Source organism: Oncorhynchus keta, chromosome 10 (assembly GCF_023373465.1).
Source record: "Oncorhynchus keta strain PuntledgeMale-10-30-2019 chromosome 10, Oket_V2, whole genome shotgun sequence".
Taxonomy (NCBI): domain Eukaryota; kingdom Metazoa; phylum Chordata; class Actinopteri; order Salmoniformes; family Salmonidae; genus Oncorhynchus; species Oncorhynchus keta.
This window is the reverse complement of record NC_068430.1, coordinates 30175416-30247504: the sequence shown is the minus strand read 5'-3', so window position 1 is coordinate 30247504 and position 72089 is coordinate 30175416. Positions and strand designations below refer to the sequence as shown.

The 72089-nt window shown below is 43.3% G+C and overlaps 2 protein-coding genes across 4 annotated transcripts in view; one reads left to right on the top strand and one right to left on the bottom strand.

The window, feature by feature from the left end:
• The window catches only part of LOC118377343 (taste receptor type 1 member 3), an 11439-nt gene extending 5219 nt beyond the window's left edge, over positions 1 to 6220 (bottom strand). The window contains exons 1-8 of one of the 3 annotated variants that reach the window (XM_035764230.2): positions 4702 to 6219; positions 4293 to 4499; positions 3780 to 4080; positions 3173 to 3529; positions 2329 to 2751; positions 2012 to 2215; positions 1751 to 1871; positions 1103 to 1473 (exon numbers count right to left, since the gene is read on the bottom strand). In XM_035764230.2, coding sequence (XP_035620123.1) covers positions 1103 to 1473; positions 1751 to 1871; positions 2012 to 2215; positions 2329 to 2751; positions 3173 to 3529; positions 3780 to 4080; positions 4293 to 4495 — 1980 coding nt within the window. In that variant the 5' untranslated portion in view covers positions 4496 to 4499; positions 4702 to 6219. Of the gene's footprint in view, positions 1 to 1102; positions 1474 to 1750; positions 1872 to 2011; positions 2216 to 2328; positions 2752 to 3172; positions 3530 to 3779; positions 4081 to 4292 lie in introns of all 3 variants that reach the window. The other 2 variants (XM_035764231.2, XM_035764229.2) reach the window with 2 other exon arrangements.
• A 47454-nt stretch (positions 6221 to 53674) lies between these two features.
• Positions 53675 to 64648, top strand: LOC118377345 (ERBB receptor feedback inhibitor 1-like). The gene is made up of 5 exons (XM_035764233.2): positions 53675 to 53840; positions 54987 to 55118; positions 59941 to 60140; positions 60768 to 60850; positions 61513 to 64648. The coding sequence occupies exons 3-5, from the start codon at positions 59989 to 59991 to the stop codon at positions 62649 to 62651; spliced, it is 1374 nt and encodes a 457-aa protein (XP_035620126.1). The 5' UTR covers positions 53675 to 53840; positions 54987 to 55118; positions 59941 to 59988; the 3' UTR covers positions 62652 to 64648.
• The last annotated feature ends 7441 nt before the right edge of the window (positions 64649 to 72089 follow it).

Here is a 72089-nt window from a genome sequence, read left to right as displayed (position 1 = left end):
GTTCTATCTTGTCGGAAAATGTTATAGTTAGGGATGGAAATTTCATTTTTTTTTGTGGCCTTCCTAAACCAGGATTCAGACACGGCTTGGACATCCAGGTTGGCAGAGTGCGCAAAAGCAGTGAATAAAACAAACTTATGGAGGAGGCTTCTAATGTTAACATGCATGAAACCAAGGCTTTTATGGTTACAGAAGTCAACAAATGAGTGCGCCTGGGGAATGGGAGTGGAGCTAGGCACTGCAGGGCCTGGATGATTAACCTCTACATCACCAGAGGAGCAGAGGAGGAGTATGATAAGGGTACGGCTAAGGGCTATAAGAACTGGTCGTCTCGTATGTTCGGAACAGAGAGTATAAAGGAGCAGGTTTCTGGACACGGTAGAATAGTGCATAATGTACAGACAAAGGTATGGTAGGATTTGAATACAGTGGAGGTAAACCTAGGCATTGAGTGACGATGAGAGAGGTATTGTCTCTAGAGACATCAATTAAACCAGGTGAGGTCACCGCATGTGTGGGAGGTAGGACAAGAGGGTTAGCTGAGGCATATTGAGCAGGGCTGGAGGCTCTACAGTGAAATAAGACAATAATTACTAACCAAAACAGCAATGGACCAGGCATATTGACATTAGGGAGAGGCATGCATAGCCAAGTGATCACAGGGTCCAATGAGTAGCTGGACGGGCCCCCGTGCACGAAGCAAGGTCCATACAGAAATGGTTTGTTGAGATCGGTGTGGGAGAAATTGACTGGCCTGCACAAAGCCCTGACCTCAACCCCATCAAACACCTTTGGGATGAATTGGAACCCCGACTGCGAGCCAGGCCTAATCGCCCAATGTCAGTGCCCAACCTCACTAATGCTCTTTGGCTGAATGGAATCAAGTCCCCGCAGCAATGTTCCAACATCTAGTAGAAAGCCTTACCAGAAGAGTGGAGGCTGTTATAGAAGCAAAGGGGGGACCAATTCCGTATTAATGCCCATGATTTTGGAAGGAGATGTTCGACGGTGCAGATGTCCACATACATTTGATCATATAGTGTAGATGTATAATATCTCAATGATTCATGTTTGTCTGGTGTTCTACAGGTCTAGGCTTTACCTGCAGTGAGAAGGCTAAGATGGTGGACAAGGTGACCGTGTGGAAGATGGAGCTGAGGGGAAGCTGCAGACGACACACCATGTCCCCTGGCCGGACCAGGAACAGCAGCAGGCAGGCACAGCCCCCCATCATGCTGAGTAGGGACACACCACCCAGGGGCCCCCCAGAGGCCCTCACCAGCGGAGAACCCCGGTGCTGCAGGAACAGGACCCCCACAGCCCCCTGACAGGCCAGCAGCACCAGCATGGCCAGCAGCAGCCCCAAGGACTCAGGCTGGCCCCAGGTTAGGAAGTCAAAGGTAGGCTCGGTGCAGTTGGTGCTACGTACCAGGGACCACTGGCCCTCTAGACACTGGGTACACTGGATATCCACTGGAGTCAGAGAGGGAGCAGAGACATGTAGTTAGAATTATAGAACCTGATAAAAGTAGAAAGTCTTAAGGCCAGTTTTATAACGCCACCACTCACACCTTTCAGTTTTGGAGATGTATTATTTTTATGTAGCATTTTTTTATGCAACGTTTGTCAGCATGTGAGAAAAGTGTAAAGCTGATGTCCATGTCGCTAGAGAAAAATATCAAATAAATCTACAAAACATCATCTCAAGCGTTATCGAGTTTTAATGCATAGATTGATGGAAGTCACCCACTTCTGCCATTCTGGAAGGTGCCCGGTAAACAGTCAATACAGTCAAAGCAGCAGGAATGGAAGCCTTTCACTCTGCGCACCTGGCCAGGGCCACACTCAGAGGAACAGGTAGACTCAGGGGCCTGCAGCAGAGGTGGTGTCAGAGAGAACCGCTTTGCAGAGCGTCGCTGGCACATTGAAATGTTTAGTCCCAGAGGGGAAAATGTGAAAAGCTGATAAAGTGCAACATAACGTTTGATGAGGAGATGTGGGCGGAAATTACCTTAGCGCATACTGTATGCCATTTGATGAGGGTGTTATTGATTGACAGGTTCTCATAGAAGGTGCCGACATCTTTGAAACTCAGACTGTTGTTTCCCCAGACCCACTGTAGTACGTTGTAGCCAATGTTTGGGTTTCCATTACTGTCAAACTCAAAATGACTTCCATTTAGACTGAAGTTAACCTCCTTGAGCACCTCCAACAGCTGCCGGGTGTCAATCAATGTGTTATTTATCTTTATTAATTGCATGGATAAAGTACCTTTCACAGCTTCACTTAATCAATGTTTGGAGAGAAAAAAACTGAGAGAGAATGTACCTGCCAGGGGTAGAGTTTGCTTTTAGTGTCCCTCAGGCAGCTCTTAGCATTGCACCTGAGCACGGTGTGCAGTGCGTGTGCAACACTGTAGATGGCAGCATAGATGCTGAAAGCTGACCTCTGCAGTATGGGCTTTGTCACTAGACTTATGTTGTCTAGGGACAGGTTCCAGCAGTCTGGGCATGGGTTCATACTATGGGTTGGCTCTGTATCTGGACCTGGTGAGGGCTGCCTGGCCCTCTCCTCTCTGATCCTGGAGAAGAGTTCCCTGGTGTAGGGTGTGAGCAGGCCCAGGATCTGGCTGTGGACTGTGAAGGCAATGATAGTGCCCACAGTGTGGATGTTAGGGAGAGTTGACAAGTCACTGTTCAGGGCCCACGCATCGCTGGCCACCCAGACCCCTGTCAGATTCCTCCTGATCACCTGATCACAAACAGCATGTTGGGATCTTACGTTGCCCCAGTTCTTACAGACAAATGTATTATTCAGAGGAGGCGGGTGGGAGAAGCTATAGGAGGACGGCGGCTCATTGCAATGGCTGGAATGCAATGAATGGAACGGTATCAAACACAACAAACATCTGGAAACCACATTTGACTCTGTTCCATTTATTCCATTCCAGCCATTGTAGTGAACCTGTCCTCCTATAGCTCCTCCCACCAGCCTCCACTGGTATTAGTGTATACCTCTAATCTGAATTTAGATGCTATAAATGAATAGCATTACTGTACTTAAAAGCAGTCAAACCAACGGCTGCATAAAGCTTTTTGAAAAGCTTCTGAGAAACCTTTTACAACTTTGTAAAATTCTCTAGACCTCTTGTGTGACTTGCTGTCTTACTGACCTCAGTAAAGAAGGCTCTGGCGGGCTGGGAGAGAGAGAACACCACCACCACACCCACTTTGCTCTCTATTATGCGGTCCAGCATCTCTCTGACCACAGGCTGTGGGTCTCTATAGATGGGGATTAACCCCTCGTACGCCACGCAGATGGAGCTCTCTGCTGCCAGGGTAGAAAACTGGCGCTGGCCCTGACGTCCATACTCATCCTCACTGCCCACGACAGCCACCCAGTTCCACTGGAACCTGTTCATCAGACGCACCATGGCCTCCACCTGCCTCTTGTCACTGGGCACGGTGCGCAGGAACGATGGGTACAGACTCTTGTCACTGAACTTGTCACTGGTGGCACTGTAGCTGATCTACAGGGGGCACATGATAATGAAACAGATGAAACAACAGTAGATTCAAAACAAATGGTTATGTCTAAACTCATTGCAGTTGTATCTCATATGTTCATCTTAGTTTCACCACAGCACACAGTTCAATCGAAATGACATTTAAGGGATTGTTGTAGAGGGGAAAAGCTGTATTCTTCATTTTTTTATCGCCTTGTTTTTTGAGGATGCTATTGTTTGCATTGATAGACAACTTTCCAACATGTGACCAAACCTGTGGCATGAGGAAGAATCCCAGTAGTTTTCCTATGACTGAGACCATCTCTGAGGTGGAAGGACCGATGACAGCCACCACACGGGTCACGTAGTCCGTGTAGTTACACATGATGGCCAGCTCCCGGCTGGAGCCCTCTGTGAGGAAGAAGAGGGTGGGCTTCACGATGACGGCAGACTGCTTACAGGTGTCGAAAATCTCATAGCCCAGCCTGATGCCAGGGAGTAGGGTGGAGTTGGCGTTGATCTCATCCACTGTGTACTTCATCACCAGGGCCATACCCAAACCAAACGTATTAATACTGCCATGCCAAACACAGGACAGGGACGGGCTGTTATAGTGCTCTCCATGATCAGATGATTCAAACATATTAGAAGCAAGCAATAATTAGAATGAAACATGTGGAATCTGCGAATACGATTACAGTATAAAGGCACTAGACATAGAACAAACGTCATATTCAGACAAAAGTACATTAATCATTCATTATAAGGGGGTCTTGTGTTACTGTACCTGTCACAGCTAATGCTGTCCGGCTCTACTCTCTGGCTCAAGTTGCTGGTGAGATCATTGATGGGGAAGAGCCCCCCGAGGAGGATGTCTCCCGAGGAGTTGAACAGAGTTGTAGTGATGTTCTGGAACCATGGTGGAGAGCTCTGACTACACCCTGCTCCAAACAGCCAGCATAGAACCAGCAGTCTCAATGGCACTGCCATGCTGCTGAGGGCAGGAAGAGACATGTTGAGAGGACATGGCAAACATTAGAGAGTAAAAAAGGTATCAACAAATGAGAGTTTAAAGAGATGCATTGATAGAGAAATAAAGGGTGAACGGGAGAGAGAAAAAGAAGAGACAGAGTCAGCAGCTGATGCTGTGAGAGAAAGGTAATTTGCCAACCAGTTAGAGTGATGGAGAGGCTCACCTGTATGGGTACTTTCACAGCCCAGCGAGTCAATGGGGAGAACTGTTCTATCAGTCTGTCTGCACCTCCTGTGTCTCCTGTATTGTGATGAGTGGTGAACTGAATACCTGGGGTCAGGCTGTCCTGTGCCAGACTACAGGTCTCATCACAGGTGTGCAGTTGCTGTCAGCATGACTCCGGAGGTGCATTTGCATTTAAATTGATGGTGCATGTGAAGATGTTTGAAATGAGACACCAACATATGAAAATCACCAGGTGACAGGTTCTTGTCCCACACTTCCTGAGCAATTTATTGATATTTGCTTGTGGTTGGCTGATCAGGCCTCGTCAGTGTACTGCATTGTTGGGGGTTAGAAGATATCAGCACTTTAAAACCACAAACCTGATTGCACCAATTTTATAAGACAGTAAAACCTCACTGGTGACCATGTGTGTGTTTGATGAGTCCCTCGTATCTCCATTTCATAGATCTATAATATTTAGGAAAATCAGATGTCGACCTGTTCTTTTCTGCTGCAGGGTCATTTCATGTTTTCATGTGTATCTGAACTATTGCGGTTCAGGCAGGCAGAAATACAGCCGGTATGACGAGTTTCGCATATGATGAAATAGCTCAGATAAACATGAAATGACCCCAGGAATCGATAGAACATCGCTCAGAGATGCACCAAAATGATGTAACATTCAAAATGAGTGAACCTTTTCTTTAAGGTTGAAGTTGCAGTTGAAGTGTGACAGCTGAGCGTTTCTATTTTCTCTCTTTATGATTGTTGCATATTTGTATTAAGCCCGTATGAAGGTTTGTGTTTGGCCACTAGTTAAAACAGGCACTGTAGTCTTTCCTCTATCTTGTCTGAGATCTTGACGTGAGCAGGTCGGCACATTGTGATGAAACTTGTTGTCAGGTTGTTGTCGGGTTGTCTACTTTCCACCCACGTTCTCCCTTTTTACCTTCAGTTCATGACATCAAGTGCTCTAACACAGAGACAGTGTTTTACATTTCTGCTTGTTTGCACGTGTACACTACTGTGAGGTGGCTTTTATTGTGTGTGCATCTGTGCACAACAGGAGGTTGGTGGCATCTTAATTTGGGAGGACGAGTTCATGGAATTGGCTGGAGCGGAATTAGTGGAATGGTATCAAACACATGGTTTCCATGCATTTTATTCCATTCCAATTGCTCCGTTTTAGCCATTATTGTGAGCCATCCTCCTCTCAGCAGCCTCCACTGCTGTGCACATTGTTGATGTATTTTAGCAAGATGTTGCGCGGGCAGTAGACTCAGATAAACATCTTGTTTGTGAATGCCATTTTTTTGGTTTCTTCGGTAGCCTAAGCCATGAATCCACCCACAACCTTCCTAAAACTTTCCAGTGATAAGGTTCCAGGACAGACACACACACACACACACACACACACACACACACACACACACACACACACACACACACACACACACACACACACACACACACACACACACACATTTTCAGATGAAAGACAGATCTACTGTATATATTTTAGCACAACACAGCATGCCGTTTCACCACTAGGTGTCAGGTGTGGGTTTATAACACAATGATACACCACAAGAAACAGTAAGAATGTCTGATTTGCACTGTTTTTATAAGACAGTAAAACATCACCGATGGCTTTGTGTGTGTTTGATGTGTCCCTGTGGTATCTCCATTTCATAGACTGGTCACACTTCATTTGGATTGTCCAGATTTTCCATATGTAGATGCTCTACTGATCAACAAATCTGTTTACTATCAACAAATATGTTACTATCAACAAACTGTCTGTTGATAAGCAACTGCTTGCTAAGTTTACGTTTATGGTTAGGGTTAGGTTTAGAATAAGGGTAAGGTTAAGTTTAGGATTAGGGTTAGGGTTAGGGTGAGGGTTAAGTTTAGGGTTAGGATCAGGGTTATGTTTAGGATTAGGATTAGGGTAAGGGTTAAGTTTAGGGTTAGGATAAGGGTTAAGGTTAAGTTTAGGGTTAGGATAAGGGTTAGGATAAGGGTTAAGGTTAAGGTTAGGGTTAGTAAATAGATAGTTGAAACTACTGATAGTCTGTAGAGCATCTACAGATGGACTATCCGTATAAAATGTTATCCATAGACCCATAATTTTTAGGAAAATCAGGTGTCAAGTGGCAAATCAACAGAAGCCTATTCGTCTCTTTCCTGTCCTTTTCTGCTGCCGATACCACTCTGTTAGCACAAGCTGTTCAACAGTTGCCAAAATCAATATCAGCATACAATATCTACTTCTACCATTATAATCTTAAAGTTAAGTTGAAGTTGAAGTGTGATAGTTGGGTTTGTTTTCTCTCTCTATGACTTTTGCATATTTCTATTAAGCCCTAGATACTAGTTTTACCAATGTTTTGCATTCACCTTTGCATGTCATTTTGTCTACTTTCATCAAGGCAGAACATCACATTTCCAGCTTCCTCCAGGTATTTTGCATGAAACAATAAACACCTTTTAAACTTATCAATCTGTAGTTGCTACAATACTTTTTTGAATTATGAATTCATGTTATGTACCCATTGATTCTTGAAGAATATAACTTATAAATGCCTCATGATCTTATTTGAACTGTCGTCCCCCTTCAGAACCCAAAATATAAGCTTGTTTTACTCCAATGTTTGTAAACAAAGTAGATGTAAACACACTGAATAGCCTCAACACATGGTAGAACTAGGATTTTGATATCATGGATGGTCGGTCCCTGTATCCATAGCTCTATCTATGAATTTGCGTGTGGTTACATTTATCCAGCCACATCCCTCAGTTTTGTCCTGAAACAGTGGCAGGGACACACTTTGTTATTTCAACTGCTGATTGCCCCTGTAACACCCTTCTTTGAAACATTTGACTCACTGTACTGATCAATGTGATAACTACACCCTTTACTGTATATAATCAGGCTATGCTTAAATGTACTTATTCACAGCTCTTTAATTGGGTGACAGATGATGTCTGACAGACAATACATACATTGTTGGTGTGTGTTTGAATACTAGTTCAATCAGGTACTGTGGTCTTTCCTTTATCTTGTCCGAGATCTTGATGTGAGCAGATAAACACACACCAATGTTTGTGATGAAGCACTTGATGTTTCACTTTAGTCCAGTGTGTCAATTTTCCACCCAAGTTTACATTTTTTACAGCATACTACTATTTCCTTTTTAACATCAGTTTGTGATATAAAGTGAACTATAGTGAAAATGCTATACAATATATTTGAGGTGAGTTTTATGTGTGTGCATCTGTGCAGTAGACTCAGAAAAACGTTGTGTTTTTGAAAGGAAGCACACACCCCGTCAGAAGAAAGACAGATCTATATATTTGAACACAGCATACCCTTTCACCACTAGGTGTCAGGTGTGGGTTTATAACACACTGACACACCACAAGAAACACTTAAGAACTCTACATGGGGAGAATTTCCTGGAACAACTTTTGATGTGGACATTCTTTTTCACAAAGGTAGGATATTTATCTTATTCGTGGTGGTCAGAGCCCTGATGTGGGGAGAGAATCTGAGTTTGTGTGGTGGAGGTGGAGGTTGTGGGGATTCCAGGGTTTCAGTCTGTGTGGGTAGTGTGTACACATGCAGGCTGTTTGGACAGTTGATAAGAGAGGTGAGTGTACCTGCCTACTGGGAACCAATGGTTGTCTTTCCTCACTGTACAAGACTGGTTGTTCTGAACAAACATAATGGTCCTGCAAACAAAAACAACATGTTTTGATTAGTCTGTTGTTTTCCATTGGTCAACGTTACGACCTGCATAATAGGATTGTAGCTATTGGTTAATTGTAGACATGTTTTACAGATGCAGCAGAGATGAGATTTGCATTGAACATAAACATAGAGGAGTGGATATCACTCTAATCAGTAATTGATTTTGTGTGTTTTCACTTACATGAATAAGGTCTAAGGGCCCAGGGCTGGGTTTCTAATAAGCTAACATATGGAATTGTTTTAAGAAGGTAATTAGGATCATTTAGCTATTTTATTACAATTTTTAGGACTCCTGTAAGTGTATAAAAAAAACATGATTTGATTAAATATTGAATTTGACCATACTGCTATTAGCCCATAAAAGCTCATTGCATAACATATTCATACATGTCAAAACAGATCATCCAAAAAGAAATCAAAGTGTCTGTCCTGTATCTGAGAGATACACGTGTAAAATATCTGCACCCTTTTTTGTCACTTTTTTGTACTTCCATATATACTTTTTAAACTGGTACCAGGCTACCTTCAGACGAGTCTTGCGAGGCTTGTGGGTGAAACAACCGACATGTACTTGTTCATGAGAGTATCACCTTACGATGGTGGGGTCATAAAAGTGTGAAGCCCAAACTGTTCGGACGCTACACATGTTTTCACGAGGAGACCAGATCAGACAAACATCTCTGTAGCTCTGCCACTTTCCCCCGCTGATGTGGAAGGCTGACATTGGAGGATGTGGTGGATTGAGATGCAGCCCATGCAAAAAAATACATCTCTAGCTTAAACTGGCGATTTTGAAGAGGATTATTTGTATTTTTTTATGCGGACACCAGTTAAGATTATTGTGCTAGAAGTGTGCGTGTGCGTGTGTGTGTGTGTGTGTGTGTGTGTGTGTGTGTGTGTGTGTGTGTGTGTGTGTGTGTGTGTGTGTGTGTGTGTGTGTGTGTGTGTGTGTGTGTGTGTGTGTGTGTGTGTGTGTGTGTGTGTTCAAAGCAGTGTTTACATAGCTGGCCTACAGAAACTATGGAACTACTGCTTTGCGAAGGCTGAGACTGTTGCAAAACTCTCTGACCGCTCCATTCAGTCCTCTGTGCTGAGAGAGAAACAGGCTTAGTGCCCACCCCCTTCACTCATCCCCACCTTCCCCCCTGGCCGCAGAATGGCTGGATCAGCCTCGCTCTAATCTCCATCGTTGGCCAGAGGAACAGTGGGCCTGTTGTCGACATGCTGGCCTCGTACCCCACAGGACCTGACAAATTATTAACCATCCATAGCAGAGCAGGCAGAGCAGAGGACAGCCGGCCAAGCCCAGCCCAGCCAGGAAGTGGAATACTAAAATGTGCTGCTGAACATGAGTTCATCTGTCTTGATCAGTGCCTGACACTGCATAGTGAAAGTGTGGGAAAGTGGGGATCCTGCTGTGCCAAAGCAGGGAGGCCAAGCAGCACCAACCCAGCTGTGCTGTAGAGTACACCATGCAGTTCACAACACACTGCTCATATTAATGACTACATCAACAACAGTAAATCAAACCAGCCCATCAGTATAGACCAGTCTGTCCTTGACAAAACAGCTTAAAATGACTTCCTTGCCTCTAAGGCTTACGACTGTGCATTTTACCTTGCCTCCAAGGGTTAAGCACACAATTCATCGTAACGTCCTGCCCGCCTCCTTTTCAGTGGTCCAACCTGTTCTTCCGGACTTCAAAGTATGTGTGTGTGTGTGTGTGTGTGTGTGTGTGTGTGTGTGTGTGTGTGTGTGTGTGTGTGTGTGTGTGTGTGTGTGTGTGTGTGTGTGTGTGTGTGTGTGTGTGTGTGTGTGTGTGTGTGTGTTGGAGTTGGAGTTTGCATATTTATCATATATCATACAGTTGCAGTATACGAATATGTTATATGTAAATTAATGAAGCTAACTACAGTTGTAAGTAAGTTCCACATGAATGCATACCCTTGCACGGACTATTGCATAGAGTTAGAAATATACCACAACAGGTTGATGTTTTAACCTGATGCTGAGCTGTAACCTCCATATCAGAGTTGACCAAACCAGCAAATGAGAAAAGTAAGAGTAAACAACAGTGCCAATTAACCAAATCCTTAGAATCCACTTTATCTGATGTTGTTGCATCATGTCTATGACTTAGGACCAATCCTGTCCTAGAGTGTCTAACCAGCAGGTTGCAGGTCAGGGAGAGGTTGCCCTTGGCACTTACTTCACAACAGGGTTTGCAGTACAAGGGATATGGGATATGTGTGTGTGACTCCATCTCTGCCAGTAGCTTCTTCACCTTGTAGTCTAACACACTGGAGAAGAGGGTGAGTGAGTTTATTGACCCTTGTGGGTATGAGAGGCTGGGATACTGTAGCATGAGAGGAGGTATGCACTCTGCAATGGTAAGAAAGGAAGTGTGAGTGTCTAAAGAGATATCAGTGACAGAGTGAATGCCTGGGGAAGAGGCATGTGACAAAGTGTGACGCTGGATGAGTGGGTATTGAATGTATGACAGTGTATGTGAGGATGAAAGAAAGGAGAGAGTGTATAAGATGGTGGAAAGGAGAGAGTGAAAGAGTGAGTGGGTTGAGAGGTCGCAGAAGGAGCAATGATTGATTGAGTTGCATGCCTGACTGTTGATACTGCATGTTGGCTGATGTTATCAGCAGCTGTGCAAACTTTGGGGACATTTGCAAAACTAGTGTTCCTTTTACTGTAGCTAGCTAATTCCTGTGACCTGCATGATGCAACACACTCCCTAACAAACTACTTGCACAATAACACCCAGGACAGTAGACCTGTTTGCACCTGTTCTTCATTACATCAAATAGAACATGTGTTTTTCGAGAGGACATTTACATTTTCTGTCGACTTTGTTTTGACATGAAAATGATCTTTCTCATAAGTGGAGAAGGTCAGATAGTCAGAACTACTGTACAGCAGAAGTTACTCAAATGGATGTCATTCTCAGTGATCATTATTGGCATGTGTCTTTGTCTCTTCCCTCTTCCCTCCTAGAAACTTCCTCATCCATCCAGACCTCATATAAATCTAATCCAATTGTATTTGTCACATGCGCCGAATACAACAAGTGTAGACCTTAGTGTGAAATGCTTACTTACAAGCCCTTAACCAACAGTGCAGTTCAAGAAGAGTTAAGAAAATATTTCCCAAATAATTTAAAGTAAAAAATAATAAAAAGTAACACAATAAAATAACAATAACAAGGCTATATACAGGGGATACCGGTACCGAGTCAGTGTGCGGGGAACAGGTTAGTTGAGGTAATTTGTACATGTAGGTAGGGGTGAAGTGACTTTGCATAGTCCAGTAGCCCCAAACTGAGGTAGCCCTGTTGTGAGCAGCTGGAAAAACATCCCACAAGTGGGCGGCTGGTTCTGAACTGTACCAAATTGTTGTCGCCACAGGGAAATGGGGGAGCGGGGAGCGAGCGAGTCAGTGAGTGAGCTGTGGAATTTTACCACGTCAGCCTTACGTAAGAGGCTGAGAAGCTATGGTGAAGAGGCAGGGAGGTACACTAACAGTCAGGCAGCGAGAGAGAGGCAGAGCAGAGGGATACAGGTTGACAGGCAGGGAGAGAGGTAAAGGAAGAGGCAAGAACTGATGTATGTTGAGAGGGATGAAGAGTGTTCTGTATGACCGCTCAACGTCAAAGCAGCTTTGAAAGTATAAGAGATGGTGTCTCTCTCAATAATTCACTTTTTTCTTTCTCTGTAAACCTTTCACCCTTTTCACTCTCTCCCTCCTTCCTTCTGTCCTCTCTCGCATCCTCCTTCCTTCTGTCTTCTCTCGCATCCTCCTTCCTTCTGTCCTCTCTCGCATCCTCCTTTCCTGTTCTCGATCCACACGTGAGTCAGTGACAGTCTGTCACTCAGTGGGTGATTTTATGCTGGTTTATTAGAGCGAGGAGTGCCTTTCTCTCTGACTCAAGTAATTGCCTTCCTCTGAAGACAGACAGGACTTAGCATCTGCTGTGGAGAAAAAAGGAGGAGGGGTGTCTGTTTTTAGAAACAGCCCAACTGACACAGTCTGACCCTCAGGGTGTCTGTCTCTGTCATCTCCAGTGCAGGTTGGGATCTGCCAGAACCATAACCACACTTCCAGTTATTCCTGGGTAGTTCACCTAATGCTGCCCGCCCCGTAATGCACCGCAAAGCACAGTCATTTCCTCCTTCATACTTCCCACCTCCCACTCGTTATAAGGTAGATAGTTCATTGCAATTATTTCTTAATCACCAGGTGAGCATTTAGAAACAACACAGACAAGCTTTATTAAGCTCTTGCTGATTAGTTACATGTCAAGGCTCTATTTGGCCATAAAACTACTGTAGTCTTCTAAATGGGGTAGAATATAAGGTAGATTGTATCATGTATGTGCGATGTCCCCTTTGACACAACAGCCTCTCATCAATTTTGATGTTCGTTTTGACATGGAACACCATCATTCCGGAATCCAGTCACAGGTCACAGTATCCCTTGCTGCAGGACAGAGAAGCAGTGCCATTCTCTGCATTGACTCCTATCATTACCATTGTTACTCTATCATTATAGCCCTCTTATTCCCCTGTCCATTCAAACAGACAAGGTTTTCCAGGGCCCACTGATGAAATGGAGACAAAGGCATATGTACGCAGCTTCAGCCTCTCTCATTAGGAACACTTGAGAGTGTATCACTATTTCAATTATTTTTAGTGCTGTCGGCCCAAGGGCAGCAGAGAGAGAGAGAGAGAGAGAGAGAGAGAGAGAGAGAGAGAGAGAGAGAGAGAGAGAGAGAGAGAGAGAGAGAGAGAGAGAGAGAGAGAGAGAGAGAGAGAGAGATAGAAGGGCACAGAATATGGGAGGGAAATAATCTGGCGAAACAGGAAGATGATAAGATGAAAAGGATGAGATGGAGAGATCTGCTCTTCTCATTTGATTTAAAGTATCAACTTTCAGAGGGATTAAAACCCACTTCATGATTTACTGTATTGGTGGTGTGGGACAACCTAGTATATTATGTAGCTTCCAGCTGACAAAATGACTGATATGGTAGATATTGCAGTGAATGCTGTGGTATTGCACCTATACCTCCTACTGTACAGTACATGCTAGTTTTTAAACTTTGTTTATGATCATAGTTTGCAAATTTGTGCAAATATTGCAGGCCATAAATTAATTTGAGAATAAGCTTTGGAAAAAATGTGGAAATATACTTTAGAATAGGACACAATACATTTTATTAGGCATGTTCATGGGTTGCATGTCCTTCACTCGGTCTCGTCGTTGCCATTGTTATCAACGTTCTACAGGTGCCGCAGCATATTGATGTCCGACTGATGCTTGATGCTCAGTCTTTCTGAACGGGGGCTAATGAATGTTTAATCAAAATTACACGGTAAGGGTCTGGAAATATGATGACATTGCTAAAGAAGACAAATACATAATTAGTAGAAAACTATTTTTACAAAGTTTACTAGAGAGATGGCAATGTTGCCATGAGCTAGTAAAGTTTGTCAGAAATAGCTAGCAATTCTAACGTTAGCTAGCTAAAAACGTCAGTGCTCCCCTCAATCTTAGATAGCTAAAGTTAAACTGCATCTACTGTCAATCTGGCGACATCACAATAATGACAAAAGCTTGTCCTACTAATTATTTGCCTCCTTTTGGAATGTCATCATGTTTCCAAGCCACAGTTATACACTTTAGTCTGAGACTCCATTGAGTAGAATGCTCAGCTGGGCATCAGTCCTACAATGAATATTCAAAACAATATTGTGAGGAAACTTGCAACCCATGAATACTTTTGACAGAGTAATGTTATTGTTCTTTGAGATTGCTCAGACTGTTTGTATAATATTGACACACTTGCGTGGGCCTTGATAAAGTATATACATTGTTTGTGAACAAAGGCATCAGCTTTAATAACAACAGATGTTGTAGGACTGTATTTACTAAAGTATGTCCCATTTTACAGAGAAATATGACTCAGTTGGGCTCTTTAGACACTGAGCTTTTACGTCACTTTGGTGACCTTACAGGAAAATCCACATTGCAGTACTTACAGTAGGTGACATGAGTAGTCATCACCATTGTCATGCATAAAAAATGTCTCAGGTGTTGACAACATGTGGCATTGGGACACAGGGGAGGTCACTGTAGGGAATAACAGCTAACAGCTGTAAGTCAAACCCACTTTCAGTTGGTTTCTCACCAGCTGTGTCTGTTATCCTTAACCCTAAAATATTAACTCAGCAAAAAACGAAATGTCCTCTCACTGTCAAATGCATTTATTTTCAGCAAACTTAACCTTTTTGACGCAGGTGTTCCCCTAGCAACCCACCTCGACAACATCCAGTGAAATTGCAGAGCACCAAATTCAAAATACAGAAATAGTCGAAATAAACATTCATAAAAATGCAAGTGTTCTACATCAGCTTAAAGACTAACTTCTTGTTAATCCAGCCGCTTTGTAAGATTTCAAAAAGGCTTTATGGCGAAAGCATACCATTTGATTATGTGGGGACAGCGCCCTGCTTACAAAAGCATACAAACATTTTCCAACCAAGTAGAGGAGTAACGAAAGTCAGAAATAGCGATACAATTAATCACTTACCTTTGAAGATCTTCATCTGGTTGCAGTTACAAGAGTCCCAGCTACACAACAAATGTTTGTTTTGTACGATAAAGTCCCTTTTTATATCCTGAAAATCAACAGATCGCTGCCTGCACCTGCCCGCCTGTCCCGCCTGTCTCTGGACGGTTCTGACTTAGAATATGTGGAAAACTACAAATACCTAATGTCTAGTTAGACTGTAAACTATCCTTCCAGACTCACATCAAACATCTCCAAACCAAAGTTAAATGTAGAATTGGCTTCCTATTTCGCAACAAAGCATCCTTCACTCATGCTGCCAAACATACCCTTGTAAAACTGACCATCCTACCGATCCTTGACTTCGGCGATGTCATTTACAAAATAGCCTCCAATACCCTACTCAATAAATTGGATGCAGCCTATCAGTGCCACCCATTTTGTCACCAAAGCCCCATATACTACCCACCACTGCGACCTGTACACTCTCGTTGGCTGGCCTTCGCTTCATACTCGTCGCCAAACCCACTGGGTCCAGGTCATCTACAAGACCCTGCTAGGTAAAGTCCCCCCTTATCTCAGCTCGCTGGTCACCATAGCAGCACCCACCTGTAGCACTCGCTCCAGCAGGTATAACCTCTCTGGTCACCCCCAAAACCAATTCTTCCTTTGGCCGCCTCTCCTTCCAGTTCTCTGCTGCAAATTACTGGAACGAACTACAAAAATCTCTGAAACTGGAAAAACGTATCTCCCTCACTAGCTTTAAGCACCAGCTGTCAGAGCACCTGTACATAGCCCATCTATAATTTAGCCCAAACAACTACCTCTTCCCGTACTGTATTTATTTATTTTGCTCCTTTGCACCCCATTATTTTTATTTCTACTTTGCACATTCTTCGACTGCAAATCTACCATTCCAGTGTTTTACTTGCTATATTGTATTTACTTCGCCACCATGGCCTTTTTTTTGCCTTTATCTCCCTTATCTCAACTCATTTGCTCACATTGTATATATACTTATTTTTCTACTGTATTATTGACTGTATGTTTGTTTTACTCCATGTGTAACTCTGTGTTGTTGTATGTGTCGAACTGCTTTGCTTTATCTTGGCCAGGTCGCAATTGTAAATGAGAACTTGTTCTCAACTTGCCTACCTGGTTAATTGAAGGTGAAATAAAATAAATAAAAATTCAGTTTTGTTGGCGCATTTTGTTCAGTAATCCACTGGCTCAAAGGTGGTCAAAACATACAGACGAATACATCATAATAGTAACAGTAAAGTTCGTCGAAACATGTCAAACGATGTTTATAATTTATCCTCAGGTTGTCAATTGTCTAAATAATGGATAATATTTCAATCAGACAATAGCTGTGCTTTTACACCTGCATTGTTTGCTGTTTGGGGTTTTAGGCTGGGTTTCTGTACAGCACTTTGAGATATCAGCTGATGTACGAAGGGCTATATAAATAAATTTGATTTGAATAGCGTATTCAATAGAAAGGAAAAACAATGAAGGGCGCGCACTCGTTCACGCACGCAAACCAGCACTATATGATTCTACAGCCCACTGACAGAAAGGTCCAATTCTTCTTCATTTTTCAGAAAACAAGCAAGAAACAATGTCTAAAGACTGTTGGCACCTAGTGGAAGCTATAGGAACTGCAATCTGGGTCCGACCCCATTAAATACTCTAAAAGCATTCAATTGAAATCTACCCACATCAAAAAAATCTCACTTCCTGGATGGATTTTCCTCAGGTTTTCGCCTGTTACCCCACTCTTCCACCAAGGCACCTGCAAGTTTCCAGACATTTCTGGGGGAATGGCCCTAGCCCTCACCTTTTGATCCAACAGGTCCCAGACGTGCTCAATGGGATTGAGATCCGGGCTCTTCGCTGGCCATGGCAGAACATGGCTGGTGGCATTGTCATGCTGGAGGGTCATGTCAGGATGAGCCTACAGGAAGGGTACCACATGAGGGAGGAGGATGTATTCCCTGTAACGCACAGCGTTGAGATTGCCTGCAATGACAACAAGCTCAGTCCGATGATGCTGTGACACAGCACCCCAGACCATGACGGACCCTTCACCTCCAAATCGATCCCGCTCCAGAGTACAGGCCTTGGTGTAACGCTCATTCCTTTGACGATAAACGCAAATCCGACCATCACCCCTGGTGACACAAAACCGCAACTTGTCAGTGGAGAGCACTTTTTGCCAGTCCTGTCTGGTCCAGCAACGGTGGGTTTGTGCACATAGGCGATGTTGTTGCCGGTGATGTCAGGTGAGGACCAACCTTACAACAGGCCTGTAAGATCAGTCCAGCCTCTCTCAGGTTATAGCGGACAGTCTGAGCACTGATGGAGGGATTGTGCGTTCCTGGTGTAACTCGGGCAGTTGTTGTTGCCATCCTGTACCTGTCCCGCAGGTGTGATGTTCGGATGTACCGCTCCTGTGCAGGTGTTGTTACAAGTGGTCTGCCACTGCGAGGATATCAGCTGTCCGTCCGGTGCATGTTCATTAATTGTTCATGGTTCATTGAACACGCATGGGAAACAGTGTTTAAACCCTTTATCATGAAGATCTGTGAAGTTATTTGGATTTTTACGACTTATCTTTGAAAGATAGGGTCCTGAAAAAGGGACGTTTCTTTTTTTGCTGAGTTTAGTATCAGTGTCTGTTATCCTTAACCCTAAAATACATTATCAGTGTATGTTATCCTTAACCCCAGTGTAAATTATTAGTAATCTGCCGGTCCATCAGTGTGTGTTTTCTAATACCGTGTATAAAACCTAATGGAGGCAAAGCACAGCTGCAGACCCTACAGCCAGCTGTTTCCACAGGTTGATGAATGATGCCTATGTGCACTTGTTCCTCTTGACAAAGGTTCATCTGTGATGAGACAGGCTGCTGTCCATGGCTATTCATAGGTTGCACCTCCGTCATTCCGTTGTTGTGAACGTTCTCAATCCGCCCTCTGCCGATAGCGTAATAATGGTTGTCTAAAGTGATGACGATCGCAGTCATTCTGGACGGAGACTAATGACTGTTTAGTCTTAGTTACAATATAGTGCCTGGAAATACCTTGACATTGCTGAAGTAGTGAAATATTTAGTAGGACACCATATTTGCCAGCATTATCATGTCATCAAATTTACTTTAGATAGCAATGTTGTCATTAGCTAGCAAAGTTCGTCAAAAATAGTTAGCAATGATAAAGGTAATTAGCTAAAATCCTCCCCTCAATCTTAGCTAACTAGGTAACATTATACTTCATCTAAAGTCAATCTGGCGACATCAAAATGATGACGAAAGGTTTTCCTACTAATTATTGGCGTTGTATTTCCAAGCCAATGTAATTAACTTTTGAGGAAATCGTCATCAGTGCTCATTGACGATGCTTTGAGTAGAATGATCAGTTGTGCATCAGTCCAAAACAAATGTTCAAAACAATATTGTGACGAAACATGCAACCATGAATATAGCTAAAATAAGATGGAAGGTGTTCAAAGGCCTCCCTTAGTTTGCAAAACAGCTGTATCTGACAAAGCATATACTAATCATACACCTCCACACAGCACAGCAGACCACCGCCTGCCCCAAAGAGAGAGAGAGGAGAGACAGAAAGATAGTGAGAGAAGGAAATGAAAGGATAAAAAAGAAAGGTAAGGAAATAATGATCGACAAAGGGAGAAAGAGTTCAGGAGCCTGTCTCAGCTTGAGTCACTTATTACAAGTTTAGTGATTCAATATTGATTCAATATATTTAGATATACAGTAGATGGCTACAGGCCATTACTGGCAAATTGTGTCATTCCAAAATCCATGACTGTACCGTCTGACTCATACAGTTGCTAGACCACATACAGTATAACCGGACATTAATTCATTTCGTGACAGCATAAAACGAAACATCTATTTCATGTAGCCAGGTGCAGGGCTTTGCTAACCTCCTCTCAAGATGTATGCAATGTGTGGACCACCATATTGAATGAGTCATTCCATCCACACATCCTGGAATACAGGCAAGTCATGTTGTTCAGATAAAGTCAATATTTCCTAATTACTACCTGTCTCTATGTGCTTACCCCCATACAGGACTCCTGGTAAAAGTCTGTAGTGGATTAGACATAAGGTGGCTGACTCAGGGAGTGGTGGTTGGTCTGCCAGCAGCATCCAGACCTGACCAGTAGGCAACTGGGTTGGATATACTGTACTGTGTGTGAGGGTAGGGCTGTTACGTGACCATCTTACCGCCACACCAGCGGTCACGAGTCATGGTAATTAGGTAGGCTTCTCTAATCTCTGACGCTGCTGATGTTCATTAGTAGCCAACCAAACGTGCTAACTGCCTGGTACTCCGCACTCTATTGTCCCTCTAACCACTCTGACATCAATGCAAATGTAATTGAAAATGTAATCAAACACTTAATGAGAGCCCATGAGCTCATGTTGCGCAACATTTCTATAGGCTATGCAATTACATGAGAAAACAGAGTCATGGCCTCTACTAAAAAGAGGAGGATCCCATCAGTATTCTATAGACTAGGCCTACTATATTTATTTCTCAACGTTCCTAATATTAAGCACATTGCTTTACTTTACAACAGGAGTATAGCCTACCTTGCTGGCATGAAAATGAACCACAGAAAAGCCTGGTCCATTTGCTATTTAAGTGCATAGATGACATGTTTTCCCCCGCTGCCCCTGTTTCGAGACAGGTGCATGATAATGGTCCATTCTAAATCAACACAAATTTCACACATACATGATTTAGTATATTTAAAGACAACATTAAATCAATAATAATATGTTTGTATTATGAGTGAAGTTACATAAATAACTCTAAATGAAGCATATAGGATTACCTGTTTCTTTGTTAACCTCTCATCACAGAATATCCACTGATAGAACAATGAGACAGATATTTCACCGGATGTATAAATGTGAAGCATCCGCTTGGCGTTTCCACTCCCTACCAAATATGGTAGTGAAAGGAAGCTCAGTGGCCGGCAGTGGGAGAAGATGGAACGAGATAGATTTTGACAGACATTCTGAAAATGTTCTCATCGATGAAACATTTGACCTCAATACAGTTCCCAAAACTAAAATCTGTTGCGAACAGAGTGGACAAAGTTTTGTAGACCTTACCCTTTGCCAAATTTCCCAAAAAATGCATTGTTTATAAGCCTATAGCCTATGCTATTCTGTTCTTCTGAAATAGACTAGATTTTCGTCATATCATGTTTCTTTAGACCTGTCTAAAATAAAGAATGGATTGATTGTGATGGTGTAGGCTATATTACATGGATTTATTAGACTTTTTAAATGTAGATGTTCCATAGGTCTGCTTGTAGGCTGTGCGTAGAAGCCAGGAGATGCTAAACAGCCACAGTCCCATGTGAGTGCTACATTACTGTGGTCCTTCAATGATGAGCAATGAGACAAATATGAAGAATGACCTGTGTCTGTGTGTGTGTGAGACTATTAAATTACAAAGAGATGTTATGCTTGCGTGAAAGAGCTTGCTTTTACTTCATGAGGTTGTTGGTGACTGGTGCTTGTAAAGGGAGAAAATGTGCAATATTGTATTTGATTTACAAGCAGGTTTTAGTTTGTGTGTTTTATAGATGTAAATGTGTAGTGTACGGTGAGAATAAAGTTGATTATTGACGTGTGGGAGTGTGTGGCAGGCATAAAATTGATTGTTGACTTCACAATACTATATTATGACAATACTTTTGTGCCGATACGATATTATTGCGATTTTCACGATTCTCACTATTCTACAAAATCAATACTGTGATTTTATTGCGACTCGATGTTCCAAACATTGCTCACCATATTGTCTGCAAGTTTTAATCAGTCATGGAAATAAAATGAATTGGCTCCCTATTTAAAAAAGAAGATGGAAAATAAGCTATGAAGGAAAAATACTGGAGTTTTGGTGCAGGTACAGCTAACTAGCGCAAAAATAATATTGAGATACTGTAAAAACTATACGATACTTCGTCCAAAATAATATCCAAATATGTAACTGTATCGATTTAACTTTTTCCCGTCACTAGTGGGTAGGCTAGTACTTGAGTCTGTATGTGTAGGTGTGGAGTGTATGTTTATATGGTTAACATGTGGGTGTATGTGTGACTGTGTGTTGGAGAGGGGTGTGCAAGAGAGTGTGTGTGTGTGTGTGTGTGTGTGTGTGTGTGTGTGTGTGTGTGTGTGTGTGTGTGTGTGTGTGTGTGTGTGTGTGTGTGTGTGTGTGTGTGTGTGTGTGTGTGTGTGTGTGTGTGTGTGGTGGGGGTAAAGTGGATGGTTGACTCCACTGGAATGCGGCGCTGACTCAGTTCGTCTGGCAGCCATAGTCTTGCTCACTCTGTGGACTCATTCACGCTCTACACCCCCCTTTTGGTGTGAGGGGGGGGGTTGCCTGTTGCCTCATGTCGGATTTCCGGCAAGTGTCTTGGAATTTCAGGGAACGGAGCTCCAGGAAGCCCAGGGACGCTGCCTTGTTTGGGTTCTAGTCAAGTCGTCTGGCCTCAATTCTCTGCCGTAAACAAACCAATCCCTTGGTTACTGCTGTATACAGTATAATAATAACACACACTCACTCCCCACTGTGTGTCTCAAAGCCTCAGCATAGCCACGGGAAGATGTTTGGAGGTGGTGGTGCTGCAATTGTATTTCTCCGGGTGGGCAAATATACATGTTTTGCCCGATTTTTTTTTATTCTTGTCTTTCAGGGGGTGCTGCAGCACCCTCAGCACTCCTACTTGCCGTGGCTATGAGCCTCAGTCAGTCTTAAAGGGAAATTCTGACACTTTTCACATATTCATCATCTCCAGCACCAAACCAGTGTCTACATGTGTAAAAACAGCGCGTTTCTATGATCTATGATCTATGATTAAAAAGATTAGAAGAAAGGTCCTAAAAAATGTTTCACTGTAACATCACAGTGTAGGATTTAAAAAACTGTCATTTTTTTACATCTACAATGAGTTTCTAGTCCAAGGGAGGGTATTTTGTTGCTCCCCACATCACCACAAATCTCATAGTGTTTGAAAATCACAGTTTTGTTGTTGTTTTTTACAAACTTTTGATGATTACATTTACATTACATTTAAGTCATTTAGCAGACGCTCTTATCCAGAGCGACTTACAAATTGGTGCATTCACCTTATGACATCCAGTAGAATAGTCACTCTACAATAGTGCATCTAAATCTTAAATGGAGGGGGGTGAGAAGGATTACTTATCCTATCCTAGGTATTCCTTAAAGAGGTGGGGTTTCAGGAGTCTCCGGAAGGTGGTGATTGACTCCGCTGTCCTGGCGTTGTGAGGGAGTTTGTTCCACCATTGGGGGGCCAGAGCAGCGAACAGTTTTGACTGGGCTGAGCGGGAACTGTACTTCCTCAGTGGTAGGGAGGCGAGCATGTTACCTGATGTCATTGGGTAGAACTTTTTAACTTTTAATTTTTTTTCCACAAAACGTAGGAATTTGAAATTTTTTGACACTGGTATTGTGCTGGAGATGATGAAAATTAAGTTGATAAGTGGTGGAGTTGCCCTTTACGTCATTTATTCTCAGTGCAGGTGGTTGGTAGTGCTATGATATAACTTGCTTTGTTCTATCAAGAAGAAAAACACTCTGTCTTCTCTCAGTCCCACGCCTATCCAACCACCCACCATGGACAGACAGAGAGACCTGCTGTGTCTCCCTCTACGGGGCCACTGGCCACCTGCCCACCCTGCCTAGCTGCTGCTGTCCAGACTGAGCAGATCGTCTTTCAGCCAGGGATTAGCTACACCTCTCACTGGACTGTCACAACAAAACATGCTATCACACAGCAGAGGCTAGCTTATAATACACCAAGAGGAGCTTCTGACATCCCAATCATTTGACAGACACTGACCTAGAGTTATGACTCACTTAGAAAACTGCATTTACTTATACCAATGCAAATTAAATGTTAAAGCTTTAAAAAGACCCCAATTCAACTATAGAGCACTTTCCTGAAATCGACTCTGAAGGATCAAGCACATGGTTATTTCCCTCAGCACTTTTGTTTCAACTTGCCAGGGACCGTGAAACAGCTTTCTAGAATTTCCCTACACACTGTCCTGTATAATAGTACTGCTGGTGCCTGCTTATGGGGGTGTGTTTGGTTCTTCTATCCTTGTGGGGACCTAAAATTCCCAAAAGTCCCCACAAGGATAGTAAATCAAGGACATTTCTCCCTTGTGGGGACACTTCCTAAGTCTCCATGAGGACAAAGGCTATTTTAGGCTTATGGGTTAGGTTAATGGTTAGGGTACGGAGGTAGTGGTTAGGTTTAAGATTAGGGTTAGAAGTTGGGTTAAGGTTAGGTTTAGGGTTAAGGAAAATAGGATTTTGAATGGAAATAAATTGTAGGTCCCCATGAGGATAGAAAAACAAAATGTGTGTGTGTGCCTGTGTGTCTCCCTATGTGTTGAGCATGTCACAAACTGCATTCCGTTAGTGTAAAGAAGCATTGCAGGAAGGGTCCTTAATGCAGATATGCATGCATATGCAAACACACAGACGCACGCACGCACAGACACACACATACACAGTAACTGGGGCAGAATGCCAGCGGGCTGGTAGAATGTGACCTGATGACCTTTGCCTGTAGACTTCCACATGCAACCCTCCGGAGGGGAGGCCTGAATAGACCCGGTCTTCGCTAATGGAAGACTCTCTGTTTGTAAACTCTGACCATATGACACATGCAGAGACGGATAACACTTAGGCAAGCACTGCACACTCACAAACACATGCACTCAAATAAACACACACACACACAGGCGAACCCAGCGCACACAATCATATGTATGTATGTTCAAAATAAAGGAGAGGGAAAGATAGGGAGCATGGAGGGGAGGGGTTGACCAAGGTTATTATCAGCGGGTATGTCTTGTGTTGTACAGCACTTGGTGAACCTCGCAGCCACACATTTTACTGCTTTCATAAATCCTGACTTACCTGTTTGACGTTTTTTTCAAACACGTGCTCAGTTCAGTGAGAGGCTGTGCTTGATTTATTCAACCTTAGAAATAACTTTACATACAAAACCACAAAACTCAAACTGGTGGTGAAAGTGTCCAGGTAAATATTACACAATACATCCACACATGCATGGACAGACTGTCTAATTTTAGTACACATGTACACATGCATGCATGCACACCCACAGACACACAGACCCAAGCACACTCTGAGGTAAATATGAAGGCAATCTATTGCACAATGAGTTAGGAAGCATGATGTTGAATGCCTGTCCAAGCAGTTACACAGTTCCGCTGCCTAAAACTAACTGCACCACAACATGAAACTTGACATGCTGTGTACATTGGATTTTAGCTGTAAGGATGCTCTACATATATTGAATGATCTTATGGGTTTAGAGATCTGAATGCCCCTGAGGTGAGGAACTCGTCTTCTGTTGTACAGTATATGGAAGAGGGGACTATCCTATGTTGTCTCAAACAGACAGGGCATGGGTAAACCCCACCCTCTGTGCAGGGAGAAAGGACACTAATAGATCTGACAGGTCTGGTTCAACCGGTCACAGATGACAAGCCTTTGGAATTGCTCCAAGTCGATCTGACTCAAGCGTGTGCATTCTCTGAGTATGAAATCACACTTATTAAACTCATTTGCATTTGTGCCACATATTAAAGACAAGACCTTTTTACCTTGATTTGATTAATGACCTATTTTGATAGGCATGAAATGACTGGAATCCAGTACTGTGGCAAAGGGTTATAAATTCAAAAAATATGTATTTTTTTGTGACCTCTAGGTTGTGTACCGGTTGGAGTCCCTCTGATTCCTGACTTTTTCCCAGTAATAAATCTTACATATGTCCACTTTGTCACTAATGTGACTTCGATATAAGATCCACAACTGATAATAGCCAGTGCCATTCTACACAGCACCTGTATTTGATCTTACTCATGAAGAATCTGTAGAAATCAGGAGACTCAACCTGCGTGAAGCTGGTAGCTGTCTCCAGAGCTCAGTCTGTATGGTTGTCTGTGTCATATCTCTCCTGTTAAATCCACAGGTGCAGATCCAACCTGGCGAGAGTCAGACAGGCTGGTGCCAAGGGGACATAAAACAATCAGGAGATGGCCATATATATATCCTGCCTATCAAATAGCTAACAGAGCAGAGATGGGCCCATTCAGTCAGGTCACGTAGGAACAAACAACAGGGCCACTGCCCCTCCCCGGCCCCTCAGTCGCTGTCACAAGAGAGCCTCTATGGCACACAGACACCCAGTCTTCCTCCTTACAGTGTAAGGTTACCAATCCCATACTCACAGCTCTCAGACTGAGTGAACATGATGTACTGATCTAATCTATTAGAAATGGTTTGCCCAATACACAGCAGGGGGAAATGGTAGTGCTGAAAGGGAATGAGCTAGACAGGCCCAAAGAGCTGCAGCTCCTGTTCTCTGTTGCTGCAAATCTGTTGATGCAAACAGGACTCTGGCTCTCAATCTGATTAGTAGCCTAGCTACACGTCCACCTAGATATTTGGAAAGCCAGGAAAGTGTGCCTGCGATTGGATGCTTGCAAAGGGACAAATGTGTGAATGTCTAAAGGGTCCACAAGTGCACACAAATAATGCTAACTAGCGCAAACACCCTAAGACATGTATGGCTTTGGATAGGCCCTATTCAGTGTTGTTATCAGGGGAGGTATGTACATCTAAAGATAATGCTCAGAACAAACTAATGACAACTCTTCCCCTGATTCATCTATTCAGTTACACTACTGAGGGGTGACTCTATCACTAGGGCAACATGTCAAACAAACAATGTGTGGGCTTGTATGTGGATGAAACCCTAGACCCACCACAACTGCCTTCCGCCACACAAAATATATTGAGATCTGAAGTCATCACAGAAGACCAGAGTAATTAGTAGACTCTAACACAAGTCCTGTTTCTTAGAACCAACCAAGCATGTGGGTGGAATGGGTTTCTGGGATAATGACTGTTTGGGTTATCTCTATGTTTACCAGAATTGTGAACTCTGTAAACACAGGATGTGCCACAGGGTTATTATTCTCCCAAGGCTTTGTGTTCTCATCCATGGCTCATTGACTGGCCCACACAGCCCAGTGAGGAGGAGGGGGTGAGCTGTGGAGAGGTTTGGTTGAGTTGGCTGCATACTGATTATCTATTCCCAGGCCTTTGGGAGCATGATGGCATAATGATCATCTCCATTGTTTCTCTGAATCCCTGTAAACCATTGAAATACAAGGGGGAAGTAATACATCACAATTCTGTAATGTTCATCCTTTTAGTCACTCTAAAAAAGGGGTGTAAACAGTTTGGGGTCACATGGGTTGGAAGGTGGGGGTTTGTTACTAGACTGATAAATTACATTATCCATCCGAACCTTTGCCACCTGGAAAATGTGTGTGACCGGACCTTCTCAAATAGTGCTTGAGTACCCAGCTGGTTTAGGTGTTGGGTTATGCCTACACAGGTACATTGATTGTAAAAGGTCTACAGTTTTTTTTCTGCACAAAGATTCAGCAAGAGAAAACCTCAGGGAGGCACACTGCACACATGCCACCTCCCACTCCTCGCCTATCACAAACAAAAATCTAGGATCAGAAACATTCATTTTTTTCCGCCAGTAGTTGACCATAGTCACATAGCGAGAGCTGCAATTAGTCAAATGAGGGGGTACCCAATGACAAACATAACTTACCCTCTGCGCAACTGAGTAAGAGTTAGCATGTGCATTCAATGAACAGAGTTCTTAGTCCGTGTGTCACTCTGTTCCTTCCATAGCCAGAGGGTATTTCATCTTGTCCCATCAGTAAATAGCCTGGAGTCTTCCCCAGTGCTGGGAAGGGAACCTATTGGTGCCACATGTGTATTTAGTCTTGATGAGACTACAGACTGGACATTGGCCATTGTCTGGTTGTCCATATGAAAACGGATTGGTTATCAGGCCTGCTGTGTGGTAGGTAACAGGATGTACTAAGACACTGAGGGATTGTAAATACACTGGGGACACAGTGAGAGGTAAACAACTAGAAAGCGGAAGTTAAAGGCGGAAACAAACACAGAAGAATAGGAGTTATTAGAATACGCTCGTTGGAGACAAAGGAAACAACAATGAGGGAATTAAATTTACTGGGCCAAAACAGATGAGAAACAACATAAGAACTAGATACTCAGGGGACAGTGCAAAGGGAGAAGCACAATTAGGACAACGTGAATAGTACACTCCAGGGACATAGCTTTTGTTCTATGTGAGTGTGAATGGATATTGAGGAGATACATACAGTACAACATTAGTGTTTTGAGGAAAGTGTGTTTGAGAGACAGTGCAGGTCTAAGTATCTGGTTTCACTGTAGGTTAGTGTGATTTTATAGGAAATAGAAGGAAAATTAGCACTATTGTTCTCTGGTGGGTGACAGAGAATCCACACCTACATTTATAAGTATTCTCAAAGTTTTAAAAAAGTACAGCAGTTTACATGGCGTTCTCTTCGAAGAGAGACGATGGCACACTGGACAGTGTTGGACGTTGTTCAGCAGGGAATGGCCCTGTTATATAATGTGAACATGACAGACTGTGGAAACAGAGGGAACTTCAATAACAAACTAGCACACAATGTGCCAGATGCTGAGGCCATGCAAACAACCACTTCTGACGTAGGCATTTATATGATTCGTTTGAATTAATTGAACCTTTATTTTAACAGGCAAGACATTCAGACCTAGCTCTCTGTGACAAATGTGCCTTGTATATACCATACCTGTCACACCCTGATCTGTTTCACCTGTCCTTGAGCTTGTCTCCACCCCCCTCCATGTGTCACCCATCTTCCCCATTATCCCCTGTGTATTTATACCTGTGTTTTCTGTCTGTCTATCCGTCGCCAGTTCATCTTGTTTGTTCAAGCCTACCAGCGTTTTGTCTCGGCTCCCTAGTCCCTCTTTTTCTCGTCCTCCTGTTTGTTGGTGTTTTTATTAACCTTTGCCTGTCCTGACCCTGTACCCGTCCGCCTGACCACTGTCTGTCTCTGACCCTGAGCCTGCCTGTCCTGACCCTGTACCCGCCCGCCTGACCACTGTCTGTCTCTGACCCTGAGCCTGCCTGTCCTGACCCTGTACCTTGGCCCCTGCTCTGGATTATCAACCTCTGCATGCCTTGACCTGTCGTTTGCCTGCCCCTGTGGTTGCAATAAACATTGTTACTTCACACAGTCTGCACTTGGGTCTTACCTTGATTCCTGATAGTACCAGTCAAAAATTTGGACACACCTACTCATTCAAGGGTTTTTATGTATTTATTAAACTATGAAATAACACATATGGAATCATGTAGTAACCAAAAAAGTGTTAGACAAATCAAAATATATTTTATAGTCGAGATTCTCCAAAGTAGCTGTCCCTTTGCCTTGATGACAGCTTTGCACACTCTTGGAATCACCTGGAATGCATTTCAATTAACAGGTGTGCTTTGTTAAAAATGAATTAATGGAATTTCTTTCCTCCGTAATGCGTTTGAGCCAATCAGTTGTGTTGTGACAAGGTAGGGGTGGTATACAGAAGATAGCCCTATTTGGTAAAAGACTAAGTCCATATTATTGCAGGAACAGCTCAAATAAGCAAAGATAAATTACATTTGTTAAACACCTTTTTTGATGACTACATGATTCCATATGTGTTATTTCATAGTTTTGATGTCTTCGCAGTCATGGGAAGCACAAATAAAACATCACAAATCACCCAGAAAACAGTTACATTCTTCAACAAATAAGTCCCCAATCAATACTTTAAATTGCCCAAACGGCACCAGAAGAAGATGAAACCTATTTAGAATTTGGTGCCAGCAATACGGTGCATTAAAACTAAAAGCAGATTTACCTTGCTCGGTGAAGACCCTAGGAACCTTAAGGGTTAACCAATCCTGTGAAAGGGTTAGGCAACTCAGGTGTCTATACTTTAAAAACTTGTTAGGGATTAGGTTCCGCTGGCGGGACCAAATCAGCGGAAATTTCTATTTACTCCGAAACATGTTCTGTTATAGCCACAGACACGATTTAACCAGTTTTAGAGACTTCAGAGTGTTTTCTATACACACATACTTATCATATGCATGTACTATATTCCTGGCATGAGTAGCAGGACTTTGAAATGTTGCGCAATTTTTTACAAAAAGCTGCGAAAATTCGCATCATCCCTAAGAGGATTTATTAACAGCAAAATTTGATAAGACGGAAGTTTAAGAAGTAGGGCCTTGTAAACAAAAAGGGAGTAATTAGAAAAAATGGCTCCGGCAGAGAGGGCAGCCTTGCTTCTAGCTCTTAGGAAACTTTGCAGTATTTCATTTTTTTACATTATTAGCCCAGAAAATGTTTTGTGTTATTACATACTGCCGGAAAGAACTACTGGATATCAGAGAGGGCCTCCTTTGTTCGCACCCCCCAGGGCAATTGAACTGATTTCAGAGGCCGACCCAAAACAAAGCCGGAGGAGGAGAGGTACTAGGGGTGGTCTTCTAGTCTGACTTTGGGCACACCACCCACCTCTTCCGAGTATATTACTCGCTAATGTTCAATCTCTGGATAATAAAATTGATGAGTTCAGGGCGAGGGTTTCTTTCCAGAGAGACATCATAAATTGCAGCATACTCTGTTCCAAGGAAACATGACTCTCTCGGGATATACTGTCTGAGTTGGTACGGCCAGTTGGGTTTTCAGTTCATCGTGCAGTCAGAAATGAATATCTCTCCAAGAAGAATAAGGGCAGGGGTGTATGTTACATGATTAAAGACTCATGGTGTAATTGTGATAATGTACAGGAACTCAAGTCCTTTTGTTCACCTAACCTAGAATACCTCACAATCACATGCAGACTGTATTATCTACCAAGATAATTTTTGGGGGTTATAGTCATGGCCGTGTATATCCCCCCTCAAGCCGATACCATGATGGCCCTCAAAGAACCTCACTGGCATTTATTAACCAGAAGGGGGTTATGGTTCCCATTTGGGAACTCCCCCCACGTTCAGCTGGAAGGTGGCGCATGGAACGCAAAAATATTCCTAAAAATATTTAACCTCCACACATTAACAAGTCCAATGGCTCAAATGAAAGATAAACACCTTGTTTATCTACCCAGCAAGTCAGATTTCTAAAATGTTTTACGGCGAAAACATAGCACATATATATGTCAAACCACCACCGAAGACACAGCTAATTTGCATAGCCAAGTTGAAAAAAATATGCAATCAACAAACGCAGGATTAAAAGAAAAATAATTTCACTAACCTTTTGAAATCTTCATCAGATGACAGTAATATAACATGTTACACAGTACATTTGTTTTTTTTTTCAATAATATGCTATATATATCCATAAATCTCTGTTTACAATGATGCATCATTCAAAAAATGCTACTCAAATGTCCTGAGAAATGACGATAGCTCCGGCAGATAACATCAGCTAACAAGGAATACACATCATAAACTTTGACTAAATATGCATGTTCTACATATATATAGGAAGATACACTTCTTCTGAATGCAATCGCTGTGTTAAATTTATTTTTAACGTTACAGGTTTCGTTCACTAGGCTATACTATGAGTCGGCGCTCAAAAAGTAGCATTATGGCTCCTCTATCTTGGAGTCCACAGAAACCCACATTTACCACATAAATATTCCCTTACCTTTGCTGTTCTTCCATCAGAAGACCTGGAAGGAATTATACTTACCAAAAACAGCGTTTAGTTTTGCAGTCTGTGTCTTTCGGTTCTCAAACACGACACATTTCGGTTGAAATGCAGCCAAAAGTCAAGTGGATGCGCACCAAAATGTAGAAATTACATATTATATGTCGACTAAACTTGTCAAACTAAGTTCATAATCAAGCTTTAACATGTTATAAAGGTGTACAGCAATCGTGAGGACGAACAGAAACACACGCATTGTTTAATCGATCTTGGAAAAAAGACAGGACCGGAGCAGAGCGCGCATGAGAGTAACCTGTTTTTTCGCGTGACCGAAAGGTTTCGGCCCGCCAAAACTCTCGTGAGCGCGCGATTCTCACAATGAGAAGCCCCATTGGAAGCAGACATCGCGCTGAAGACAAAGAGACTGTTCCCAGACCTGTAAGTGCTTGGGGGGGGGCGATGACGTCAAAGTTGGGCCAACTTTTCTGATGACAAGAGAAAGTTTGGGAGAATGACTGCCTTGAGAGTTCTGCTTTACATAGACATAATTTAAACGGTTTTAGAAGCTTTAGAGTGTTTTCTATTCAATAATATTTTTTATTAGCATATATTAGAAACTTTTGACAACAAAAAAAATCTGTTTACTATGGGCACGCAATTACTCCAGAGGGGGCAGTAAACAGCCCTATCCCCAACAGGTTCAGAGCTAATTTTAGGAAAAGGCTGCCGAAGTTCTATCAACACATCGACTGTAGTACTCGCACTGCTAAAACACTCGATCACTACTACTCCAACTTCCGAGATGCCTAAAAGCCCCCCTCTCCGCCCTCCTTTCGGCAAATCTGACCACGACTCCATTTTGCTCCTCCCTTCCTATAGGCAGAAACTCAAACAGAAAGTACCCGTGCTAAAGACTATTCAACTAGAGACTTGTCAAGGATCATATCACCTTTACCTTACCTGTCACCCTAGACCCACTTCAATTTGCTTACCACCCACAATAGATCCACACGATGCAATTACCATCACACTGCACACTGCCCTATCCCATCTGGACAAGAGGACTATAGCTCAGCATTCAACACCATAGTACCCTCCAAGCTCATTAATAAGCTTGAGGCCCTGGGTCTGAATCCCGCCCTATGCAACTGGGTCCTGGACTTCCATTTAAGAAATGGAACTCTAGTCACTTTAATAATGTTTAGATATCTTGCATTACTCATCTCATATGTATATACTGTGTTCTATACTATTCTACCTATCTTAGTCTATGCCGTTCTGACATTGCTGATCCATATATTTATATATTCTTAATTCCATTCCTTTACTTAGATGTGTGTATTAGATATGTGTTGTGATATTATTATATTATATGTTTAGATATTACTGCACTGTCAGAGCTAGAAACACAAGCATTTCGCTACACCCTCAATATCATCTCCTAAACACGTGTATGTGGAAATAAAATTTGATTTGATTTGAGATTTGGCCTATCGAGGCATCAGAGCTCAGGCCTATCGAGGTCAACTTATTCAATAAAGTAGCATGATCAACCATATCAAATACTTTTGACAGGTCTACAAATAAAACAGCACATTTCATTTTAGTGTCTAAAGCATAGAGAAGATCATTAACAACAGTCCAGCATAGTCCAAACTTACCAAAACAAATCATAAGTGCAGTATAATTATAAAATAAATACATGGCCGAGCACAGGACTTAACAACCACTCATTGGTGCCTGGGAGCTTACACACCCATAACTGAATGGAATAGGGGGTGACATGACTGTTTTCTCCACGGTCACGTTGAATTATGAGGATAATTGTCTGTCTCCCCCATGTTGATCTTGAGATTGGCATTACAGTATGGCTGGTTTCAGAGTGGGAGCTGGGGTTTGTGTTGAGATGATTTAAATGGAGGGCCTCTGGCAGAACTTTGATCTCTGGGCTGGCCACTTCCCCTACCCGTCTTGTGTGCCAGGCAGCCAAACTATGAGTCAGAACTCTGTGGTCAGTGTGGGAGGCTACTCTTCTTGTGTCACCCCAGTGACTAGTCTCCTCTCCCCCCTTTCTTCCTTCCCTCTCGCTCTCTCTCTCTCTTTCCTTCTTCCTCTTTCTCTCTCTTTTCCCTCTGAATCACCAGGGAAGAAGTCAACGCCTGCTTGGCACATAATATAACTGCCCCCACACACTGAACGTGCTTTGATTCATTATTTGCTAATATTACCGTACAATACTACACCACTGAACGAGGATGACGTAGGACTGTTTGCCCATGTCTTATAAGAACTATGACACAGGAGTGAGGACATGTGCCTGTGCCCACATTCCAGAACACAAAAGCCAGCGTGCAGCAGGGAGGGAGTGCCCCATTTATTGAACTGTGTGTTTGTGAGGTGTTAGGCTCTGGTTAGCACGTCTCTGAGAATCCTGTCTCATCCCTATCTACCTCTACTGAATCTCCTGACCTCCCTCTGTTGGGAAACACGGTGATACTTGGTTTCTCAGGGTGACAGGATGAGCTCTGGACTAGGAAAACATGACTACACTAGTGACATGTCTCTTTGAAGGCCTGTTTTCTCTCACATAGATATTGTTAACAATATGCTGACACTCTCCCACAAAGTGCTCTGTCTCTCTCGGGGGTTTTGCCCATCCTGTGCTGTCGTTGTTTGTACAGTAGAATCCCTCTGCCTCTTACACACTACTCTCTTGAGCCGTAACAGGATGCTGTGTCTCCTTCCTGTTGACACAGCCCCAGAGCTGGGGAAAGGAAAAGCAGAGGGAAGTGGAGCTGTTGTCCCCTATCAGTGCTGGGCGCTCCGGGCAGTGCTCTTCCTGTCCTGATAGAGGGAGAGAGGAGGAAGAGATGGCCATGAAAGGAACTTTTGGAATAGGGAGGAATCGTTGGGTGTTCAGCGATTCAATCTTCAATCTTATCTGAGTGGAGTGTGGTATGAATCCACTACAACACAGCAGAATTTGGGAGAGGGGATTGGTGCCTCTTGGCTTCCCTACCCACCTCTAGTAATGAGGCTAATGAGAATAGATTTAGAATAAAGCAGGAAATAGGACACTATTGAGTAAAGTCAACCTGTCAACCTTTCCAACCACACACAGCTTTGTATTCTGCCTCTAAATCTGAAAATAGACAACCGATGTGTTGGTTGGTTTTCACTGTGTTCCAAGCTGCATTTTCAATGAGTTCGGATGAGAGCTGTAATTAGTATGACCTTGATGATATCCCGCTGGTGGGAACATTTTGCATATAGATTTCAAAAGGAGGCAAATTACAGTAACTGCGGAAAAAACTGGTTTTACAGTATACTGAACAGTATGTTTGTGTTTTATGCACCATGTCTGTTTTATCAGAAATATTTTTTAACATTCTCTTTGCACTAACCACTATGTTTTATGTAAGTCCTCTATGTAATTTCGATAGGACCAGTCAACTCTAGCCCAGCCACAGTCTATCTTTGTCTCTCCCTTCCACCGTCACGGTCAGACAGCCGTGAAATAATCCTTGACATCGTTATATTCTCTTCAATGAAACACAACATTATGGCATATGCAGACAGCATAGTACCATTATTCCAGATGGTTACCTGTCTCTTATACAAACAATCTAAGAAAACATTTGGAGGTGGCCTGCATGTATGTATGTATGTATGTATGTATGTATGTATGGGGCGGCAGGGTAGCCTAGTGGTTAGAGCGTTGGACTAGTAACCTGAAGGTTGCAAGTTCAAATCCCGAGCTGACAAGGTACAAATCTGTCGTTCTGCCCCTGAACCCACTGTTCCTAGGCCGTCATTGAATATAAGAATTTGTTCTTAACTGACTTGCCTAGTAAAATAAATAAAAAATTAAATGTATGTACAGTGCCTTGCGAAAGTATTTGGCCCCCTTGAACTTTGCGACCTTTTGCCACATTTCAGGTTTCAAACATAAATACATAACTGTATTTTTTTGTGAAGAATCAACAACAAGTGGGACACAATCATGAAGTGGAACGACATTTATTGGATATTTCAAACTTTTTTAACAATCAAAAACTGAAAAATTGGGTGTGCAAAATTATTCAGCCCCCTTAAGTTAATACTTTGTAGCGCCACCATTTGCTGCGATTACAGCTGTAAGTCGCTTGGGGTATGTCTCTATCAGTTTTGCACATCGAGAGACTGACATTTTTTCCCATTCCTCCTTGCAAAACAGCTCGAGCTCAGTGAGGTTGGATGGAGAGCATTTGTGAACAGCAGTTTTCAGTTCTTTCCACAGATTCTCGATTGGATTCAGGTCTGGACTTTGACTTGGCCATTCTAACACCTGGATATGTTTATTTTTTAACCATTCCATTGTAGATTTTGCTTTATGTTTTGGATCATTGCCTTGTTGGAAGACAAATCCTTGTCCCAGTCTCAGGTCTTTTGCAGACTCCATCAGGTTTTCTTCCAGAATGGTCCTGTATTTGGCTCCATCCATCTTCCCATCAATTTTAACCATCTTCCCTGTCCCTGCTGAAGAAAAGCAGGCCCAAACCATGATGCTGCCACCACCATGTTTGACAGTGGGGATGGTGTGTTCAGGGTGATGAGCTGTGTTGCTTTTACGCCAAACATAACATTTTGCATTGTTGCCAAAAAGTTCAATTTTGGTTTCATCTGACCAGAGCACCTTCTTCCACATGTTTGGTGTGTCTCCCAGGTGGCTTGTGGCAAACTTTAAACTACACTTTTTATGGATATCTTTAAGAAATTGCTTTCTTCTTGCCACTCTTCCATAAAGGCCAGATTTGTGCAATATACGACTGATTGTTGTCCTATGGACAGAGTCTCCCACCTCAGCTGTAGATCTCTGCAGTTCATCCAGAGGGATCATGGGCCTCTTGGCTGCATCTCTGATCAGTCTTTTCCTTGTATGAGCTGAAAGTTTAGAGGGAAGGCCAGGTCTTGGTAGATTTGCAGTGGTCTGATTTTGCACGCCCAATTTGTCAGTTTTTGATTTGTTAAAAAAGTTTGAAATATTCAATAAATGTCGTTCCACTTCATGATTGTGTCCCACTTGTTGTTGATTCTTCACAAAAAATACAGTTTTATATCTTTATGTTTGAAGCCTGAAATGTGGCAAAAGGTCGCAAAGTTCAAGGGGGCCGAATACTTTCGCAAGGCACTGTATGTCTGTCTGTTTGTTTGTTTCTCCTCCCCTCGCTCCCTGGCTCCCTAGTCGTGGTTCCCTGGACCTGGCTCCCTGGCCCTGGCTCCCTGGACCTGGCTCCCTGGCCCTAGCTCCCTGGACCTGGCTCCCTGGCCCTGGCTCCCTAGTCGTGGTTCCCTGGCCCTGGTTCCCTGGGCAGCATTGTGTGTGGATGATAGCTGGACGTGGTATCATGAAGTGAACTTAGGAAGGGATGGGTTTATCTTGTCACGACAGTTGTGGTTTTCCTGTTGGACTGTTCACTGGACTGTTTCATTTACACAACACTCACCTGAAACATGTAAAGTTATATTACCTGGAACAGTTGGAGACCCGCACAAATAATACATCCAAAACTGAGGCTTGAATGCAAAATAAAGATGTATATTGAAACAGGTTCTAGTACCTGACATACAATAAAAAGCTAAAAAGGAATAGTAAACCGTTTTCTTTGCATTACAACCAATGTCATTTAAAGCTCTAAACAATAGAATGTGTCAATCAAAATGATTCCATCGTCTTTCCTCAGTACTCCAGAGGTGAAGTATCACACCTTCTGTTTCTGTGAACTTGGTCTATGTTGAATAAAACATATGTTTTACCAACAGTGTGGAGCTTGAGGGAATGATCAGCATACCACACACACAAGCACACACACACGCACACACAGTCATGTCTGAAACCTTTTAGCTTTTGGTCTAAACTAAGCCTGTCTCCATACACATCATTGTAATTTTGTACAGTAGTTAGATGGTAGCACTGCTGCTTAATTAGAGGGTAGAAATAATGAGGATGTAGGAGTCATTTGGGAGCAGACTTCAGAAACACAAAGAGAGGCTGCCAGCACTTTGTTGGAAGTCTGTTGTGTTTGATCTCCCTGAAAACCTCAAATAACCCAACTCAGAACAAAGGCTGTTCTCACTACTTTCTCTGAAGTCATGGGAATACTCTCTTCAAGAGTGTAAAGGAGGGCACACTGTATTTGGGACAAATTAAAGATTTTAAAAAGGATGCAACATTTTGCTCTATGCACAGTTGAAGTTCGAAGTTTACATACACTTTGGTTGGAGTCATTAAAACTCATTTTTCAACCACTCCACACATTTCTTGTTAACAAACCATAGTTTTGGCAAGTCGGTTAGGACATCTACTTTGTGCATGACACAAGTAATTTTTCCAACAATTGTTTACAGACAGACACTGTATCACAATTCCAGTGGGTCAGAAGTTTACATACACTAAGTTGACTGTACCTTTAAACAGCTTTTAAAATTCCAGAAAATAATGTCATGGCTTTAGATGCTTCTGATAGGCTAATTTACATAATTTTAGTCAATTGGAGGTGTACGTGTGGATGTATTTCAAGGCCTATCTTCAAACTCAGTGCCTCTTTGGTTGACATCATAGGAAAATCAAAAGAAATCAGACCAGGCCTGAGAAAAAAATTGTAGACCTCCACAGGTCTGGATCATCCTTGGGAGCAATTTCCAAACGCCTGAAGGTACCACGTTCATCTGTACAAACAATAGTACGCAAGTATAAACACCATGGGACCACACAGCCGTCATACCACTCAGCAATAGAGATAGAGATTAACGTACTTTGGTGCGAAAGTGCAAATCAATCCCAGAACAACAGCGAAGGACCTTGTGAAGATGCTGGAGGTACAAAAGCATCTATAACCAGAGTAAAACGAGTCCTATATCGACATAAGGCCGCTCAGCAACAAAGAAGCGACTGCTCCAAAAACCGCCATAAAAAGGGCTAGACTACGGTTTGCAACTGCACATGTGGACAAAGATCATCATTTTTGTTGAAATGTCCTCTGGTCTGATGAAACAAAAATAGAACTGTTTGGCAATAATGACCATCGTTATGTTTGGAGGGAAAAGGGGGAGGCTTGCAAGCAGAAGAACACTATCCCAACCGTGAAGCGTGTGGGTGGCAGCATCATGTTGTGGGGGTGCTTTGCTGCAGGAGGGACTGGTGCACTTCACAAAATAGATGGCATCATGAGGAAGTAAAATTATGTGGATATATTGAATCAACATCTCAAGACATCAGATAGGAAGTTAAAGCTTCATAACATTTAACATTTAAGTCATTTAGCAGACGCTCTTATCCAGAGCGACTTACAAATTGGTGCATTCACCTTATGACATCCAGTGGAACAGCCACTTTACAATAGTGCATCTAAATCTTTTAGGGAGGGGGGGGGTGAGAAGGATTACTTATCCTTCATCGCAAATGGGTCTTCCAAATGGACAATGACCCCAAGCATACTTCCAAAGTTGTGGCAAAATGCCTTAAGGACAAACAAAGTCAAAGTATTGGAGTGGCCATCACAAAGCCCTGACCTCAATCCTAAAGAAAATGTGTGGGCAGAACTGAAAGAGCATGTATTGTCCATCCACCACAAGTTCTGCAAAATGCAGAGGTGTCTTGGATGACATTTTTTTTTCTTTCTTTATTTAACCAGGCAAGTCAGTTAAGAACACATTCTTATTTTCAATGACGGCCTGGGAACAGTGGGTTAATCTGCCTGTTCAGGGGCACGACAGATTTGTACCTTGTCAGCTCGGGGGTTTGAACTCGCAACCTTCCAGTTACTAGTCCAACGCTCTAACCACTAGGCTACGCTGCTGACTTGGACTTGAGTCAGACTGAAGTCACAAATTTGATGACAACTCGACCTTGACTTTAACACCAATGACTCGTGACTTAACTTGGACTTGAGCCTTATGACTCGACCTGACTTGATTTAATTTAAAAAATGATGCTATAATGCTATTGTGTGCAGCGCATCAACTCTTCATTTAATGGATTACAGTTTGAATCGGACAGCAGCCAATCAAATTGTGCCAGCTGAGAAAAAGTTGTGAGTGACAGTGCAGAGGAACGTCGGCGGGTGAATTCAGATGGAGCCCTTGGAAAGATGATACCCAAAATGATTATTTTGGGATATAAACACAACGCTGTATCAACATAATACATATTGCAATTTTCAAAACATGCGGGAAGAAAATGACCGACGGAGGGGCAACAATTTCCAACTTTGTTCGACATTTGAAGCTGCACAAGAACGGTAAGTCGTACTTTACTGGTGTATCATGTAGGCTAACGTAACGTTAAATCAATGAGCCTCCACACAGTCAGGAACGTGATCATTGCAGCCAAGATTGAGCTACAACTGGCTAGGCAGCTGGCAGCCTAAATCCTGCCTGATGTTACTGCTGTTCCTAAAACTGCTGTTCCTACTGTAACCAAACAGAGAGTGAGAGAGTTTGTGTGTGTGTGTGTGTGTGTGTGTGTGTGTGTGTGTGTGTGTGTGTGTGTGTGTGTGTGTGTGTGTGTGTGCGTGCGTGCGTGCATGCGTGCGTGCGTGTGTGCGTGGGTGCATGCGTGCGTGTGTGTGTGCGTGTGTGTGTGCGTGCGTGCGTGTGTGCGTGGGTGCGTGGGTGTGTGCGTGCGTGGGTGGGATGCGTGCGTGCGTGTGTGCGTGGGTGTGTGCGTGCGTGGGTGTGCGTGGGTGCGTGCGTGCGTGTGTGCGTGCGTGCGTGTGTGTGTGTGTGCGTGCGTGTGTGCGTGCGTGTGTGCGTGGGTGCGTGCGTGGGTGCATGCGTGCGTGGGTGTGTGTGTGTGTATGTTAAGGTTGGGCGATTGTGTACAAGCCTACATCGCCTAATTGCATCCCATAGCGATCCTCGATAGTCGATCACTATGGTGGGGTGTCTTTGTCATAGCTACCCATGTAATTCCATAGAAATATAATGTTTATTTGGAAAGTAATAAATATATAGATATTTTTAAAAGCATTCATGATTTGTGTAAATGTAATATACTATTACTCTTGTTAAAAATATGAAATGGTATTACATTTGGTGAAGAGCACCTTATGACTTGTTTAGGACTCGAAACTCAAAATGTAGGACTTGAGACTTGACTTGATACTTGACGGTCTTGACTTGAGACTTGACTCGGACTTGCCTGTCTTGACTTGGGACTTGACTTGGGTGATTGGGACTTGAGTGCTAAGACTTGAGTGCCAAGACTTGAGGTCCCACCTCTGGCAAAATGTACCTTGGTATTTTTTCAAAAGATTTCAGCGAGGAATCTCTGCTGAGTTGTGTGTCTGTGTGTGTGTTTTTTATTTTTGCATTAAGTGTACAGTTGGTGTGTATAGTATGTCTTTTATTTTGCTCAAGGGTAAGTGAGTGGTGCCTTGTGAGCTGTGGAACCCTCCCACACGCCCACACCTCCAGGCACCAGAGGAGAGGCCCAGTGTGTTTGGCCCAGAGCAGGGCAAGGGCAGGTCGGCTCAGCTCCCCCGGCTGGTCTACTTCCTGCCAGGGACCACGGCTGTGTGGAGGCGCATGTCTCTTGATTTGCGGGAGGCCGGAAAGAAGGCTAGAATAAACTAAAGTTGTTTAATTTACAGGCCCGCCAGGGCCACACTCCCATAATTCAAACTGTCTTTAAAGCATGGCACCTACATTTGGTGATCGAGGCCAGCTGTGTCTGTGTCACTGTCTGTTTCACTTCTGCACAGACAGCATACTGTATAATCCAATCCACTTGTAATGTGCTATATATATACCGTTGACATTGACCTGCACATTGTAAAAGAAGGGCAGAACGGATTCAGAACAAAGCATGTTCTGTGTTAAAAAGACAATCTGTTTCATGCTTTAGTTCGTAAAAAATAGTTACTAAAACAACTGATGGTAGGGTCTTGGTAAGAAGCACATACAAACGCTACAGTATTTTTTATCCAACGCTCTTGTTACATAATTCAAAAAGAAGTTGCATCGCAACAACAATCCAGAGAAAATGGGTGATAACTGCAATTGTTCTCTACATGGCTTGTCCATTCTGAGTTGTTAATACTATGAAATGTTTCACGGTTAGAGAGAACCTCTTTGAAATGTGGTATAGGGTTCTTTCCTTGGCCCATACATGATGCAATGTGTTGTCAATGAAACACCATGATTGCCATTAGATCCAGGTGAGTGACTTGCATTAATGCATGAGGGCCGACCACAAAGGCTATTGTGGCACGGACAGTGGTTTGGTTATTCATGTCTATTGGCTTTCAGCATGTGACCCTTCGGCTCATAGTCTCCATGCCCTCAGAACGAGACGTGCATTTGCATCCCCTCACAAAACCTTCTCTGGGACACGTTATTTCCCCTGAATGAATGCATTCACACAGCCCTCCCGCTGTACAGCGGTGGAAAATTAGAGTTGGGCAGAGACAACATGCCCCTGAACCCGTAGGCCTGCCCATTAAGAAGTCCAGTGAGCACAAAGCCAAAGCAGCTCCAGTGTCAGGAATGAATGTGGATGCAGCCCTGGATCAGATTAGGTAGCCTCACTGACTTCAGAAGAGGGCCTAATTCCAGTGGAGACCGGAACAAAAGCAGTCCTGACAATGCACATACTCTGCCCTGGATGAGTCAGACACTGTCATCAGCACACACCAACGCACGTTGTTTATTTGACTAATCCTAACTAATCTGTGTGCTTTAGATGTGTTCCTCCTCTTTAGAAACATGTGTTTTTCCCCTCCACACAGGTTATGTCAAGCTCATTGCTTTTCTAACCTTGAGGTTATTGATCTATCCCTCAGTCCATTAGCTCTGCCCCTTTGAAGGTATGTGCTCTCCAACTCCAGAATGGAGAGAGCATCTGAAATCTTTATCAGTGACACAAGGAGCGAGGGTCCTAGTGGTGTTCTGTGTTTGCTATATCTCCCCCGAGAGGGCATATATCACGAAGCCAGGAGAGAGCTGACTCCCCTAGCTATCAGCTTTTGCTTTAGATTAATAGATCTCTACATTAGCAAAGCCTTGACCTCATCTTTAGGAGACTTCCATTGGAAAAACAGGAAACCCTGGGATACTCATCGGTTGCATTCCAGAAACTTCTGGGTTAACCATTACAACACCAGCTCCAATGTTAAAACAGTAAAGTGTTAGTTAGAAAATGTAAAGGGATTTTAGAGTAATAGACAAACAATACTATAGCATTTATTTATGCTGTTGAGATTAATATTTGATCATCTTTAACAGCATGTAAAACAAACTGAATAACATGTACTAGCTACAACATAGGCATACTACATTATACACGTGTTGCTATTAGGTCAAACTGCTTCGGAAACAGGGCCTGTTAGGTCAAACTGCTCTAGAAACAAGGCCTGTTAGGTCAAACTGCTCTAGAAACAGGGCCTGTTAGGTCAAACTGCTCTAGAAACAGGGCCTGTTAGGTCAAACTGCTCTAGAAACAAGGCCTGTTAGGTCAAACTGCTCTAGAAACAAGGCCTGTTAGGTCAAACTGCTCTAGAAACAGGGCCTGTTAGGTCAAACTGCTCTAGAAACAAGGCCTGTTAGGTCAAACTGCTCTAGAAACAAGGCCTGTTAGGTCAAACTGCTCTAGAAACAAGGCCTGTTAGGTCAAACTGCTCTGAAAACAAGGCCTGTTAGGTCAAACTGCTCCGGAAACAAGGCCTGTTAGGGATATACTTTCATCTGTGTCAGCAAGTCTTACTGAATTCCTTTGGTTTTGTGAGCTCAGTTGGCTATGAACCAGAGGACTGAGAGGGTCTGTCCAGCAGGACATACTGGATTAGACCACAGCTGTCCGTCTCACAGCTTCTCCCCAGAAGAAACATTTCAGTAATAACATCATCAGACACACTGGGCTGTGTGAATCTGGTAGGAAGAGCACAGGCGAGGTGACAGGGTACACACTCCACCCTAGTCATCATCTCTCCAACACCAACTATTCCAATAGTATAGTGCAGACAGGTGGCTTATACAGTAGAATACAGTAGACACTCCTTTGTATAAATCGTAGATAAAAGGACAGTATTGCCTTTGGAGGTGTGCCTGTGGGTGTGTTGGAGCCCACATGTCACCATACCCCCTACTGTGAAAGCACATTTATAACACACACACACACAATTTCTCAAAGAGAAACGACTCATTTTGTGGACAGATCTTCTGTACTCTCCCTCGCCCTCTGACCATAACTCCATCCCCTTAATTCCTGCTTACAAGCAAAATCTTAAACAGGTAGTGCCAGTGATGCGCTCAATATGTTGTCCGATGAAGCGGATGCTAAGCTACGGAATTGTTTCGCTAGCACAGACTGGAATATATACCGAGATTCATCCGATGGCATTGAGGAGTTTACCACGTCAGTCACTGGCTTCATTAATAAGTGCATCAACGACATAGTCCCCACAGTGACCGTACGTACAAATACTAACCAGAAGCCATGGATTACAGGCAACATCTGCACTGAGCGAAAGGCTAGAAATGTCCCTTTCAAGGAGCAGGACACATATCCTGACGCTTATAAAAAAATCTTTATACACCCTCCGATGAACTAATAAATAGGCAAAATGTCAAAACAGGTGTCACATTCTGACCTTAGTTCTTTTGTTATGTCTTTGTTTTAGTATGGTCAGGGCGTGAGTTGGGTGGGTAGTCGTTTTTCTATGTTGTGTTTTTGTGTTTGGCCTGGTATGGTTCTCAATCAGAGGCAGGTGTCGTTAGTTGTTTTGTGGATGATTATTTTCTGTCTAGTGTGTTTCGTCACCTTACAGAACTGTTTCGGTTTCATTTCTTTCTCTTTGTTATTTTGTTTAGTGTTCTGAGTTTAAATAAATATCATCATGAACACATACCACGCTGCATTTTGGTCCTCTCCTTCCAACAGCCGTTACAGAATCACCCACCAACCAAGGACCAAGCAGCGTGGTAACGGGCAGCGGCAGAATTCTCAAGACTCCTGGACATGGGAGGAGATTTTGAACGGAGAAGGTCCCTGGGCATAGGGTGGGGAATATCGCCGCCCCAAGGCAGAGCTGGAGGCAACGAAAGCTGAGTGGCATTGGTATGAGGAGGCAGCACAGCAGCACGGCTGGGACGAGAGGCAGCCCCAAAAATGTATTGGGGGAGGCACAAGTCAGGTAGGAGACCTGCTCCAACTCCCCGTGCTTACTGTGGAGAGAGGTGGACCGGGCAGGCATCGCGTTATGCCGTGAGGCGCACGGTGTCCCCGGTGCGCAGGCACAGCCCGGTGCCTTACATCGCAGCGCCTCGTATCGGCTGGGCTAGAGTGGGCATCGAGCCAGGTGCCATGAAGCCGGCTCAACGCATCTGGTCTCCAGTGCGTCTCCTCGGGCCGGGGTACATGGCACCAGCCCTACGCATGGTGTCCCCGGTTCGCCAGCACAGCCCAATGCGGTCTATTCCACCTTGCCGCACTGGCCTGGCTACGCGGAGTATCCAGCCAAGTAGGGTTGTGCAGGCTCGGTGCTCGAGACCTCCAGTGCGCCTCCATGGTCCGGTCTATCCGGTGCCTCTTCCACGCACCAGCTCTCCGGTGTCAGCTTCCCGCACCAGGCTGTCTCTCTGTCTCCTCCCTGCAGGTGCTCCCACCTGCTCCGAGCTGCCAGAGTCTCTGTCCTGTCCAGCGCTGCCAGAGTCTCCAGTCTGTCCTGAGCTGCCAGAGTCTCCCATCTGTCCTGAGCTGCCAGAGTCTCCCGTCTGTCCTGAGCTGCCAGAGTCTCCCGTCTGTCCTGAGCTGCCAGAGTCTCCCGTCTGTCCTGAGCTGCCAGAGTCTCCCGTCTGTCCTGAGCTGCCAGAGTCTCCCGTCTGTCCTGAGCTGCCAGAGTGTCCCGCCAGTCAGGAGCTGCCAGAGCCGCCCGCCTGTCAGGAGCTGCCAGAGCCGCCTGTCAGTCAGGAGCTGCCAGAGCCGCCTGTCAGTCAGGAGCTGGCAGAGCCGTCTGTCACTCCGGCGCTGCCGGAATCGCCCTTTACTCCGGTGCTGCCGGAATCGCCCTTCACTCCGGTGCTGCCGGAATCTCCCGTCCATTCGGGGCCCGCTGCTAGGGTCCCCAGTCCGAGGTCGGCGGCGATGGTCGCCGCTCTAAAAGCGCCACTGAGGCGGGAAAAGAAGCGGGCAAAGACTATGGTGGAATGGGGTCCACGTCCCGCGCCAGAGCCGCCACTGCAGACAGACACCCACCCAGACCCTCCCCTATAGGTTCAGGTTTTGCGGCCGTAGTCCGCACCTTTGCGGGGGGGGTTACTATCACGTTCTGACCATAGTTCTTTTGTTATGTCTTTGTTTTATGTCTTTGAGAATCATACTTAGGTTCTCAATCAGCAGGTGTCTTTTCCCACCTGTGTTTTGTGGATGATTATTTTCTGTCTAGTGTTTTTCGTCACCTTACAGAAAGAACTGTTTTGGTTTCGTTTCTTTCTCTTTGTTATTTTGTCCAGTGTTCTGAGTTTAAATAAATATCATCATGAACACATACCACGCTGCATCTTGGTCCTCTCCTTCCAACAGCCGTTACAACAGGACTAAGATTGAATCCTATTACACCTGCTTTGACGCTCGTCGGATGTGGCAGGGCTTGCAAACTACAATGGATTACAAAGGGAAACCCAGCCGAGAGCTGCCCAGTGATGCAAGCCTACCAGACTTGCTAAATGCCTTCTATGCTCGCTTCGAGGCAATCAACACTGAACCATGCATGAGAGCACCAGCTGTTCCGGACCACTGTGTGATCACGCTCTCCGTAGCCGGTGTGAGTATGACCTTTAAACAGGTTAACATTCACTAGGCCGCAGGGCCAAATGGATTGCCCGGAGACGTACTCAGAGCATGCATTGACCAGCTAGTAAGTGTCTTCACAAAAATGTTCAACCTCCCTGACCTAGTCTGTAATACCCACATGTTTCAAGCAGACCACAGTGGTCCCAAGAACGCCTGTCTAAATGACTATCGCCCTGTAGCACTCACATCTGTAGCCATGAACTGCTCTGAAAGGCTGGTCACATCAACACCATCATCCCAGACATCCTGGACCCACTCCAATTTACATACTGCCCCAACAGATCTACAGATGATGCAATCTCTATTGCACTCCACACTGCCCTTTCCCACCTGGACAAAAGGAACACCTACGTGACAATGCTATTCATTGACTACAGCTCAGCATTCAACACCATAGTGCCTTCCAAGTTCATCACTAAGCTAAGGACCCTGGGTTTAAATACCTCAATCTGCAATTGGATACTGGACTTTCTGACTGGCCGCCCCCAGCTGGTGAGGGTAGGCAACAACACATCTGCCACACTGACCCTCAACACGGGGGCCCCTCAGGAGTGCGTGCTTTGCCTCATCCTGTACTCCCTGTTCACCCACGACTCTGTGGCCGCATACAACTCCAACATCATCATTAAGCTTGCTGACAACACGACGGATCACTAACAACGATGAAACAGCCCACAGGGAGGATGTCAGAGACCTGCAGTGTGGTGCCAGGACAACAACCTCTCCCTCAACGTCAACAAGACAAAGGAGCTGGTTGTGGACAACAGGAAATGGAGGTCCGAGCATGCCCACATTCACATCAACAGGGCTGTAGTGGAAATGGTAGAGAGCTTCAAGTTCCTCTGTGTTCACATCACTAAGGAACCATCATGGTCCAAACACACCTACACAGACTTGAAGAGGGCACGACAACGCCTCTTCCCCCTCAGGAAACTGAAAAGATTTGAAATGGGCAGATTGTCAAAACGTTCTACAGCTGCACCATTGAGAGGATCTTGACTGGCTACATCACCACTTGGTACGGCAACTGCTCGGCATCCGACCGCAATGCACTATAGAGGGAAGTGCGTATGGTCCAGTACATCACTGGAGCCAAGCTCCCTGCTATCCAGGACCTCTATGACAGGTGGTGTCAGTGGAAGGCACTAACAATTGTCAAAGACTCCAGCCACGCAACTCCCAGTCTGTTCTTTCTGCTACCACACGGCAAGCGGTACAAGAACGTCAAGTCTGGGACCAAAAGGCTGCTGAACAGCTTCTACCCCAAAGCCATAAGACTGCTTTTCACTGCCTACCTACATGTACATAGTACTTCAAGCAATCACCTAACCAAACCTACATGTACATATTACCTCAATCAATCACCCCAACTACCTCGTACACTGACTCGGTCCCTGCACTCTGCAAAATTGTGTTACTATTTTATTTGTATCTATTTGTTAATTGTCATACCTTTTAACTGCATTGTCTGGAAAGGGCTTGTAATTAAGCATTTCACGATAACGTCTACACTTGTTGTATACGGCACACGTGACAAATAACATTTCATTTGATTTGACAATTCTACCCTTGGTGACAGTGTAATGGTATGATGTTTTTTCCAGTAACTCCCTCAGATTGTGTTCTGGAGACTAAACACACCCTGTGATCGAGGAGTGTATGCTCGCTCCACCCACTACTATTAAGCTTTGGGAGCACTCATAGACTTCAACAGAACACTGATGAAGAGTGATGCAATGGATGAGTTGCCCTTACCACTTTTTATCTTACCAAAATAGAAGTACCTGCTGTGTATGGTGGCGTACTCTGAAATCCCTCCTTTTCTCAGAAGTCTTCATACTCAAGAGGAAGTCGATTAATATCTGAGATAGCTGGAGGATTCAGGAGCATGTAGTCTGGTTTGTGTTAATGGCTAATAGTGTTGTAGTATGGTACAAATATTTACATTTTAGCGAGAGATGACAGCCTATTACTGGCTTTTGCATTGGGATTTGTTAGGTTTTCAAGGCAGAGGCTTGGAAGCGTCTGTGTGGGTCTGAGCGGAGCCACTGTCCTGCCAAGATACATGAGAGGAGATGTGTCAGTCAGTCTCAGCCAGGGCCCTTGCCTTGCTCTCCTAACAGGGCTGACTGATCACAGAAATGTGCTTCAGACTGTCACTACACATGCTAGTTTCTCATCACCATGTATTACTGTACATGTTGGGAGAAACATTGATGTACCCACATTCATGAAAATACTTTACAAGAGAAATATAACAAAACGATATATGGGCATGACAATGTGTAGGCTTACGCACTTATGGAGATTCCAGCTTGCCATAATAACAAACCTTTCCTTTTATGCCAACCTATTAGTGCTGAGCGATTAGTGCTTTTTCGATTTATGTGGGTTATGTAGGTTGAACGCTGTAATAACACAGAATAAAACAATGAATAAAAGTCTTATGATGGCAGTGACTGCCCATTACTGCTTATCACTTATTAACCATTATTTATTTACATTACTACTTAATACAATATGTCAGTTGTTGTGTGTATTACATTTGTTTCATTTGATGACATTATCACTATAGAGCTGCTGCCTATATCACTATTTTAGCAGTACTTCAAAGTAAAGTATACTTTTATGACTTCTGAATACCAACTATAAATAACTTAGACCAGGATTCCCCAACTGGTGGCCCTTGGGCTGAATTTCACCCTCAGTTTTCTGAGCTAAACAAAAAAAATGATAATAATTGTTGGACATCAAAGACATGTGGACTGCAGGAAACGGGCTGTAGTGGAAAATACCGTTTTTGGAAATCTGTTCCAAAGTATTCCCACGCATAATAGAGAGTTATACAGTATGTGATCATATACAAATATTCGCAAGGTTTTAAATTATTATATTTTAGTCAAATATTATTTATTGCGGTCATTTTTCAGTCTACAAATTATTTATAATTATTTTCCGGCCACCTGACCATCCGTTTAAGACAAAATCAGCCTGAGACTGAATGTAGTTGATGATCCCTGACTTACATCATGTATTTTCAAGTAGAGATACCTCGCAAAGCAACTGCTCTGTCCCTCTCAATTGAGCATTCTTCTGTCTCTTCTCATAGCAGGTGTAAAATAAACACACAGACCGGAAAAGTAGGCACACAATGGATTATGGTCATTGGTTAAACTATGTCAAATATTGGCCTGTTAGAAACTACAACTCCCTACTACATCACACAGTTCTGGCTTGAACTGATTTTTCTCTAGAGAAACTGCACAATGTGTGCATTGAGCTCACAGAATAAAAAATGCGAAATGGAATTCAAAAAAATTGAACCAACATGGGTCAATTAGTTGTTTAAAAAAATAAAAATACCAGAAATGTTGGTTAGTCGCTAAGAACTACAATCTATATGTCAGTGTCCAATCAATGGTACCATTTCTGCTGTTTATTTCCAAGTAAACTTTGAATTCACAGTGAAAATACATATACGTAACAGGATTACCTCAACAGCTTGAGGTCATCAATCTGATGACCTCGATAGTGGATGAGTCATTTCCAGCTATGATGTTGCCTCCTTCTTTTCTATCAAACACACCCCACCCTTCCTGCTGGAGAGAAAGCTATTATAATCAGCTGTGAGAATGTAACGTCATTCCACATGAATATCCTGGTGTTGGGAAGGGTGAACCATATTGGGAAATTCCCTCAGGTTCAAAGGAAAGTAGGAAGCTGTGAGTTCTGGCATTATTGGGGAGGATATGGCAGGGGATTTAACCTAAGCCATCAAATGCTATATGACATGTATTTAATCTTGTAGAAAAGGTATCTGGCAGAGGAGTGCTGTGTCTGTGTGTAGGACCTGTTGAGTGCCAGTAGATTTTTCAGTACTTATTTTACATACTGTCTCAAGCCCTCTCTTCTCTGTGCTGCCTGCCTGTCTGCCTGACCGACTTTATAAGGAACTTCCTGTGTGGTGACATCACGCAGACACCAGAGTGAAGAGGGCTGCTTTGTTATGGGAGGGGAAAAGAGAGGGGCGGAGGCATGGGGTAATACTTAGCACACAAAGTTCTCCAGTTAATCCTATCCATTCAATTTATCTGTCTAATCTAGTCTTTTTTCATGTAATTCTCTTACACAGTTCTATGCTTCTTCTCTACACTCTAAAAATGAGGGGTTCAACAAGGGTTCTTCTAAGCTCCTCAATGTTCTTTGAAGAACCTTAGGGTTCTTGGCATTGAAAATTGTGCCCAAAAGGTTCTTCTAAGAACCCCATGGGAGGTGGGGTTCATCGAGGAACCTCCTTAGTTGGTGGGGTTCCTTCAGGAACCTAACTGCCCATCTGAAACATTTGAATTTGTAAGGACAGCAGGTGCAGGCACTTAAATTAAGAATGTAAAGGTCTCCTCAATTTAATGGCTAGCAGCATACCACCCTGCATCCCACTGCTGGCTTGCTTCTGAAGCTTAGCAGGGTTGGTCCTGGTCAGTCCCTGGATGGGAGACCAGATGCTGCTGGAAGTGGTGTTGGAGGGCACTCCTACTCCTACTGGTCTAAAAATAAACATCCCAATGCCCCGTGTAGGGTGCTGCCTTTCGGATGGGATGTTAAACGGGTGTCCTGACTCTCTGAGTTCATTAAAGATACCATGACACTTATCGTAGGGGTGTTAACTCTGGTGTCCTGGCTAAATTCCCAAGCTGTCCCTCAGGCCATCACGGTCACCTAATCATCCCCAGCTTACATTGGCTCATTCATCCCCCTCCTCTCCCCTGTAACTATTCACCAGGTCGTTGCTGTAATTGAGAATGTGTTCTCAGTCAACTTACCCGGTAAAATAATAAAACATTTAAGGTTCGTCCCTTTGTATGATCTAAATTGATATTGTTTCATGGTGATACCATGAATCTTTTGATATTTGTGCACATCTTTCAAAAACAGAAAATGGACACAATTCGATGGATATCGATCAACAAAGAGGTAAGAATATGTAGACTGAGGATATGTTGAAGGTTGGCTATATTGGGTGCAGATGACTGAACTGCTCACTTTTTGTGTCTGTGTCTGCAGGTATACAGAGGAAGAGGCATACAAAGGTATGTCAATTGGTGTTGGTATGTTATGCAGATCACATGTCCCATCCTCCTCCCTTATTTCTTCAATGAATATCCCATAGGCCTCTACATTATGGATAAGGTATGTGTATGAAAACCATTATCAAAACTTTTTGTTCCATTATCATTTACCACAAAAACCAAGGTATGAATACTGTTGTGTGCATGTTTTGTTAATCATCTGTATAATTACTATTTTGTGGATCCACATACTTCACCCTCTTTACACCTCTGATCAATATAACAGGAAACCTATTTGATCACCATGCACTGCAAAATCATTCTGGCTATGGATACGGGGACCATCAACACATTAACATCAACACGGGATATACCCATTGGACTTGGGGCTCTGCTGGGCTATGCTGGGAGTCTACCTCATATTTGGATTTTTTTATTCTGCTTTGTCACTAAAATCTTTTCTTTTTTCTTCTAAAATATTGTGTTATTGTTATGCGTATTATTAATAATAATACTGGGGGGTCCATCAAAATGTTATTAGAGGATCCATCAAAAGGGTTCTTCAAAGAACTTATGGGGGTTCCCCCACAGTTTCAATTTGAAGAACCCCTAAAGGATATTCCATATAAAATCACTGTAAGTAGGTAATGCCAGCAAAAGCTGTCAAAGTAAACAAAGCAATATGTATTTACTGTGCAGCCTTTGATTTTATGCAGTTACACAGAAATCACATGCAACACACAGCTCTCAAGCTCACCTTCATATATCCACAAACACCCAGTAATCTGATCTCACAACCCCACCATTCTCCTGCGGGCAACAACTGGCCTAAAGGAATTTTTAAAATGTCCTTGAAATTATAAAGGGGGATTAGAGAGAGCCTGGTCCATCCACGGCTAAATATCTAATGATAAGCCTGTTAAGTCCGGGGGCCAAGGCTGGCTATGGAGATTTACCAAGTCAAGCAATACGCACACTTTGTTCCCTCCACTTACCTCCAGTTTCTGCCTCTATTTATTTAACAATGCACTTGTTTGTAGACATTGCATGACTGTGTTTGGTTAGTATGCATGGTTGTAGCTAGTTTGTTTAGCCTAGTTACACTACGTGAGTATGTGGACATCTGCTCGTCGAACATCTCATTCCAAAATCATGAGCATTAATATGGAGTTTGTCCCCCCATTGCTGCTTTAACAGCCTCTACTCTTCTGGGAAGGCTTTCCACTAGATGTTGAGATGTTGCTGCGAGGACTTGATTCCATTCAGCCAAAAGAGCATTAGTGAGGTCGGGCACTGATGTTGGGCGATTAGGCCTGGCTCGCAGTCAGCGTTCCAATTCATCCCAAAGGTGTTTGATAGGGTTGAGGTCAGGGCTCTATGCAGGCCAGTCAAGTTCTTCCACACCGATCTCAACTAACCATTTCTGTATGGACCTCGCTTTGTGCACGGGGGCATTGTCATGCTGACACAGGAAAGGGCATTCCTCAAACTATTGCCACAAAGTTGGAAGCACAGAATCATCTAGAATGTCATTGTATGCTGTAGCATAAAGATTTCCCTTCACTGTAACTAAGGGGCCTATTCCGAACCATGAAAAACAGCCGAGAACATTTTTTCTCCTCCACCAAAATGTACATTTGGCACTATGCATTGGGGCAGGTTCTCCTGGCATCCACCAAACCCAGATTTGTCTGTCGGACTGCCAGATGGTGAAGCGTGATTCATCACTCCAGAAAACGCGTTTCCACTGCTCCAGAGTCCAATGGCGGCGAGCTTTACACCACTCCAGCTGACACTTGGCATTGCACATGGTGATCTTAGCCATGTACGGCTGGTCGGCCATTGAAACCCATTTCATGAAGCTCCCGGCAAACAGTGGAACAAGTCCATTATAATTCATTCACATCTAATTTGACGCTATAGTGTCACACTTGAGTGACTGGTATGGGACATTATGACCAGAGTAAAGTCTATAAAGGACATTTATGTTGTTTCATCATCGGAGCTGCCCAGTCAATATTCTGACAAACACAGAGCAGGTCCCAGGTAAACAGAAATGTCCACAGGCATCAGATAAGAAGCAACAGTCAGACGACGTGGACTCCATTCAGTTACCATGCAGGATAATATACTGCGGAGATAAGAGTGTTTCTCTGTGTGTTTGCTGCGGGGTCGATCCACCTCAAAAAGCACAACAAAAAGGATTTCAAAACCCACCATCTCAGATTTTTCTGAAATTGTTTCTGTTGTTCAAAACAGATAAGATTAGCATTCTTGCAACATTAGTTTGTTGAAATATAATTAAATCTCTGAGAAATTAAGCTAATTGATTTCAGGATTCATATAATATTGAATAAATATAGTGCCTAACACCCGGTTTGGACCCCCCAAAAATCTAAAATGTCTAATAATGAGTTAGTAGTATGGATAGCAGGAACAGCACCATCTAGTTGTCAAACCTGGTAATATAAGGATCTAGGATGGAACATAATCTCAACCACTTCAATTACTAATTTCTCTGAACTGGGGCAAAAGCCATCACCAAATCCACTGAGAATACAATACATAGGATGAAGAAACAATACTCTGAGCCACATTTCCATACTACTTGTCAAACATAAAGAACTGATACTACTGTATATACTTGTTGGGGTGGGATTGGCGTAGGGTGTGGGGGGGTCCGTGGATGGCTTTTGACCGCTTCTTCGGATTCCTCATGTCTTACTCATTGTTAGGAAAAAGTTTGGCCCAAATAGGATGTTGGGTACTATAATTATTTAATTATATGACTCCTATACATTTGGGTGCAATCAAGTAGCTTAATTTCTCAGAGATCAAATTCAATTTCAACCAACTAATGCTTGCGGAATGCTTATCTTATCTGTTTCTAACTACAAGAACATTTTCAGAACAATCTGAAATGGTGGGTGTACTGGTTTGCTGAAATCGACATGGAACGACCCTGTGCCTACCTCCTTATCTCCACTTGAGACATCCGTATTACCTAAACCTACTCCTCCTCTCTACTTCTCTCTGTCTCCCCTCAGCTTTGTGTGTGAGAGTTTTACATTCATTTTGTCTTTGTTCCACTGTGTCTAGCTGGAAACGATAAAGCACAGCTACAAACAGAGTGTTGATAGAGTCCATGGTACATCCAGAATAAGACTGACAGAGGTATGTGTATGTGTGTGTTGTATTCTCTGTGCTATGCAGTTGTGTTCAGACAGGTTAAGATTCAGTCTGGGTCCTCAAACAACCTCTGTCTGCCCAGGGACTGCCAGGGATCAGCCAGTGTGGCGTCGCACAAAGCCATGAGCACAGAATAGCTCATTTAATCCCTATCTGAGTTGCAAACAAAAATGATCCTTATCTTCATTCTGTAATGCAAAATGCAATTTAGCCAACTTATACCGTACAATATGTATTCCCCTCTCCCGCCACAATTTGTGCTGTATTTATTTGTTTTTGATAAGCACTCTAAACACTTACTCCCAGCATAATCTGTAAAACCTCAAATACTGCAACACACAATACAATGTACAACACTCAAGGAATGTAGATAAAACCGACTTTTGTTATGTCAGATGATAGTGTAGCCCAGGGATTTTCAACTCTTACCCTATGAGGTCCGGAGCCTGCTGGGTTTCTGTTTTACCTGATAATTAATTACACCCACCTGGTGTTCCAGGTCTAATTCCGTCTCTGATTAGAGGGGAACAATGAAAAAATGCACTGGAACTGACTTTGAGGTTCAGAGTTCAGTTTGAAGGCCACTGTAGCTTACTGTACAGTAAAGATGTGGCAGGTAGCCTAGTGGTTAGAGTGTTGGACTGGTAACCGAAAGGTTGCAAGCTCGAATCCCTGGACAAGGCTGTTAACCCACTGTTCCTAAGGCCGTCATTGAAAAGAAAAATTTGTTCTTTACTGACTTGTCTAGTTAAATAAAAAATCAATCACACAATTTTTACCAATGTGTACCAACTATTAATTACACAAAATATCTGTAAATGTATCATTCTTAATGAAGCCTGCAAAACACATATAGCCGCATAAATCACTTTAGGTATGCATATACATTATTCATGTTAAGTGAAACATAAAATCTTCATCGGTAGTCGACTGTGCAGGTGTTGTGTGTGCAGGCCGTTAAATGGAAAGCTATGTCTTTAAGAGTTGAGTGAAAGGCGGAGCCAGAGTATATTCTTGTAGCGTGGTGGAGCTTAAAAGAACATCACTCACAACAATAGTATTATTGAGTAGTCTCTCAGAACATAAAGAATAGTTACTGTACCAAATGCGTTGTCCTTTATTTCTCCTCAGTACAATAGCAGACTGAAGCTTGGAAATTGGGCTATACTAACGTCTACGGCAAAACACGGGAAGTAGAACTGTCGCCAGAAGAGGATTCTTAACGTTTCTACGTAACAGCTGAGGAAACTGCGAGGTTGTAAGGTGAGCTCTAAAAACATCTTGGTTTGCAGTGACATGTGTATTTATTTATTTGTGTGTGTGTGTGTGTGTGTGTGTGTGTGTGTGTGTGTGTGTGTGTGTGTGTGTGTGTGTGTGTGTGTGTGTGTGTGTGTGTGTGTGTGTGTGTGTGTGTGTACGTGTTGATGACGGCAGCAGTGATTGATGCAATCTCTTATCTCAGCCGGTACATTTTATCATACATTGTATCCCTCCGTTATAATATCTTTATTATACTGCTATGCCTTTTCATACTAAACAATACACTACTATACAATATGTTAATATATTCAAGGTTGGAACAACTTGTTCTCCCTGTACAGCTAAAATTAGGTCTGCGCTTTTAATTCCAGTATGTGACAGCGATTTTGTTCTTTATAGAGACCAAATCAGTCACATACTAGAATTAAGTGTAGAACCCATGTCATGTAAATGTAAATACAATACCGATATATAACTATTGATTTGAGGTGAAAAGTTGATAGTTCCATATCGGTATATTATTTGACGATATATATCGCAATATTATTTTAACGATATTACTGTTATTTTTGCGCTAGTCAGCTGTACCTGCACCACAACTGCAGTATTTTTTTCTTTAGCTTGCTCTCCATATTTTAAAATCTTGAGCCAATATGTTTTCAGCACTTTTATTTCCATGACGGATCAAAACTCGTTTTCTCATGGCTCTCTTGTCCATGTGCAGCAGACATATAGTGAGCAATATGTTTGGAACATCGAATCGCAATAAAATCACAGTATGGAATAGCATTCATACAGAATCGCGAAACCAATAGAATCACTATACCTATCATATCGGCAGCTAAGTATCACGATAATATTGTATCCCCAGGCTGACTGACGATGTCAAGAATCAAGAAGTGATGGATCCTTATTTCATCAGTTACTTGAAATTGGGAAAAACGTATATTATGGAGTGAGCCACATACTTGTAAACTCGAACATTCAATCCTGTAAAGCAAGGGGGTGTGTGCACTGTTTGCCTGCAGCACAGGTAGAGCGGGTATGGTTGCTCGGGAAACAGCTGCATAGGTGTCGTAAGTGGGGTGTGAACCTGTTCTTTCTATGTTTTTCTGTGCCTAATGTCGCTGTGTATAGTAAGGTTATGTCCCGAAATGTCACCATATAAGGCTGTGACCGAAAGTAGTGCACTGTAGGGAAAATGTCTGATTTATCAGATGTGCACAAAGTTCTCATGTTAGTGTGTAGCATACATGGTGTGTAAAACCATACCTATTGGCCTAGAGTGACTGTGCTGTGCTCGAATAGGCCTGTGCATTACTCTTATGATAGTACGCTATGGATGTCAAATAGAGATGGTCATCATCACAAGTGTGTTTACCACACCGCTTGTCTTCCCACAACAACACAAATCCTCTGCTCTTTGAAATCATTTGCCTGCAATGTTCCCATTCATTATTTCTCCATGACTACATTTGTTTAATCCTGGTGTTGCCTCTAAATACACTAGTAAACTGTGATCAAACACACATCCTTAAGTGGAGTGCAGGGCTGAAAAAGGTTGGTATAAAATAAATGGACGACTGTGCTCCACCACGTACCTTTATTCACAAACAAACGACGTTGAAGTGATCTGACGAAGGTTCTTGCAGGACCCAAACTTTTTATTTTTGTGAATAAAGGTACATGGTGAAGCTCATGAATGTGTGGGCTCTTTATTTTATGCCTCTAAATAAATGAAATGTAAACTATGGTTAACCAGTGCCAGGATGAACTGTTTTTGCACCTGTTGCCAGAGGAAGAGCGTGCCTCTCAGTGTTCATTATCAAGGATCAAGTTGCGTACTATCCCCTCCGAACTGAATCCTGGGCAAGGGATGGGAGAGATGCCATGTTGGGCAATTTGGCCTGAGCTGATGTCCTGGGCTGTTCCAGAGCTTTGTTTCCGAATGACCAGCTGTCTGGGCAGCACATCAATCTGTCCTTTCTCTAGAACTGCTGAGTTCTTAAAAGATCATGGATGTGTTCTTACTACTTGATGATGGATGGTTGACGATAGATAGATATTGTTCTGGCCATAAATTTATTGTACATGCAAACCACAACACGCATTGACTGAACTATTCCTCCATATGATCAGCTGTAAATGGCATAGACTTCTTTTAAGTTATGGTCTCCATCAATTGAGCAGAGATGACCCTAAATCACCCAGATTAGGTCTAGCCACTCTACCCAAAGGAAGTCAGTGGCTGTTGTGTGATGCACTCATTCCCCTCTCTTTCTGGTCGCAGGTTCCTAATTAAAGGCCATGTCCCCAGAATAAGTTTATGGTCTGTATGTAGGGCAGCCCAGCACCCAAAGTGACTCCTTTTATCAACACTCTATGCAGGTTTTATTGTCTTCTCAGGAATTCAGCATTTTCTGTGTTGATCTTGCCAACCCCCATTTTCACACCTCTGAGAAGCAGAGGTTCTGTTGTCCGATTGGAGGATAACTTTAAAGTAATACTATTGGTCAACAGCTCAGATTTTGAATCCAAACAACTCAGATGCTTATAAAATGGTATTCGATTAATTGTTCTTCCTCTTATGTTCCTGACTTGCTGTGGTGAGATACTTGCACTCTTTATCTCTCCCTCTCATGAGCTATGGGCCATGACACACGCCATGGTTTCTTTGTCTCTCTCTCTAACCATGCTTAGAATAAGTAAGGGATAAATGCCAATGTTCTGTACATTACCTTGGAAATAATGTACAATGCAACGGAGTTCATTTTTCTAAGGCAATGTACAGAACGGTGGTGTTTATACCACAGTTGCCAAAGAAAGCACTCATTTACCAGTAAGAATACCTTTTTCGTTGATATTTTCATAGGCAAATTCATACTTTCTCATCTTTTGGTTGCTAGAGATGCAACCCAGTCGTTGGTTCGACTAGTTTGATATTGATGGATGCGACCCATTTTTTTGTTCCGTTGACATGGCAATGTTCTTATTCCTTGCTTGCTGTTAGCTAACCAACTAGTTACGGCTATACAGTCCCAACCTCTGCAGCCAGAATAACTGCACAGCTTATTCCGATGCGTTTGTTTAAGCTGTTCAGCCCGCTTATCCCACAGTTGCCAAAGAAAACAATACTATTATCACATTTACCGATATAAATAAAACATATTTTAATTTATATAAGCAAATTCATACTTTATCATCTTTTGGTTGCCAGTCGTTCGTTCTTTATGTTCCATTGACATGCTCGCTGGCAACGTTCTTATTCTTTGCTTGCTAGCTGACAAACTAGCCAGCCAGCTAGCTACGGCTAACACAGTCATGAACTCTGCAGCCAGAAGCTAGCTGAATAGTTTGTTTCTAGCAAACCTACCGATATAATAAGCGAACGAAAAAAAATCTAAGTTGCTGAAAACAGCTGGTCAAACTGGGAACGTGGGAGTATTTAACAGCATAGTGGCACTTGCGCCATGACTGCAACAGGGACCAGATAAATTCATGTTCACCAAGTTAGGTCATCAGATGCTCCAAAAATGTCTCTGCACTAATAAATGCTAGCGAGCTGCATTTCTTTCCTCGTTAGACTTGCGTTTAAAATGGATCCAATTTCAGTTTGTGTGGTTGTTCGTTTAGCTTTCTGTAACTTTGTAGCAAGTACAGTCTGCATGTATAGGTGTTTATTGCGTCATGATTGCAAGGTGTCACAACATTTTTTCCAACTGGGCCGCGGTAACTGGTCCATTCTAGAATGCCCTTATAACAATCAGAAACGAGTATTCAACAATGCTGTGGTATAATGCGTTGTAACGCTTGTTAGTGCTTTATAACTTAAGCTTTATGGCTTTTATGTGAATACATTCATTTTACCAAATAAATAACTTTTATTTAGAATTCCATTCTCAGACATTTCTTCATTGCCTATTACTGTAACTCTTGCATTTTGCTAATTATCTTAATGGAGTCCCATAAACATTTTAATAGGCAAATTGCTTAATCTTATTCAAATCACATGTGAGGTATATACAATGTATAATATCATACTTATCAAATATTACTGCCCACTACACAGACATAAAACATCAATGTGTCGTGAAGGAATGACAGTTACTGGCCATTTCTCGTCTGACCCTGGGATGAATGTTCTCCTGAAGACTGAATACATTGGAACATTTAGCTAATAATGTGCTGGTGTTATTTGTTTACACTTTGTTCTGCATGTATGACTTGATTTCCTCCCTCTGAACCTTGCTTGCATTGTTTAGTCAGCCCTGATGCACATTTGACATGACTCAAACATCCAGGTCATCTGACATGGGGAGTGCTTGCAACACCAGGCATATCTCTGGTTACAGGAACAGTCTAATTTAAAAGAGATCTCTTGCAGTCAGAGCTACCTGTCTGACTCAATCAACACTGCTGTTGTAAAAAGACACTGTCATTGGTTTGGTTAAAAAATCAGCCATGATGTTGGGGGGGGGGGCCAGATAGCATATTATGGCAAAATGTGTACAATAGCAGAAAATTTGCTTTAAAATGTCAAATCAGCCTCATGGAATAGTGTGAACAATAACACGAGATGATATAAAACAGCACATGTTTTGCTTTTAAACTGGATTTCCTTTTTTCTGATACTTGGAGAAAGCTTTTAACTAGAGATGTTGTGATATTGACTGTAAAATACAACCGCAGAGGATTGTGTCTCATGTTGGTGGAAATGTGTCAATGAACATAATAAAGAGGATATCTAATTGTGCTTTTATTACCGGGTCCTGCCTTGGATCCCCTTCACTTTCACTCATGTTCCTGTCTCTTGTCTGTGTTACAGGTCCAGCAGTAGCTGCCAGCTGGGCGAGCCGAGTGTTTCCTGGCTTTGATGCGACCCGATTGTGCCTGGAGCATGTGCACAGCGGGCCTGACTGTCCAGGAGATCTGTTTACCTGCAGACAGCCCCTTCCTGCGGACCAGTCACTGTCTCAGCATGGCTGAAGCCAAGCCCTCATGGAGCCACCGCCATGAGCTGGACAAGTAAGTGAGTCCTCGGTTACAAGAAGAACATGGTTTATTAGTTCATAGATGCCTTAAAGAAGTCAATAGAACTCAACCAAAACATTGGAATTGTCATGGAAAAGGGATGTTGGGAAAGATCCCAAATCTACATTTAGGCTTTTGTTTGTAATGTAGTATTTCACACTACGTTGAAGTAAACATCGGAGTATAATACTTGTTTGAATGTTAACCCCAACACATGTTCATGTCATCTTCACCAATCAACTGCATTACCCTTAGAAATGATTTTGACTACCACCACCAATTTCTGTATGCTGACCAGCTTTACAAACGGGAGTTAGCATTTAGCAGTCACTTCTTCTAAACCTGAAAAGGGACAACTTCTAAATGTTATGCAGTGAAACAGGCAAATATATCAAAATTTGACTTTAGTAACATTGTGGACCTATTACAATACGAATATCCACTTTGTTAGGTCAGATTTGTAAAATGTGCGCCAATCTGGTCAATAAAGCGGTCTGTGTTCCCTTAACCACATCTATATTTTACTAAGTGTATTCCTGCAGGGATGGTTGGAATTGCTATAACTACATGTACAGTATCTGGGACAATTACTAAACTATGTGCATCATACCTTTTTTACAGCTTGTACTTCAGTATGGATCCAGCACCAACAGAATCCAACTTTCGATTTCAGCAGCAGGTGCCACCATCGCTCAATTCAGAGAGTAAGTACTGGACCCAGCCATTGTAGATTCTATTTCTATGTTACCAACCACCACTTACACCCACAATCCTTCCTTTTGCCCTCAGCCTTATACACAGCCTTACAAGGAAGGATTTAATACCATGTCTCTGAGCCAACTGGTTGATGTTTACTGGGAGGTTCTTGTTTCTATAAGAATAGAGAGTCAGAATGCTGGCTTCCCAGGATCTGCTTGAAGTATATCCTGGGGAATGTTTAACCAACCAACTAATCAATCATACTGTATATTATGTACATACTACTTATGCTAGTTGTTATTACTCTTTTCTTCTACTTTTTATTACTACTTGTTCTTTTATTACTTTTGTATTTGGCATTTGATTCTTGACTGATGTTACTGTACTGCATTGTTGAGGAGCGTTAGCAAGTAAGTATTTCACTGTACCGTGTGCATGTGACCAATAAACTTTGATTTGAACAAAATGATGAGAGGAGAGGCGCTTTCAAGTAATTACGGTGTGTGTCTCTCTGACCTCCACACTTCCAGGAACCTTTTACCTAGGGACCCTGCTAGGAGCCTGGCTGAAGTGAATTAGTGGTGCACTATGGTTGTAACTTTCCCTGGTTGTTACAAGATGCCAATATTTTGATTGAATTGCTTTTCTAACCACCTTCTCCCTGCAGGACAGAAACATAGCCCCGGTGCACAGTGGTTACCCCCAAAGAAATCCCGTCCCACTCATCTGTCCCTGTCATCCAGCACTGAGCCCTCCACCCCTAGCCCTGCTGAGGATGACCAGGTGGTCCCTTCCTTCCAGAGGTTGTCTGTGTACGAACACTGCAGCCCCCCCCACACACCTAGCCGGGGGGCCAAACCCCTGCCTCCTCTCCCTGGGCGGGCAGACCTTTCCCCTGACCAGGCCATGGACAATGAGGTGGAGTTCTTCACCAGTTCAGATGACCGACGCTGCTTAGTGCCTGAGCAGTGTCACCCCAAACCCTCTGCCTTTCGCTACGGAGCCCCCAGCCGCAGGAGCTTCAGGGGCTGTGGGCAGATTAACTATGCCTACTTTGAGGGACCTGCGGGGCAGCAAAGACAACAGGAACAGAAGGAGCAGCAGCGGGTACAGGAACAACAGCGGCAACAGCAGGAGCAGCAACAGAGGTTGGAGCAGGAGGTGCGGGAGCAAGCAGAGCAGCAGCCAGTGTGTCCCAGACAGCAGGACCGAGCCCAGAGGAAGCTGCGGCGCTCTCACTCTGGCCCTGCTGGCTCCTTCAACAAGCCCACGTCGCTGCGCCTGCCCTGTCACCACCGCCACACTCAGGGCATGGGCAAACCAATGGTGCCCCCCCGCGTGCCCATCCCCCCACGGCCCATCAAGACTGCAGACTACCGCCGCTGGTCAGCCGAGGTGTCCTCTGGGGCATATAGTGACGAGGACAAGCCCCCCAAGGTGCCCCCCAGGGACCCTTTGTTGTCTCAAGGCAGCTCCCGTACCCCCAGCCCCAAGAGCCTCCCCTCGTACCTTAACGGTGTTATGCCCCCCACACAGAGCTTTGCCCCAGACCCTAAGTACGTGAGCTGGGGTTTACAGAGGCAGAACAGTGAGGGGTCTCCCTGCATCCTGCCTGTCATGGAGAACGGCAGGAAGGCCAGCACCACACACTACTTCCTGCTCCCACAGAGGCCGGCCAACCTGGACATACCTTACCCGGAGAAGATACTCCAGGATGTGGACTGCCCGGCAGGTCGCAGTAGGGGGGCTTCAGACCCAGAATGGGATTGTCAGACCAAGAGGAAAGTACAGGTGGATATAGTTTGACCCGGAGGAGACAAATTAGGGAAGGACTCCAGTGGACACGCGCAATCAACCACTGGGGACACAGTGCCTCAGGATGCTGAGGCCTTCAAACACTTACTGCTGCTTTAACACTGACGACTTCAGTAGTTTTTACCTTGCTATTCGAAAAACATATGGGTATTTGACGTACCATTTACAGTTACTGGGACTTTAGGAACTGCAACTACAACAAAGATGCATGATCTAAATGTGTTCTCTAACTATTGAGTGTGTGGGTAATATGTAACATGTTTGAGTTCTTTTTTTATATGATTTAATATTTTAGTACATTGAGTATATGTAAATGTTTTTCTGATGGTGGTGCAGTTAGCGTATAAGCTGCCTCAAGTTCTCAGTGGTGTGTGTGTGTGTGTGTGTGTGTGTGTGTGTGTGTCACATGTATAGGATGTTTTGTGAGTTGTATGTTGTGTTTTTGATATTGCTTTTGTGTCTCAGAACTTGGGGACAAAGGGTCAGTAAAGCAATCATCTCCTATTGCATATATGAAGTCTAAAGAAGAGGCCAATGTATTGAAACACTTTATGAAGGATTCTCCACCCACATCCCCATTTTAACTCGTATTATGTATAAGCATGAATATAGGAATGCACATATGTTTCCTGCCTTGTTGATATTTCAGTCTTACTCAGGCCACTATGTTTATGAATCGAAGTGTATTTCTGTGTTTCCCTCACTGGATGTACACTGTACCAGTGGGAGAGTGGAATAATGGTATGCCTGTCTCCAGTGGAATGTCTAGTGCAGTTTGTACTTTGTGTTAGGCGTGTGTGTGTGTGTGTGGTGCAACTGTGTTCGTGTTTTCCCTGCTGATTTTGTGACTTTCTACCATATCGTAGAAAACTAGGTTAACAATATTTGTTACTGTTCTCTTCCTGTTTTCAACACTGCTGCCAAATACACGGTCGTAAAGAGAATCCTCCCTAACCCTTATGCTACTTTCAGTGTCCAGGTTATTTTGTGTTGCACAAAAATGTGCCTGTTGAACATATGTGAATGTATGGTTGTCTTACTGTTTGGGCAGCTCAGTAGCTGGTCAAGCTGGGAGTCATTGTCTGTCACTAATTGTCTTCAATACTACCTCCCAATGACAAATCAATATATACCCAAAAACCTTGTGGAACGTAATCCTAAAATAATTTGAATTGAATGAAACCTCTAAATTAAAACTGAAACATTGCCACATTTTTCTCAAACGCCCTCAGTGAAAAAAATGAAATATGATTCAAATCCAAACCACTACTTCACTTACTATAGTCCATTTACCATATTTTCAGAATTATAAACCGAATGACCGGACCTTTCATTTGACATTATTTTGACTACACCAAGTGATTGTGGATCTCAGAGACGTTGGGCTCACCTGATAACATAGACATATTATGCTTGACTGTGGGGCTTACCTACCTGAAACGGACTTTCCTGTTCTGTTAATGCATTCCTGCCTGACATGATTGCAGTGGGTGTGGTCCAGAGACTTTGGCTGCTGGCGGCCAGGAAATGATATGGATTTTATTGTAATAGATTATTCAAGAATCATAATGATGACATAGTGAATTTAGCAAGTGCATCGAAGTAACCCTGGATATAAATCATGGTGGTCGAATTGGATAGCAGATTAGCTCTACAGTCAAATGGTCACTTAAGTACATTTTCCCTCAAAGGGAAAACAAACCTAGTAGAGGCCGTGTCGTTTTATATTTAATGTATAATACATTGTTTACATTGTACACTGATAGGTTATTTAATCTTAACCTATTCCCATGTCTTATCGGAAACAATGAAATCAAATGAAGACTAGTTTGTCGAGAATAATTGACTATCTGCTGTGGTGAAACAAATGCACTGGGAGTAAAGACCACGATGCTGTGTTTATTTAACATAAATACACTAGTCATTATGAATATTTGATCAATGTATCAGTCTTTTAAAGGTGAAAAATAAAATGACTTATTTATGAATCGGCCTTTGTTCTGTACTCTGTTTGTTGAATGGTGTGAGATGAACTCTGATTCAGCTGTTTGGCCTGTTTTATCACCCCCACCCACACCCTCATGCAGTGCCTCATTACAGCTGGCTGCAGTCCAAACACACAGCAGAGCGACTTATTCAGACAGACAGGTATACATTACCTTCCCCTTCCTGGTTGTAAGTATGACTCGCTACCCTGTTGAGCAACTCAGAGGCCAGGTTACCTGGTTCCTCAGGTCTTCAGTGCTTCATGTTGCCTTGTTTCACTGAGTCCATAGCTTGAATGATGATTGGAAAAGTTATATTCTTATTTGAAAAGATTTGTCAGTGCAGTTACTCATTTTTATAGCACAGGACAGCTATGCACACAGAGCAGGACTGAAATCATTAGCCAAATCCAGTATAGGGTGTGGTCACCTGCTCAACATTATTCTTATACAGTACATTGGTTATTGTCTCTGGAAAGGGTAGCTCATAAATGACCATTCCTTTTTAGCTGTAAGCATATAGTATGATGGTCTATTGACGGTGATGGTGCTGTATCCTCTGAGAGGAACAAAAGGCAGCAGTGTGATCTAGGCCACCTGCCAGCTCTTTCACCTGGCTCTCGCTCAGGTGAGCTGCTAGGCAACAGCATGGACGGTGGCCATGGCAACAGATGGTGACAAGGGCTATCTATTTAAATGGTGGTCCCAAATGGGGACAGTAAAGCGCAAGTACACAAAATCAAGACGAAGCAAAGAGCAATAATGAATCTGGTCTCTGCGACGCATTTGTGAATTCATGCAAGAAAAACGTACATTAACCACAAGAAACATCCCGCAAACAGAAACACGACAGGAACATGCACACAGGGGATGCACATTTCAGTGTTCACTGTCTTAACCATGTTCAACCTCAAGGCTGACAAAGTGTGAGATTTACCCAATGGAACAATCTCCCACTTTTATGGCTGCTCTTATTAAAATAATAAATAAATATATATAACTTTTGTGCTTTCGCCTGCAGATGTCTGTGACAAATATTTCAGTGTAGTTGCAATGTCTGAATGTCCTCTAATAAGTCTGCAGCAAGATTATAAATGTCTGGTTATAGTCTGTGGTAGAGACAACATTATGGCTGTTTTCTATCGATGTGGGGGAGAGGGAGGGGTCAAATAAAACAGAATTGATTTAAAAAGGGTCCATCGAATGTTGTAGTGTTTTAGATACAAAAACTGTCATGTTTGAATCAGACTGTCATCTATGTCTATACAAAACTGTCATGTTTGAATCAGACTGTCATCTATGTCTATACAAAACTGTCATGTTTGAATCAGACTTTCATCTATGTCTATACAAAACTGTCATGTTTGAATCAGTCTTTCATCTATGTCTATACAAAACTGTCATGTTTGAATCAGACTGTCATCTATGTCTATACAAAACTGTCATGTTTGAATCAGACTGTCATCTATGTCTATACAAAACTGTCATGTTTGAATCAGACTGTCATCTATGTCTATACAAAACTGTCATGTTTGAATCAGACTGTCATCTATGTCTATACAAAACTGTCATGTTTGAATCAGACTGTCATCTATGTCTATACAAAACTGTCATGTTTGAATCAGACTGTCATCTATGTCTATACAAAACTGTCATGTTTGAATCAGTCTTTCATCTATGTCTATACAAAACTGTCATGTTTGAATCAAACTGTCATCTATGTCTATACAAAACTGTCATGTTTGAATCAGACTGTCATCTATGTCTATACAAAACTGTCATGTTTGAATCAGACTGTCATCTATGTCTATACAAAACTGTCATGTTTGAATCAGACTGTCATCTATGTCTATACAAAACTGTCATGTTTGAATCAGTCTTTCATCTATGTCTATACAAAACTGTCATGTTTGAATCAGACTGTCATCTATGTCTATACAAAACTGTCATGTTTGAATCAGACTGTCATCTATGTCTATACAAAACTGTCATGTTTGAATCAGACTGTCATCTATGTCTATACAAAACTGTCATGTTTGAATCAGACTGTCATCTATGTCTATACAAAACTGTCATGTTTGAATCAATCTTTCATCTATGTCTATACAAAACTGTCATGTTTGAATCAGACTGTCATCTATGTCTATACAAAACTGTCATGTTTGAATCAGTCTTTCATCTATGTCTATACAAAACTGTCATGTTTGAATCAGACTGTCATCTATGTCTATACAAAACTGTCATGTTTGAATCAGACTGTCATCTATGTCTATACAAAACTGTCATGTTTGAATCAGACTGTCATCTATGTTTATACAAAACTGAAATAACATGATCAAAGGAATAAACCGGATTCAAAGGATGAAAAGGCAGAGTGAAATACCAGCTTGAATAATGGATACAGTATAAGAGGCCAGAGGATATATCACATTGGCAGTACTGACACAAATGGCACAAAATGCTACCTGTCCCTCTACTTCCAATACTCTGTAGGCTATCAGCAGTAATGCCCAGAGTGAATTAACGGGAAAGGGGAATACCTGTCCGTCTACTTCCAATACTCTGTAGGCTATCAGCAGTAATGCCCAGAGTGAATTAACGGGAAAGGGGGATACCTGTCCCTCTACTTCCAATACTCTGTAGGCTATCAGTAGTAATGGCCAGAGTGAATTAACGGGAAAGGGGGATACCTGTCCCTCTACTTCCAATACTCTGTAGGCTATCAGCCGTAATGCCCAGAGTGAATTAACGGGAAAGGGGAATACCTGTCCGTCTACTTCCAATACTCTGTAGGCTATCAGCAGTAATGCCCAGAGTGAATTAACGGGAAAGGGGGATACCTGTCCCTCTACTTCCAATACTCTGTAGGCTATCAGTAGTAATGGCCAGAGTGAATTAACGGGAAAGGGGGATACCTGTCCCTCTACTTCCAATACTCTGTAGGCTATCAGTAGTAATGGCCAGAGTGAATTAACGGGAAAGGGGGATACCGGTCCATCTACTTCCAATACTCTGTAGGCTATCAGCCGTAATGCCCAGAGTGAAATAACGGGAAAGGGGAATACCTGTCCGTCTACTTCCAATACTCTGTAGGCTATCAGCAGTAATGCCCAGAGTGAATTAACGGGAAAGGGGATACCTGTCCCTCTACTTCCAATACTCTGTAGGCTATCAGCCGTAATGCCCAGAGTGAATTAACGGGAAAGGGATACCTGTCCCTCTACTTCCAATACTCTGTAGGCTATCAGCAGTAATGCCCAGAGTGAATTAACGGGAAAGGGAATACCTGTCCGTCTACTTCCAATACTCTGTAGGCTATCAGCAGTAATGCCCAGAGTGAATTAACGGGAAAGGGGGATACCGGTCCCTCTACTTCCAATAATCTGTAGGCTATCAGCCGTAATGCCCAGAGTGAATTAACGGGAAAGGGATACCTGTCCCTCTACTTCCAATACTCTGTAGGCTATCAGCAGTAATGCCCAGAGTGAATTAACGGGAAAGGGGAATACCTGTCCGTCTACTTCCAATACTCTGTAGGCTATCAGCAGTAATGCCCAGAGTGAATTAACGGGAAAGGGGGATACCTGTCCCTCTACTTCCAATACTCTGTAGGCTATCAGCCGTAATGCCCAGAGTGAATTAACGGGAAAGGGGGATACCTGTCCCTCTACTTCCAATACTCTGTAGGCTATCAGCCGTAATGCCCAGAGTGAATTAACGGGAAAGGGGAATACCTGTCCGTCTACTTCCAATACTCTGTAGGCTATCAGCAGGAATGGCCAGAGTGAATTAACGGGAAAGGGGGATACCTGTCCCTCTACTTCCAATACTCTGTAGGCTATCAGCAGTAATGCCCAGAGTGAATTAACGGGAAAGGGGGATACCTGGCCCTCTACTTCCAATACTCTGTAGGCTATCAGCAGGAATGGCCAGAGTGAATTAACGGGAAAGGGGGATACCTGTCCCTCTACTTCCAATACTCTGTAGGCTATCAGCCGTAATGCCCAGAGTGAATTAACGGGAAAGGGGAATACCTGTCCGTCTACTTCCAATACTCTGTAGGCTATCAGCAGTAATGCCCAGAGTGAATTAACGGGAAAGGGGGATACCTGTCCCTCTACTTCCAATACTCTGTAGGCTATCAGTAGTAATGGCCAGAGTGAATTAACGGGAAAGGGGGATACCTGTCCCTCTACTTCCAATACTCTGTAGGCTATCAGTAGTAATGGCCAGAGTGAATTAACGGGAAAGGGGGATACCGGTCCATCTACTTCCAATACTCTGTAGGCTATCAGCCGTAATGCCCAGAGTGAAATAACGGGAAAGGGGAATACCTGTCCGTCTACTTCCAATACTCTGTAGGCTATCAGCAGTAATGCCCAGAGTGAATTAACGGGAAAGGGGAATACCTGTCCGTCTACTTCCAATACTCTGTAGGCTATCAGCAGTAATGCCCAGAGTGAATTAACGGGAAAGGGGGATACCTGTCCCTCTACTTCCAATACTCTGTAGGCTATCAGCCGTAATGCCCAGAGTGAATTAACGGGAAAGGGGGATACCTGTCCCTCTACTTCCAATACTCTGTAGGCTATCAGCCGTAATGCCCAGAGTGAATTAACGGGAAAGGGGAATACCTGTCCGTCTACTTCCAATACTCTGTAGGCTATCAGTAGTAATGCCCAGAGTGAATTAACGGGAAAGGGATACCTGTCCCTCTACTTCCAATACTCTGTAGGCTATCAGCAGTAATGCCCAGAGTGAATTAACGGGAAAGGGGAATACCTGTCCGTCTACTTCCAATACTCTGTAGGCTATCAGCAGTAATGCCCAGAGTGAATTAACGGGAAAGGGGAATACCTGTCCGTCTACTTCCAATACTCTGTAGGCTATCAGCAGTAATGCCCAGAGTGAATTAACGGGAAAGGGGGATACCTGTCCCTCTACTTCCAATACTCTGTAGGCTATCAGCAGTAATGCCCAGAGTGAATTAACGGGAAAGGGGAATACCTGTCCGTCTACTTCCAATACTCTGTAGGCTATCAGCAGTAATGCCCAGAGTGAATTAACGGGAAAGGGGAATACCTGTCCGTCTACTTCCAATACTCTGTAGGCTATCAGCAGTAATGCCCAGAGTGAATTAACGGGAAAGGGGGATACCTGTCCCTCTACTTCCAATACTCTGTAGGCTATCAGCCGTAATGCCCAGAGTGAATTAACGGGAAAGGGGGATACCTGTCCCTCTACTTCCAATACTCTGTAGGCTATCAGCCGTAATGCCCAGAGTGAATTAACGGGAAAGGGGAATACCTGTCCGTCTACTTCCAATACTCTGTAGGCTATCAGTAGTAATGCCCAGAGTGAATTAACGGGAAAGGGATACCTGTCCCTCTACTTCCAATACTCTGTAGGCTATCAGCAGTAATGCCCAGAGTGAATTAACGGGAAAGGGGAATACCTGTCCGTCTACTTCCAATACTCTGTAGGCTATCCGCAGTAATGCCCAGAGTGAATTAACGGGAAAGGGGGATACCTGGCCCTCTACTTCCAATACTCTGTAGGCTATCAGCAGGAATGGCCAGAGTGAATTAACGGGAAAGGGGGATACCTGTCCCTCTACTTCCAATACTCTGTAGGCTATCAGCAGTAATGCTCAGAGTGAATTAACGGGAAAGGGATACCTGTCCCTCTACTACCAATACTCTGTAGGCTATCAGCAGTAATGCCCAGAGTGAATTAACGGGAAAGGGGAATACCTGTCCGTCTACTTCCAATACTCTGTAGGCTATCAGCAGTAATGCCCAGAGTGAATTAACGGGAAAGGGGGATACCTGTCCCTCTACTTCCAATACTCTGTAGGCTATCAGCCGTAATGCCCAGAGTGAATTAACGGGAAAGGGGGATACCGGTCCATCTACTTCCAATAATCTGTAGGCTATCAGCCGTAATGCCCAGAGTGAATTAACGGGAAAGGGGGATACCGGTCCATCTACTTCCAATAATCTGTAGGCTATCAGCCGTAATGCCCAGAGTGAATTAACGGGAAAGGGATACCTGTCCCTCTACTTCCAATACTCTGTAGGCTATCAGCAGTAATGCCCAGAGTGAATTAACGGGAAAGGGGAATACCTGTCCGTCTACTTCCAATACTCTGTAGGCTATCAGCAGTAATGCCCAGAGTGAATTAACGGGAAAGGGGGATACCTGTCCCTCTACTTCCAATACTCTGTAGGCTATCAGTAGTAATGGCCAGAGTGAATTAACGGGAAAGGGGGATACCTGTCCCTCTACTTCCAATACTCTGTAGGCTATCAGCCGTAATGCCCAGAGTGAATTAACGGGAAAGGGAATACCTGTCCGTCTACTTCCAATACTCTGTAGGCTATCAGCAGTAATGCCCAGAGTGAATTAACGGGAAAGGGGATACCTGTCCCTCTACTTCCAATACTCTGTAGGCTATCAGCAGTAATGGCCAGAGTGAATTAACGGGAAAGGGGGATACCTGTCCCTCTACTTCCAATACTCTGTAGGCTATCAGTAGTAATGGCCAGAGTGAATTAACGGGAAAGGGGGATACCGGTCCATCTACTTCCAATACTCTGTAGGCTATCAGCCGTAATGCCCAGAGTGAATTAACGGGAAAGGGGAATACCTGTCCGTCTACTTCCAATACTCTGTAGGCTATCAGCAGTAATGCCCAGAGTGAATTAACGGGAAAGGGGGATACCTGTCCCTCTACTTCCAATACTCTGTAGGCTATCAGTAGTAATGGCCAGAGTGAATTAACGGGAAAGGGGGATACCTGTCCCTCTACTTCCAATACTCTGTAGGCTATCAGCCGTAATGCCCAGAGTGAATTAACGGGAAAGGGGAATACCTGTCCGTCTACTTCCAATACTCTGTAGGCTATCAGCAGTAATGCCCAGAGTGAATTAACGGGAAAGGGGGATACCTGTCCCTCTACTTCCAATACTCTGTAGGCTATCAGTAGTAATGGCCAGAGTGAATTAACGGGAAAGGGGGATACCTGTCCCTCTACTTCCAATACTTCCAATCCCTCTACCTGTCCCTCTACTTCCAATACTCTGTAGGCTATCAGCAGTAATGCCCAGAGTGAATTAACGGGAAAGGGGAATACCTGTCCGTCTACTTCCAATACTCTGTAGGCTATCAGCAGTAATGCCCAGAGTGAATTAACGGGAAAGGGGGATACCTGTCCCTCTACTTCCAATACTCTGTAGGCTATCAGTAGTAATGGCCAGAGTGAATTAACGGGAAAGGGGGATACCTGTCCCTCTACTTCCAATACTCTGTAGGCTATCAGCCGTAATGCCCAGAGTGAATTAACGGGAAAGGGATACCTGTCCCTCTACTTCCAATACTCTGTAGGCTATCAGCAGTAATGCCCAGAGTGAATTAACGAGAAAGGGGAATACCTGTCCGTCTA

Bases quoted from the DNA above. Each gene is read 5' to 3' on its own strand.
- LOC118377345 (XM_035764233.2), top strand. From the start codon at position 59,989: ATGCGACCCGATTGTGCCTGGAGCATGTGCACAGCGGGCCTGACTGTC. The intron at 60,141-60,767 runs GTAAGTGAGTCC...CCTTTTTTACAG, and splicing joins CACCGCCATGAGCTGGACAA to CTTGTACTTCAGTATGGATC. The intron at 60,851-61,512 runs GTAAGTACTGGA...TTCTCCCTGCAG, and splicing joins ACCATCGCTCAATTCAGAGA to GACAGAAACATAGCCCCGGT.